The sequence below is a fragment of the Microtus pennsylvanicus genome, chromosome 1, assembly GCF_037038515.1.
Source record: "Microtus pennsylvanicus isolate mMicPen1 chromosome 1, mMicPen1.hap1, whole genome shotgun sequence".
In the NCBI taxonomy this organism is placed as follows: Eukaryota; Metazoa; Chordata; class Mammalia; order Rodentia; family Cricetidae; genus Microtus; species Microtus pennsylvanicus.
In genome coordinates, this window is record NC_134579.1 from 222266742 (window position 1) to 222338830 (window position 72089).

At 32.3% G+C, this 72089-nt stretch overlaps 8 protein-coding genes across 8 annotated transcripts; 7 read left to right on the forward strand and 1 right to left on the reverse strand.

The window, feature by feature from the left end:
- The first annotated feature begins 7886 nt into the window (after nucleotides 1-7886).
- On the forward strand, nucleotides 7887-8843 carry LOC142842691 (olfactory receptor 10AG1-like). Its single transcript, XM_075959385.1, has one exon. It carries the CDS (start codon nucleotides 7887-7889, stop codon nucleotides 8841-8843), a length of 957 nt encoding a protein of 318 aa, XP_075815500.1.
- Nucleotides 8844-15388: 6545 nt separating this feature from the next.
- Nucleotides 15389-16333, forward strand: LOC142842692 (olfactory receptor 10AG1-like). Its single transcript, XM_075959386.1, has one exon. It carries the CDS (start codon nucleotides 15389-15391, stop codon nucleotides 16331-16333), a length of 945 nt encoding a protein of 314 aa, XP_075815501.1.
- A 5433-nt stretch (nucleotides 16334-21766) lies between these two features.
- Nucleotides 21767-22711, forward strand: LOC142842693 (olfactory receptor 10AG1-like). Its single transcript, XM_075959387.1, has one exon. The coding sequence runs from the start codon at nucleotides 21767-21769 to the stop codon at nucleotides 22709-22711; it is 945 nt and encodes a 314-aa protein (XP_075815502.1).
- An 8627-nt stretch (nucleotides 22712-31338) lies between these two features.
- LOC142842694 (olfactory receptor 10AG1-like) lies at nucleotides 31339-32295 on the forward strand. The gene has a single exon (XM_075959388.1). The coding sequence runs from the start codon at nucleotides 31339-31341 to the stop codon at nucleotides 32293-32295; it is 957 nt and encodes a 318-aa protein (XP_075815503.1).
- Nucleotides 32296-39565: 7270 nt separating this feature from the next.
- Nucleotides 39566-40537, forward strand: LOC142834466 (olfactory receptor 10AG1-like). The gene has a single exon (XM_075947162.1). The coding sequence runs from the start codon at nucleotides 39566-39568 to the stop codon at nucleotides 40535-40537; it is 972 nt and encodes a 323-aa protein (XP_075803277.1).
- Nucleotides 40538-51204: 10667 nt separating this feature from the next.
- LOC142842695 (olfactory receptor 10AG1-like) lies at nucleotides 51205-52149 on the forward strand. The gene has a single exon (XM_075959389.1). The coding sequence runs from the start codon at nucleotides 51205-51207 to the stop codon at nucleotides 52147-52149; it is 945 nt and encodes a 314-aa protein (XP_075815504.1).
- Nucleotides 52150-62153: 10004 nt separating this feature from the next.
- Nucleotides 62154-63083, forward strand: LOC142842696 (olfactory receptor 5W2-like). Its single transcript, XM_075959391.1, has one exon. It carries the CDS (start codon nucleotides 62154-62156, stop codon nucleotides 63081-63083), a length of 930 nt encoding a protein of 309 aa, XP_075815506.1.
- A 4816-nt stretch (nucleotides 63084-67899) lies between these two features.
- Nucleotides 67900-68832, reverse strand: LOC142842697 (olfactory receptor 5W2-like). Its single transcript, XM_075959392.1, has one exon. It carries the CDS (start codon nucleotides 68824-68826, stop codon nucleotides 67900-67902), a length of 927 nt encoding a protein of 308 aa, XP_075815507.1. The 5' UTR covers nucleotides 68827-68832.
- Nucleotides 68833-72089: the final 3257 nt, after the last annotated feature.

The window sequence follows — 72089 nt, forward strand, 5'->3', positions numbered from 1 at the left end:
TCTGAAAGATGAAACTTTATCCTTTTTGAAAGTGTAATTATTTTCTAGAAATGTGAGGTTTTATTTATATGTACAAATATCTTTAGGGGTTGAAGAGATGGTTCAGTGTAAGGGCATTTGTTGCTCTTGCAGAGGACACAAAAAACACAAGAAGTCCTCAAACATCTTTTACTCTAGATAGAGTGGATCTGATGCCCTATTCTTGTCTCTGGAGCCATCATGTATGCACATGGTACACAGACATAAAATTGGAAAGCACTCTATAAACATTTGTCCTTATACCCACGGACAATTGTAGACTTCAATGTTCAAGGAAACACCTCTTTGAAACAGTGGAAGAGTGCTACAAGAAAACACAACTAATCAAAATGCAGATTTGTGGAGCCCAGTCCCAATGGATACATCTACAAAACAACTAAATATTTAATGCTCATGGAATACTGAGTAAGAGGTGGTACAAAGATTGTAAAAGCCAGAGGATTAGAGAGTTTCTATAAGATTGTTTATCCTAGTCACATCAGAAGCCATATTCATAGAGTCTAACAAACATCACTAGACCAAAATGAGCCGAGGATAATATCAAGGAACATGCTGAAGTGGACAGGGTATAGCTCATGTGGTGTCACTATGATACTAGTAGCTGAGAAAAGCTTGGAGAGGAGAGGTGGTAATTTCCAGGAAAGAGCATACCACTTGTGTGTCAAGTGCCAGACAACCCTAAAAACATGTACCAGTAACATTATACATATTGAGCAGCACATATTTAGGAATAAATACATACATACATATATGTGTGCATGTGTGTGCACAAAGATAAACGCATATACATATATAAATGCAATAAAAATTAGTGGTAAAGAGGCCATGAATTTGGAGCATCAAGAGTTTTATGGGAGGCTTTGGAGGGAAAGTGAACAGTGTTGAAATTTTAATCTCAAAATTTAAATTAAAACTACAAAACAAAGGAATAAAAAGTTCAAAATGTTATGACACAGACATAGGCTATGACTCGGTCAGCAAAGTGTTTACTGTATAAGCATGGAAATTTCATTTTGTATCCAGGAGACCAGCTTCTTTAATTCTCATACATTGTCACAATCTTGTTTTTTAAAGCTGAGGACTTGGAGTCTTGAAAATTGTTGGACTTGCTAGCCCAGTAGTATTTCTTAATTACTGAATACAAGTATCAGTAGAAGACCATGTCTCAAAAAGCAAGGGACCTCTGCTCCCACCCAGGTATAAACATTCATCTTCACATACACCAGAATCTCTGCATTTCAAATAAAAAATAACAGATGCAAACATTTAAAACATGTGATCATAGACATATGATCAGAAAATAAAAATAAATGGAAGCAGTTTTATATGAAGGTTATGTTTATAAAAATATAAAATGAAAGACTTTTAAAGAAGCCAAAATTAAAGTGCCTATTTATATCCATTTGATTGTATACAAATTCAAGCTGAATGTATATTGCTTTAGTATTCTTAGATTTTTTTATCAGATATTAACTCATAAACATTCCTGAGTTTTAAAAGTGTAATTCACAATGTTGGTAATTGGGTGAAGATAAAAATATTATACATTAATTAAACAGGTATAGTTAGTACAATTTAGAAATACAAGGGGGAAAATGAGTAATATAGGATAAATAGTTGTGTTTAATAATAACAAAGTTCAAAAAACAAAGAAAAGCAAAGAGATATAAATAGCACTTCAAAACTATACTTAATCTTTTCTAATTCTGTTGCATTTTCAAACTCTTATATTCCATGAGAATTGTCTGTGAGATCATACTAATAATGATTAGAAATAACATCATCATTTATTTAGCTAATGTAAGCTAATTTCTCAGACTCTTAAATTTTACTCTTTTCTTTTTTACTTGTTTTGCTTTTGTTGTTTTATTATTCTCATTTTTATTCAAATGAGTAAACTCTAGAATTGAAAAATATGTCTCATTCTTTTCTCTGACTATGACACAAATAGGTTTTTCTTTTTCATCAATGTTGGGCACAGAGCATGTCTTTTGACAGTGACAGCTAAATTCTGTATAGGAATTGTAATGTTATTTAGCTGAAGAAGTGTTCCCTCAAATAAATCTCAGAACATCACAGACCCTAAATATGATAGAAAAGGAAATGTGTATAGAGGCTTGAAATAACTGGTAGAGGAAAAAGAATTCTGAACAAGACACCAATAGCATAGGTACTAGAACAACTAAGAACTGGCACAACTTGAAACTGCAAAGCTTCAGTATTGCAAAGAACACCATCTTTCAGAAGTGGTAGGTTAGAGAATAGGAGGAAATTTGTCCAAATACACATCCAGAAAGGGTAAGTATAGAAAATTTTTATTAATAATTAAAAAATACTACATTCAGAAAAACAATAGTCCAATTAAAAATGAGGTTCAGAACTATAACGAAAGTTCTCAAAAGATGAAACACAAATGTCTAAGAAATACTTAAAGAAATCTTCAACTAATGATATTTATTGCTGATTACACACACTGATTGTAAGGTCTTATTGCTAACGACAACATTTATATTATGGAACACCAAATAGTTAAGCTGGTGCCTAAATGGAAGCTTCTCCATTCTGACTAACGTTCATAGTATGGGAAGACACACTATTAGTGGAGAAAGATAACCATCATTGTATCTACAAAACCTCTGATCTATAATGGTGATGAGCAAGCTATTCTGATGCACTAGTGACTCAAATGTCAGAGGACAAACCGCTCTAGGTTGGGTTTAAAACTCACCCAATCAGTTGACACAGCTAAGGTTAACACGAGCCTGAGAGATGATAAACCATGGGTCTAGGAGAAAACTGAATACATTTTGACTCTGGTAATGGAACATAGTAATAAAATGACCCCTTATGACATTCTGCTATACAAATCAACTGGTCCCTTGCTCACTGATCTTCTGAGAAGCTTCCTCTCACAGTCGATGGTAACTAGCAGAGATACCCACAAGTGGACAATGCACAAAGAATAAGAGACTTTGTAACACTCAGTCCTAAATTGATGTCTTCAGGAAATCCTTCCTTCCTGGGCTCAGAGAACTACACACAAGAGGAAGGGAAAATGTTTCAAGAGCACACTATGCAGAACATGTCTGATGAAATATGAATTCACAGATAGTATTGCCTCATGTTCAGAATCTCCAAAATTGTTAAAAGTCACTATTTAATGAACAATATGAAGACGTCATATGTTAGAGATATAAAACCACACTGAAGATGCTTTTCAAAATTATTTTTATTTATTTTTCTTACACCATATTTTAACAATATTATTTTCCTCATTCATGAAAATTAATTAGAAGCAATTGTTACTCTAAGGCTTGAAGTTTGAAATACACAGATTTTTTTTTTCTTCACAGATTTTTCATTATTGCAGTTTAAGCTTACTCCAGGTTCTCAATTCATCCTAAATAAAGATTATTTTGTTTGTTAAAACCATGACACAGGCTATCCTGTGAATACAAGAGAGGGAACCCATTATTGTAGACAGACTTCAGAAAACTTCATGCTCCCAGGCTCAGTCTACTATGAACCAAGGTTATACACAGTGTCTTCATAATAGAGAACATCACAGCTAAAAGTGTTTCCAAATTAGGTAATTGTTGTCAGTGTATTGCTGTCTATCACAGTGTTGCTCAGCAACTGTCCGTGTCTAGGAAATAAACCACACTGTGCCTTAAATTCTACTGGGGACCCAATTTACATGTTAAAGTAGAGTAAACATTATCTAGCAGAAATAAAATAGCCAAAGAAGGAAGCATTAAAGAGATTAACTAACAGAAATTTAGATATGTGCACAGAGATTTACTGACAGAAATTTAGGTATGTGCACCTATTTCTGGTGGAAGACAGAACTGCATTTGTTTGAAGAGAACTTTATTATATTCAGAAACAAAATGTCATAGCAGAAGATGACAAAGCTTTGATGATACAAGTGGTTCCATTTAAAATAAATTAGACATCTAAATCATGGTGATAAAAAAATAAAAATTAATCTGCATTAAAAAGGTAAATATGACTTATATATCCATTACAGTTCAATATTAATGTATTCAAAACTTTCACTTAACTTATTTTAGAAAACAATTTATTTAATTGTTAATGTATGTTTTAGTAAATAAATATAATTTGTACAGTAATTGTTAACAGTAAACACAGATGTTGAACCACTTCAAATTAGAAAAATATTCGGCTATGATAATTTTGTGAAGCATAGATAATTTTATAGAAAACATCACATTGAAGGAGCACATTTTAACAATTTAAGAAGGAAGTGGAATATCCCTTTAATCAGTCTTAATCATATTTTAACCAGTGTCTTGGAGTTAAAAAACATGTGTAATATATTTGTTATACTAGTGAAATACAAAGATAAATTATTTAAAAGAAAAGAATCATGATAATTCTTGGAAATAAGTATTGCTTAATATAAAAGTAATGAGTGTATTTCGAAATCTATGTCATTACTGAAAGTCATTACAGATAGTATAGTGTTTATGCATAGCAAAATGCACTCCAAAAACTGTAGAAATTCTGAACTTCGAATGGCCTAGAATGCTCTTAAAAACTCATTTAAGTCTTTGAATTTATTCAGACAAGAGAAATTTAAAATAGAAATTCCCTGGCATTATTCTTATTACTCAAATATATTACACATTAAGCATTTACTAAAAAAGAATATTATTTGAGAATACCACAGTGAATAAATCTCTCCTCTTTATATCTTCATCTGTTCAAGAGCAGAAGATACGTATGGCCAGAATGTCATTTGAGTAACTATATTTAATACAACACAATGTTAAATTGAAGAGTGAGTAAATCTAGAAGTATTATGTAGGAATGAATTACATTATTTGTTGCCACTTGAAAACATCATATAGGAGAATTTTACTGCTCTTTTCCACCGATTAATTATCTTTTTCTTCTTGACAGTGAAAATTTCCTTTAAATAGAGTGTTTTTTATTTCAAAGCTGAAAGGCACAATAAGTATCAGATAGTGCAGAGTGTACCCTTTAATAAAGAAAAAATGAGTGAAATAGTAAAGTAGTCACAGCCTTTTCTTTGAGTGTCATTTAGGATTTGTGTGATAAATTTCACTGTAACCATAGAGAAATCTTTAAAAAAAAAGGTTCTTGGGTAAAGTCCTGATATTGTAGTTACATGAAGGAGAGGTTAAGGAAAGAAGATAAATGTGAAAACAGATTCATGGCTACATCACCTTCAGAAAGATTTCAAAGGTTTCTTTAAAATTTTGTCAGTGCAGGTAGATGAAACTCATTCCCAGAATGAATGTCAAGCAGAGGTGAGATTCAAAAAATATCACTGACCAAATTTTAATTAATCTATTTAGAGTAAATCCATCAGAACACATAGAATTAAGCATGGTATTTGAAAACAAATATTGATAGAATTTGTAGAAACCTGTGTGCTTTCACTACCTCAAGATTTTGACCTATATTTAGCAATGTAATTCAGAAAATTACCCTAAGTAGTTTTAGAATTGCTAGGTCAGTGGATAGCTTAATAAATTCTGATCTAATGTTACCAAAATATATATCTTACACATTAGAAAAAAATGGAAAACAATTCAACTACACCTTATTTTGTAGGAATCAGTCCAATATTCATGATTATGTTTGTACACTTTTTTTGTTCTAGACGAAATCCATTGCATGGTATTGTAGAGATGAAAGATCAATAGGTATAAGTGGTAAATCAGAGATCATTTCAGAATGCCGAGGAAGCATTCTCTTCAGGGTTGTGAAAGCACAAATTTAGCTGCTACAATGAAGGAAGACCACTCTGTCACATATGAAAATACTCAATCTCTATGTGTAAAATTTATGATCCTGAAGAAAAAAGGTTTGAAAGAGAAGTTTTCAATAAAGCAAATAAAAAGCCACCAATTAAATATTTAATAAACAGTGTGATTAATTAATGGAAAAAGTAACACCTTAATACGAAATATCTACAATTTACATAAGTAGAGAAACAAACTGAAGAATCAGCTAGTGTTAATAAATGATAGTTTTTTTGCAATATTTAGGTCTCACTAATTAAAAGGCCCAAAGAAGTATTGTCTCACTGATAGCAAAATGAAGAGTTTGAGATGAAACAAGCCCAGTGAAGAAAGTTTACTATGGTGAAATCCATAACGCACTAGTAAAAGTTATCATGTGCTCTAATTTTCATCTCTCTATTTCTTTAAAATGTGAAGTTAAACAGTGCTTATCTGAATAGCTGGTTTGTAGAGAACTTTGAAATTGTGATGGTGTCCTCTACACATAGTGCCCTGCCTGTCCTCCATTGCACTTCTATCAGCATCTTCATAAGACATGTTTCTAAGTAGGATTAAATGAGTGAAATCTTCTATAACCCCTACTTAATATAATTCAGAAAGGCATTTCTTTTAACCATAATATCTCAAATGTTTAAGTAATTATTGATAAATTGCTTGTCATTTTGAAGTGAAAATGAGGTCAACATGTACAAATTAAATTATAAGATGAAATAAACCCTTGAACTAAATAAATAATATATGCTGCACTACTGAAACGGTCTAAAAATGAGTGCTTTGAAAGCTGTAATTATACGATCATTATAAAGTGTTAAATAAATAAACTATAGATATGCATTTATTAAAACACATTTTGCTAAGTCATTTACCTATACAAATTTGCAATTTTCTATCATTTTCTTTTTTAATTGAAATTACTTTTTCTATACAGCATATTCTAATTATAGTTTCCTCTCTGCACCCATCCCAACAAAATCCATATTTTTCTCTCATTAGAAAACAACAGACATTTAGAAAATAATATGAAAATAAATTATGTTGAAAAACATACCAGAATCAAGCAAAACAAACAAGCAAACAGAAGGTAACAAGCAAATGAAATAAAAGAAAAAACCCAGGAGCTCATCTATTCATACATTAAAATCCCTGCAAGTTCAAAACTGGAAATGATAATATGTATGCAAAGGGCTTGTAAGGATTAAAAAAATGCCATGACAACGTATTACAGACAATATATAAACCCAAAATGCCATCCACTGTTGGCAATGGGCCCTGCAATAAAGAGTGGTTTATATACCAATTAGACTGTACCGGAGAAAATAAATTTTCGTTTTGTTAGTGATTATCCATTGGAGATAATTTATGGATAAGGGCAGGACCAAATTTATTTTAAGTTTCTAGTAAATGTTTTTCAAATTATATTACAAAAATATTAATGACTTAGTTTTCTCAAAAATCTAACAAAATTTACATGAAGGAATAAATAACTGTGCTCTCTTAACTATCTTTTTTATTTTATTTCTATTTTAAGGGCTGGAATTGCTGGAATACAATCATTTCAGATTAGCTTCTAACTGGAGTTACAGTTGCAAGTTGGATTTATAGTTGTGAACTGCCATTTGTGTGTGTAATCAAAACAGGGTCTTCTGTAAAAACAGCCAGTGTTTTTAACTGCTGAGCCAGTTCTCAAAACTAATAGAAGCACTGTCAGATATATAACTGATGGTATTAGAGACAATACAAAAATGTTGAGGTATTTAGCAGAAGAAGTTTCAAGTGATGCCAAGGTCTCTGCTGTGTTGGGCATGGTGTATGTAGCCTGAGCTGTAGACCTACGGAGGCTAATATTAATTTTGAAGGTATATTGGGGAATCTTTACCACAACAATGCACAAGCTTTTAAATAACTAAAAGTAAAATTTGTAAGCAGCCATACTTTTACAGTGCACAGTGATTACAGATAATGAAAATTAATCAGGATGTCTGGATTCTAGGATAGAAACCTCTAATCCCCATTGAAAAGTAAACAACCATGCTGCCTGAATCTTCTCCACAGATGAGAAACCAACATCAACCACAAGGAGGAAATCTGACAAACCTGAAGGAATTTGTTCTTCTGGGATTCTCAGATGTTCCTCATCTCCAGTGGTTTCTGTTTGGACTGCTGGTTGTCATGTATTCCTTTATCCTACTGGGCAACGGCACCATTGTGCTCATCACAAGGCTGGACTCTGCTCTTCAGACACCCATGTATTTTTTCCTTGGCAACTTTTCGTTTTTAGAGATATGTTATGTATCAATTACTCTCCCCAGAATGGTCTACAACCTTGGGACCCAGAGAAGAAGCATCTCTTTCATTGCCTGTGCTACACAAATGTGCTGCACTCTTATCCTGGGGGCTGCAGAGTGCTTCTTCCTGGCTGTCATGGCCTATGACCGTTACGTGGCCATCTGCAAACCTCTGCACTATCCTCTAGTCATGAACCAGAGACTATGTTCTCAGCTGGTGATTGGCTCCTGGGTCAGTGGAATTCCAGCACAGATAGGGCAGACATCACAGATTTTTTCTCTTTCATTTTGTGGAGCCAACCAAATCAACCACTTCTTCTGTGACTTGCCCCCAGTACTTCACCTGGCCTGTGGAGACATCTTTGTGAATGAAATGATGGTTTTCCTAGGTGCTGGGATATTTGTGTTGGTTCCATTCCTGTTAATAATCTTTTCCTATAGTAAAATCATCTCTACAGTGCTTAAGTTGCCGTCAGCCACCAGTCAGGCCAAAGCCTTCTCCACCTGTTCATCTCATCTTGCAGTTGTGATGTTATTTTATGGATCAGCTATGGTTACATATTTTAGATCCAATACTAGTCATTCGGGTGGAACTGACAAAGTGCTTTCTCTTTTCTATACTGTTGTGACTCCCATGTTTAATCCCATTATATACAGTCTAAGAAACAAGGATGTCAAAACAGCATTGAGAAAATTCTTATGCAAACAATTTACTAAAATATAATATGATTTATATTGTAGATATAACTTTGTATGTGTTTATAATTAAGGTCATAGATATATCTATCTTTAACTGTGTATCTTTTCTGTTTTTATACCAATGATAATTTCAAAATAATTTTTTGTTATATTGAGAGAAATATATCTCTGAAAATATATGTAGTGATGTATGTATTACCAAATTAAATACATATCATTTTCATTTTTATACTTATTCTGAAATATCTTTACAAATAAACATTAGATACAATTAATATAACTCTATTTATTGTACCACAAATTCTGATATACTATTTTAAATCCTATATACAACTTTAAACATTCAGATGCAATGATTTTTAAAACTACTATGTAAAGTTAGTTTCAATTATGTCAGTAAGATGACCTAGTGTGTAAAAACTCTTACTTCCACAAATAATGACATGTATATTATCCCTAAAAGTCACATACGCGGAAGAGTACTCCCACTTTCAGCTTGACCTTGGTCTTCCAATCAGGTGCTGGGGTAATATATTCCCACAAATTCATACACACACACACACACACACACACACACACACACACACACACATTTTAGAAATAGTTCCATGAGAATAGTACACTAAGTTTATTACGTAATTTAGTTCCAGCAGTTTCCAGTTTATGTTTTGTCCGAATGATCTGTCTTTTGGAAAGATTGGAGAACTGAAGACATCCACTGTGACTATATGGACAGAAATATGTGATTACAGTGATAATAGTGTTCCTTTTATGAAATGGAATGACCTGGTGTTTGCTGTCTACTTATTTAGAGTTGTAATAACTTTTTCCATGATTTTTCTTTTGATTGCATATGATATATATTATATCTGTTCTGGTTAGTGTAATTTGAAGTGTATTTCATCAGATATTAAAATGACTACAGTAATATATTTCTTGTGACATTGGTACTTAAGGTTTAAATAAAAGCAAATAAAAATATAAAAATGTGTACATTGTGAATGTAGCAATATCTTTCAAAGTATTCTTTATAACTGAAATTAAAATTTATTCACATTATCTTTCCCCTTGCTTTCCTCTCTGATATCATTGCTATTTGTGTCTTTTATTCAAATCATGACCACTATTTCTTTACTGTTGTCACAAATCATATACATATAAATCATATACATATAAATTATATACATATGAACTTTTATATATTTTAAATCATATATATATATATTTATATATATAAACTTTTTCAGTGATTATAAATTTACTAGTATGATTTCAGAGTTGATTACTTGGTACTGGATAACAATGAGACTATTTCACTCAGAATTCCTTAGTTACCTCTAGTTCTTTTTCTCTGAGCCCCATGAATTTTTATCCATGATGCCTTATCTTTCATTGTTGTACTTGGAGAGGCAACCATATTTCTAAAACTCCATGGATGTAGCTTCTCTGATAGTCTTAGAAGACTTTATGTTAATATTTACAACTTCATATTATACTAAAATCTAATTGTTTAGTGTTTATTCTTACTTTAAAATGGCTTTACATAGGAACGAAATAAATTCAGACACATGATAACCTAACAATCAGATTTAGGCATGCAACACTTTGTAAAATTTGTATGTGTTCTACAAGGTCTTTGTAAATAAGCCACTACTAAACACATTTATTTTTCGATTCCAAAGTAAGGCTAAAAAAACACAATGTGCTAATGATTTTTGCTTAGAAAAAGACAATATAAATGTGTGTCCATCACCCAAATGATCAATAATGAAAAGTCTACCCCAGATGATGTAAAAAAGAATAACATATAAATCAGCAATTATCTTTTGTAAAGAGGTCACAAGACACTAGTAATATGGAGTAGAAATATTAACATCAACAGGCAAATAAAACTAAGAAGAATATAATAAAAACCCACAAAGGAAAGAACCTCTCCAGGTACTGCAGGATGAATGGAAGAAAATTGAATCTGAGAAATCCCTATGTTCTCATTGTACCTGATAAACAAAAAAAAATAAGGATTTGGGGCAGAAACATGATCTGTTTTTAACAAGAATAATGTTTAAATCCTAAGTTGACTGAAAAGTCCAATGATGTGCATTACAAATAGAGAGCCATGACCACAGTATTCAGAGACAACAAGTAAAGGACTTGGAATTTGATTCTGTTTGTGAAAAACTGGAAATTCATGAGTGGTCCTATTCAGGGTGAGGACTGTGAGGAAATGTTGCTTTATAAAATACTTGCCTAACCTCATTGTAACTTGCTGCAGATGGGATCTATCTATTATTAAGATTATATAACTTATATATTACTTTTAAAATAAGTGTTTATGGGTTTTAAGAATCAATGTCATCTACTTAGCTTACGTAATGCTACAAAATGTGAGAAATATTATTTATTATTACCTAAATACCACGGCTATAAGACGTGCTTATTTGTTTAATATCCAATATTTTCTAATTGTGATTTATCTTTTCTTCTTGTCATTTCAATGCCCTGTACATTACATATTACATGGAACATTGCACAGGATTGCCTTGCATATGAAACTCTATTTCATCTACTACATGTAACTCATAAAACAACGTTACTAAACAAATCAGTTCCTTAAAGTTTTTATGGAGGCAAACTTAACTGTCTTAAAGATTTTCCACTTTTCTTTATGTCTTTGATCTCTTTAGAAATTTGGGAATGTTCCAATTGAATGTCCCATTTCATGTTTCTTCTTCTTCTAGATATTATTACTACTGCTGCTTTTGTGATTGTTATAAGTATTATTACTAACATGGGCACGTTATTATCAGCTAACAGCTTTTGCTGCTTCTCCTCACATGATGGGTATGTTATTAACACACCCACATGACTTGAATTAACACCACCTTTACTCCAGCTTCAGATGCTCAAGTGTCCTCTTCTGCCCTCCATGGCACCACATGCATGCACGTGTACACATAAATAATAACTAAAATTTTTGTAAAATATGCATCTTTATCATCATCATGTAGTGTTTGAATATAAAGTGTAATAATAGTAATTATTTCATATGCCATAAACATATTAATGATTTCAAGCTCACAATGATCCTGCCTCAACCTCCCAAGTGCTGGGTTTGTAGCCATGAACCACTACTTCTGGAACTCATAATTAGAAAATAGAAAATAAAAATAGTAAGACTACAAGAGGAATTGTTTACTAAAATATATTTTTGTAGTTGTTGCTTCTTTGTTTTGCTTTGCATTGTTGAGCGTCTTGATTCATAAGAAAAAATATTCCAACCAATTAGAATAAAGTCCTTAGGAAAGAATTTATTCCCAGAGCAGAGACAGTATGCTACTTAAACCCCACAGTGTGAAAAGTATGCTAGAAGATGATTAATCTCTTTTTAAATAAACTCATACTTAAGCTTAGAAATAAAAAACTTATTTACTATTATTTCTCTTCTGAAAATTTATAAAGGTAAGGGTCATGTTTCACATAATTCTATTTTGGATAGTTATCAAATTTATATTTTTATGTACTTCTTTGCATTGACTTTAAGATGATATCGCTAAGTCGGCTGAGAGCAAAATATGAACTCTTTTTAAATATGACAAGTTATGTAGCAGGAAGTATTGTCAAAGTCACTGAAGACATTATTGTCTTATGAATTATCATGAATCTAATAGTAACTAATTTTTCATTTTAGTTTTAGAGTAATGATTTTCTGTTACACATTATTTAAGCTATTTTACAAATATAAGAACTAGACTTCAAAGATGGAGAGACTGCTCAGTGTTAAAAGCACTGGCTGCTCTTCCCGAGGACCTGGGCACAATTTTGAGTACTCACATGGCAGTTTACAACTCTCTGTAACTCAGTTCCAAGAAATCTGAGACCCTTACACTTGAAATAAAATTAAATAAATTATTTAAAAAGCAAACAAAAGAACTAGAGATCATATTTCATAAAAATCTACCTGCATAAATAAGTAATCAAAATGTTTATTGAACATAAATGTACCTGTATCTTACATTTATCAAAAGAACTCATGGTTGTCAATAATTAAGAACTGAAATAAAAGAATCTACAATTGTGAGGGAACATTGGTGTATTTTCCATTTCAGTTTTAAAATTTTTGCTATAGAGTCATTTCTGAACCCATGTATTCAATTATACTTTTAGTTCCTATATTTGATTTTAATTCATATATTATCTCAGTCAGCATTTTATGGATTATGATTTGATATCACAATATTGACAACCAAGAAATTCATTGTTTCACAAGATATGTGAATTAAATATCTTTATTCAAAGCAAAATGGCTATACTTTTCTGTAATGCCTAATAATTTTACAATTTTATTTCTTGATTATTTCTTATATGAATATAATATCATTTCCACATATCCCTCTTTAAGCTCTGTTTCTTAGCTAAAATTAGATATTTAAATGTTTTCAAACAGAAAAGTAGGAGAGCTGCTGCATCATTGGGCACACTTTGTGGACAGAGTGCCAGGACTGATGGGGTAGCACAGTGCCAGACCAATTGTCTGACATATAGCAGGTCAGGGATTCATCTGGAAAATATCAAAGAAAGGAACAAATGAATGGTAACAATTTTTGATAGATATATGAATTTCCAATCTAATTTAAAAAGGAAAATTCAATAAAGGTGAATGAAAAGGATGTCTTTTCAATTTAAAAAGATATTTATTTATAACATTTATATTTTGTTTGAAAATTTCATGTATTTATACAACATGTGGTGATGATTTTTCTCTCCCAAATGAAATATTGATACTTCCTAATCAAACAGAAAAAGGTTTCTGTAGAAATAGAGAAAGCAAAGTATCTGCTTATGAAATTTTATATAGTATCTTAAAAAGCATATCTCTATATAGAAACACACATTTTTAGTGAAATGGTTTGAAATGCCTCAGAACTTATTTTAATGTAGAAAGCCCCTTTGTTTCACCCCGACCTTCAACAATCAAACTCACTAAAACCAAAGGAGAAGACACACTTTAAACTTCTCCATTTCTTAGACGGTGATAATGGCACCTTTCATAGCAACATCTATCAAGCCCATCTGGCTCACATGATACATCCTGGTCTTCAAGAAAATGATCTAGCTGTATGAGTTTGTCAATGTCTATGTATATAGGACTAGATTGTGATAATCATTAGGAAAAATTGTTAAATGCCTTCTGTAGCGATTATGTATTGTAATGAATTAGAAAAGAATTTCTGAACAAATTTTATGATTTTGAAATTACAGTTTAATTCTGCTACATTTTACTAAAAGTATTTACTACTGAACAGAGTTAAACAGATGCACAGTTTGGTTGAAGTATATTTACAAGAAGGATAAGGGGTAGAATCAGAGTATGTGATAATTTTTAGATGAAGAAACGCTTTGGGTTATTATTTATGAAATACTTCCAGAATTTTCTAAATGCTTTGAAATTTTATGAAGAACTTTTGAAAAGAGAAAAATGTATGGTAAAAAAGAATTAAAGGGAAACTATATTTCTAAAGGTAAATATAGCCTAGGATAATGAATACATGAATGCTAGCACGTTAAAGCTTAAAACTCCAGAAAAGCATACAGTGGAAGAATGGAAGAAGGGAGGTAGCTGAATACGTACACCGAGGGTGAAGATGAAGGACTTAGAACAGCATGACGTGAGATCTGACGGACGAAGTTTTGATACAATAGACATTTATTCAGAATAGAGAGATACACCCCTTAGGTACACTTTCCTGAACATGTGGGCAGATGGGAAAGCGTGGGAGAACTTCTGATCCTTCAGCATCCTGAGATTGAATGACATTAACTTTTGTTATTTATTACTAAGTTCCTAGTTTAAGGACACAAACTTTAAAATCTGTGTAAAATTTAGGACATTGGTTTTCATAGTCTGAAAGGAAAGACCACATTTAATTGTTTTAAATTCCATATAATATTTGGGGGACAGTTAGACTATTTGTACTAAATTATCCTGTTTCAAAATATCAAACCTAAAAGAGGAATAAAGTTGAAAGAGTAATATATTTTATCACTGGACCTTTTTAGAACCTTTTGAATATTTACTTATGTATTATTTATAATTTCTGAAATTAATTTCAAAATGATCATAAAACAAAATATTTGGCAGAGATGTCAATAGTAAGAAAGAATCATACCCATGGGAGATATAACTTTTCTGAACAGAAATGGAGGAGTAGATTGAAATAAATTAAAACAATAATTTAAAAAAAATGAATCATTACTTAACAATATTAACCCAAATTCTGCACTTAAAGTATTGAGAAAACAATTAAAGCTGTGTGCATAATAATCCAAGAAAGCACAAAATGATAACACTACAAATATGCAAACAAAATTACTGAAAATTTCTCTATATATGGTAGTTGTTTAGAAGTATACTTCCTCAGCATTTGAGAAAACATATAAGATACATGTGTATATCTTTGTATTCTTTAGAAAATTAGGAAGTTTGGAGTGTGATATATGTAGCTTATGTGCTATATAAGAAAACCAAAGGCAGTGACATGATCTGCACTTTTGAATGAGTCATCTCCAAACATGGAATATGCAGAGATCAGTGCAGAGGACAATGCCTCCACCGTCAAACAATTCATCCTTCTGGGATTCTCTGACCTCCCCAACCTCCAAGGCTTTCTCTTTGGAATGTTCTCCATAGTTTACTTAATTATCCTAATTGGAAACAGCTTCATAATTGTAATCACTAGAATTGATCCAGCACTACAGAAGCCCATGTATTTTTTCCTGGCAAACTTTTCTTGTTTGGAAATCTGTTATGTGTCAGTCACTCTTCCTAGAATTCTGTACAACATCGGTACTCAGAATAGAAACATATCCAAGCTGGCCTGTGCCACACAAACATGCTTCTTCCTAATACTGGGAGCCACTGAATGTTTCCTGCTGGCTGTGATGTCTTATGACCGCTACGTGGCCATCTGCAACCCTCTGCACTATCCCTTGGTCATGAACCCAGTAAAATGCAATCAGCTGGCGGCAGGCTCCTGGCTCGGCGGCATCCCAGTCCAAATAGGACAAACTTGTCAGATATTCTCTCTTCATTTCTGCAGTTCTAACCAAATCAACCACTTCTTCTGTGACTTACCTCCAATTCTCAAGCTGGCCTGTGGAGACACTTCTATTAATGAGCTGTCTGTCTACTTAGTGGCTATCCTCTTTGCTGCTTTCCCTTTTATGTTGATCCTTGCCTCTTATACTAAAATCATTGCCACCATTCTGAGGTTGCCAACTGCCACTGGAAGGGCAAAAGCCTTCTCCACTTGTTCTTCTCATTTGCTTGTAGTGTTTTTATTTTTTGGATCCGCTACTGTTACCTACTTGAGACCGAAGTCTACTCACTCTCCAGGAACTGACAAACTGCTGTCTCTGCTCTACACCATTGTGACTCCCATGTTCAACCCCCTGATATACAGCCTCAGGAACAAGGATGTGATTGCTGCATTGAGAAAACTGTTACTTAGAAAATAACAGAATGGGTGTCTGCACTAATTTGTCTAAAGTACTTTAACTACCTGTGTTCTTGGGACACTCTCTCATAGCTATGGCTACATGGCCTTCTGTAGCCCTCTTTGCTGATGTCTAAACTATGGATCCAGTAGTGGTGGGTTCTTAGGTTAGTAGAATTCTTATTTACACGGGGCAGATTTGCAGATGTTTTTTGGGTCTGTTTGTGATTCCTACTAATTCATTTTTTTTCCCATTGACATTGCCTCTCCCGCTGTTTCACTTGTTTTATATGGACATCATTGTGAATGAAATGATGGGCTTCCATGGTGCTTTATTTTTTCAATGGCAAATGTTTCCAAAATAAAAGTTTATTTGTTTATGTTGAAGGACAGTTCTATATCTACTACCAAATAACCATTATTAACTTCTAAACATACAGTGCTTTATAATAGAACAACAATTAATCAGGCTTACTTGTCCAGTGGTTTAGAGACAATAATGCCAAAGCAATGGGTACAGAATGATCTGAAAATTCTAATCTCCAACTACAAGCACCAAGAAGAATGCAGACAGGGAATGGCTTGAATCTTCTAGCAGAGATACTGTTATATTATCACAAATTATGTATTTCTCTTTTACAAATTAGTGTTAAGTTAGAATGTGCTCTTTTAAAGCTATAACTTTGTAGCTCAATTTTCTTGTCAACATGCCACAACTACTTTCAGTCATGTGATATGTGGGGACATTGTGAGAAATGCCCTCCAATGTGGGGGTCCTTGGATATTTCTGTGGGGCATTTTCTTAATTTTTTTTATTGATTTACGATGCTAAAGTCTGCTGTTAGCAGTGCTACCTTAGGCAGTTGGACATGGGCTTTATATTAGTAGGTCAACAAATCATAGGAAGTAAATTATTAGTGGAAATTTCTGGCTCAAAGTCCCTGCTTAACTCCCTATCTTAATTTGTTTCTGGATGATTTGCTAGATGAGCTGTCTGTCAAATATAACTTTTCCTTCTACATGTTCATTTGAATCATGGTCATTATTACATGTACAAGAAGCAAGCACACACAGTAGACAATGGCACTGGATAAAAGATATGCTCAAAACCTTCATGCACTTATTTACCCAATTTGACTTTAAATAATGTTCCTAAGTGCTCATTTTCAACATAAGAGTCCAAGGTTTCCTTTATAGTTTGTTTCTGTAGTGATGGTATTCTTAGTAAAAACCTCATACATAATAAGAAATTTATTTTGTTTATCTTCATGTCATAAAGTTCTCATTAGGCAGACTTTATAAGTACAGTGTTTGCTTGTTTAGAGTTGATTTCTTCTGTATGGTAAATGATGATATGCGTAGAATAAATGTCATTAAAATATAACTATAAATAAAAACTAAAAATGAATACTGAGATTATTGGCAAGTTTTACAATGTGTATTGACAAATTATTTACTTTAAAAAAATTGCTGTGGAGATATAAAATATAGAAAACTAGCAAAGAAGACTGAATTTATATAAAAGCATTCATAACTGTGGAGGTATGAATGAAGATAAAATCAGTAACATGCATTGTGCCTATATCACTATCAATTATCTTCTTACTCTTCCTTGGTGTCACTGACACAGTGGTCCATATATGGAGCCCTACAGGCACAAGTATAAAGCACTACCACACATTAGAACACATTCACAGATACCCATGGCAATTTCTGATTCTCTCAGTATTCAGTTATTGTTGATGTTGTTCTTTTTAAGACAGGTTTTCTCTGTGTAGCAGCCCTTGCTGCCCTGAAACTTAGTCTGCAGATCAGGCTGGCTTGGAACTCTGAGATCCACCTGCTCCTGCCTCCCAAGTGCTACGATTAAAGGGGTGTAAATCCACTGTTTGGCAATATTCATTTTTCTTAATAATCACAAAACTGAAAAACAAAGCAGAATGTGCTAAAAGGAATAATCTTAATTTTACTTTTCTCATTTTATTTATATATTCTTATGCTTCACTTTTAAAGGAAAGACAAAAGTTTTCCTCTGTTAGAAGGTAGCATGGGGAACGTACATATCCCCAGAGACAGAGATTATTTCCTATTTAAGCAGCACTGTGTACTTCACGATACAATACAGGCTTGAAAGTGTTATGCCATTAAACACAAAGAAGTTTTTAAGCTTTAAATCCCAGGTTTACCTATAATTTTCTTTTTCTAACCAATAAAGGTAAGATTCATATTTAACTTAGTTCTACAAACATAAGCTCAACTACATTTGGCTCATATCAAATATACATGGAATTTGTCTCCCTTTTTAAATACCACAATGGCAGAGAATTCAGCAATGTAATTTAAAAGAATTTTGTATCTAATGCTTTTTATTTCAAATGTTGTTTTGCATTTTTAGCTTTTCTAACATTTTATGATACTGATCAAAGAACAAAATATAAAATATGCTTTAGTATAAAAGGCAATATATCAAAATTATCACTACAGACAGCATCTTATGCGCTCATTTATATCAGTATGTTAGTCTATTTTATCCAATTAAAGATATTATTTATCTTTTATGAAACTTTTATTTAGGCAGTTTATATATTTATTTATTTAATTAATATGAATTAGTAGGAGATCATAGTTCATAAAATAATTGTACATTCTAAAATGATCAATAAGCACCATTAAAATATATCTACAAACAACTACAAAGTTTTCTAGGACTTAATAATTAAATCCTGTAAGTTAACATGAAAATATTATATCATTATTAAATTTTTGTGTGTCTTTAGTGATTTCTGCTAAGAAAATCCTTTCTGAATTTCTATTATTGTACCTGCCTTTCCAACCTTTATCTCCTTTTTTATAAATTTGATCAGAGACGTTTATACCCTGTATAACAGTAGAGTAACTGTAGGGAAGGCAATCAGTCTTTCAAAGAAGATGACAGATAAATATGCATAAAATAATTGAATAAAACAAAAGTGTTTACATTTACAAAATACGAGGGGTTTTACTGTATTAACTGTGTTTCCTGAAAGTGTTCAAGAGTAAAACAATCACTATAATTGCAAAGATTCTAGAGAACAAGTCTTACAGGCACTGGGAACTCAGGGAATAATACGATAGCCAAGTGCTTGCCCAAAATAAGTCCAGGGCTGCAACTGCACTATAAATGAAAAACCAGCTAAGTGCTATTTGGGTAGGTTAGTGTAGTTCCAACATCTTTTTCATATGTGGTTCTAAATAGTCATTACTGTAATGAGAATAAAACTATGGAAAGTTTACAAATGAAAATATGTTCCCTCACCAAATCAGAAAACAGAACAAAATTAATGAAAAGATTTTCTGCAGCTATGGAAGAAGTAAAACCCTTTCTAACTCTTTTTAATACTTTGAAAACACTAGTAGATCCTAATTTCAAAATCTATTACATCGGGACTTTTGTATTGGTACATTTTCAGTCTTCTGTGATAAAGTTTTTGAGATACATCCAAGATGTATCTATTATCCAAGCAAATATAGCATACATAATGCTTATAAATCTATGATAAAATAATTTAAACAAACTTTTTTATTTTCTTTTTTAGTTGTCTCTATAACTACTAATACAGTGAACTTAATAAAAGAAAAAAGTTTAAATAATTCATAATTTATATTTAAAATATAGCCTCAGACTGTAGTTTTGTCCTTGAAATCATAGTTTATTAATGCTAGGCTTTACTGGCAGTTCCCATTCATTGTATATATTCACTTACAGTATTTTCAGAATATAATATTAAATTATTATTGAAGTCTCTATATTTTGTTGAAAGTTTTTATAATTTTATTAAGGAATACTTATTTTGTGGTATTTTATATTCCATATGAAAATTAAAAGTGCAAAAAATTATTTTTTACATTTGATCATCTTAAAAGCTACTGACGTGCCTCATTTTCATATATATATATATATATATATATATATATATATATATATATATATAGTTTTTCGAGACAGGGTTTCTCTGTAGCTTTGGAGAACTCACAGAGATCCGCCTGCCTCTGCCTCCCCAGTGCTGGGATTAAAGGTGTGAGCCACCACCACCCGGCTTGGCATCAATATTTTGAGTGTGAATTCTTGAATATCAGTCATTCACATTCCTTAAATCATGGGTTGAGGTCAGTCACCTTTCTGTTGCCAGTTTGTCCCTTTGTTTTTAGATAAATAAAAATATGTCAATCAGTTTAATAAATATTGAAAAGAATGTCATAATTGAGAGATCCTGTAAGAGTAAAAACCACTAATTCATATACTTGCATCTGGTAACTACAGAGTCAAGGAAATCATGGAGAAAAGCATATCTGCAAGCTAAGGAAGACAAATACACTAATCAGAGTAGAGTTTTGAAAATTAGAGGAATGGGAAGGAAAGGGAAATGTTTGGCACAGGAGTATATTAATCTCAAATAAGGCAGTGGTTTTATTGATATCATTTAGAAGAAAACTTAAAGGTTATCCATTTTCAAATAATTCATAGATATTTTAAGAATAAAATAAAATTTGATAATTAGAGGTCTAGAGATAGAGAATAATAAAAGAACATGATGGAAAAGAACATGCCAAGGTGATCATGTCTGTTTCCACACAAATCTATTCAATGAAGTAGATTGAGTAGAACAGAGTTTCTAGACAAGGTCGGGATCGTTGGGAGGATGGGATTAACTAGAAAATGCTCAGAATGAGTTGCTGTAATGCTGCTTTCCTGCTGTAGAATTACACACAGTAGAGGAATGCACGATCTACTTAGACCTACTTCTGTACCAAAGACACTAGTGAGACTACTTCAAACTCTCAAATTCCCCGGATAAGAAAATGATCTGACAGTCTTCACTACATCTTGAGTTTCTATTTGAATGTCATGTAAATATGAAAATGTGACTAACATTTATGACTTCCAATTTCAAAAATCTTATACTGAACCAAAAACTCAAAATAGTAATAAGGGCAACACCATCTAATATTGCTGTTGCAATTAACTAATTTCAGATTAAAATGATCCAGAAATGGAACTATTGCTGAAAAATACTTTGTCTTTCAGTATATTTAGTCATATATTAAAATGGCTCTTGAAATACTGGTCGTACAACAGCAATATCAGTAGAAATTTATAATCAGAAAACATATTGATTATTAAAATAAATATAAGCAGAAACTGCATTTTCAGCTAAGAGAACAAAATTAACATATCATGGCTTACCATCCGAACCCAACAAAATAACAGAACAAAAATATATTACTATTTTGTATGACTTCAAGCAAAAAAAAAAAAAACCCTAATCTTCTTTAAAACTTTGGAGCATATACAAATCATACTTATTCTTCATGGAAAGTGGTAAGTTTAGAATTGTGTTACCATTGCTTTAAAAGTGACAAAAAGAATCCATGGGCAAGGAAATATTTTGTGTTTTTCCTTAAATCATCTACATAGATGAAATACACAGAAATCAGGGAAGAGCACAACACTTCTACTGTGACACAGTTTCTCCTCCTGGGATTCTTTGACCTTCCAAATCTTCAAGGGTTTCTATTTGGCGTGTTCTCCATAATGTACTTGATTATCTTGATTGGAAACAGCTTCATAATTGTGATTACTAGAATTGATCCTGCACTACAGAAGCCCATGTATTTTTTTCTGGCAAATTTTTCTTCCCTGGAAATCTGTTATGTATCAGTAACTCTGCCGAGGATTTTGTTTAACATTGCTACTCAAGAGAGAAGCATTTCTGTGCTGAGCTGTGCCACACAAATGTGTTTCTTCCTTATGCTTGGAGCCACAGAATGCTTTCTCCTGGCTGTGATGTCCTATGACCGCTATGTGGCCATCTGCAATCCTCTGAACTATCAACTCATCATGAACCCAACAAAATGCACTCAGCTGGCGGCGGGCTCCTGGCTCGGCGGCATCCCAGTCCAAATAGGACAAACCTGTCAGATATTTTCCCTGAATTTTTGCAATTCTAATCAAATCAACCACTTCTTCTGTGACTTACCTCCCATTCTTAAACTGGCCTGTGGGGATACTTCAGTGAATGAGCTTTCTGTCTATTTAGTGGCTATGCTGTTTGTTGCTTTCCCTTTTATGTTGATACTTGCCTCTTATACCAAAATCATTGCCACTATTCTGAGATTGCCAACAGCCACAGGAAGGGCAAAAGCCTTCTCCACTTGTTCTTCTCATTTGCTTGTAGTGTTTTTATTTTTTGGATCCGCTACTGTTACCTACTTGAGACCAAAGTCCACTCATTCTCCAGGAATTGACAAACTACTCTCTCTATTCTACACCATTGTGACTCCCATGTTCAACCCCCTGATATACAGCCTCAGAAACAAGGATGTGATTGCTGCAATGAGAAAACTGTTACTTATAAAATAGAACCTAGAGCTTTGGAATAAATGTTTAATTGCTTCTTACATAATTACTTAAGAAATTGGTTAAATTTTATTCATTTCTTCAAAATACTTTATTTCTCAGAAGTGCTTTTGTCATTTTGAATAATAGTTTGATTTATATTCTGTTTTGAACTATCTTCTACATATTAATCTGTCAACATTTAACAAAATATAAAAAGAACATGGTATTTTAATGTGAATGTACAATTTAAATTATATATTCTATTGTAAAATTTTGAACATAATACATGTTTTAGAAATATGTTATAACTGAACAGAAAGATTATATACCTAATTTAATATATTATTATCCAATGTTTTGATATTTTCTCATTCAGCTTTCAATAGACTTACCAATAGTCTTTAATAACAATATGTGTTAAATAAACTGTTGTATGAATTAAATAGATATTTACTATTAGTATTCTGTGTCTAAGAGCTCTGACAACCTCTGGATATGCCACATCTTACACATGAAATAACTTTTCAATCTATTAAGAATATATAGAGAGTTCAGTAATCTCTATTATAAAAGCTATTTTTTGTTCCCATGTGCTTTTGGACAGTGCACAAAGATCTTGATAATATATTTATCACATTTAACTTCTAAAAGTTCTATCCAACTTTCTGACATTTTAATAATCATGGTTTTCAATGAAGTTCACAGTAAGAAACCCTGAAATCTAGTATGTGAAAAATAAAGGAGAGTAGTAAAAGGCATGTGCTAACATAGCTTACTGGGTAAAAGAACTTTCTTTGCAATATATATCCTGAGTTTCAATACCCGTCACCTAGTTAAATATATGGGAGGGTCATAGATATTCCTGTACTGTGGGGAACAGATAAGATCATGTCTGAGCCTTGTTTGTGGTCAGTCTATTTCCAATTATATAAAAGGAGAAAATAGTGTGGAGAGCTATACAGAAGGACACTAAACATTCTCCTCTAGCCTCAGTGAGAAGACAGTCATGCACTATGATAAGCATGATTCAACACTTCACATATGCAAGCACATATAAGCACATTCATGTATGGTTGTAAGCCACAATTTTTGGGTGACTTCTGCCAGTCTTCTAGCTACCACGGGTCCATACATTTCAGGGTAGGAGCTTGAGGATTAAAATTATTAGGCAAAAGGAACAAAGATAGAGGAGAAATAAGAGACAGACAGGATAACATTGGGAGGGACATCCAGTATATATTGAAAGATGCCCACATTTAATATTCATTTGGTTAAATATCATGACCCCAAAGGATAGGAATAAGTTAAAAAAAATGCATTAACATGATACAAGGAAATGAACAGACTGGCTGAAGAATTACAGGCTACATTCTCAGTTAAACATTCTGTTGCCAGAATAAGACAAGTAACACTCACACCCTAGACCAAAACATTCTGTAGGCAAACCAGTCCCTGCTTGGAATCCATAGTTATCTCCCTAAGAGAGTAGGAACCTAGTTGGGCCCTTAGCTTTTTGCTTAAGGTAGAAACCTGTCTATTTCCTAATGCCTGAAATACCAGGGCTGGATATTAGCCACACCTGTTGACAACAACCTTGAAGTAACAGAAGTTCCATCTCTCTGACCTTTAGTCAAGATAGAATGAATCCATACCTATGGGCCCCGTCAATGAATTCACATAGAAGTATGCACACACACACACACACACACACAGACACACACACACACACGAACACACATACATACCTCAAAGTCATAATGTTTTAGGTTTTGATGTTCTGTTGTTCAATATTTATACATATCCTGAGGTACTGAAGAGTCATTGAAAACAGGTGAGGACTTCTTAAACCCATTTATTAATATAAAAACATTAGAATTTGAGAAATAAATGTCTAATTTCATCTGAAATATATTGCCTTATGTGACATCAGTGGACAGTTCATTAAAGTTTGAAATAGATCAAATGATGAACAACGAACTAAAACTGTTTTCCTAGAATATATTGTAAACTTTTTGAAGTCTTTTTCATGAAATATGTGAGGAAAACTGTTACTTGTCAAATGGCAAACATGTGCTTGTTTATAAATCATAACACAATCCTAATTAATTATCCTACTATTAAAACTAGAAAAATAAAAGAAGTGCATCTCACAAACAGGCAAATACAAATAAGCAGGTAAACTGATTTAAGTTACCATTTTTGATTAGACAAACTTATTAAGAAATAGATTATGAGGGTAGACATCATTGTTATTGAACTAACCAACAGTCTTTGGAAAAAAACTGTGACCTCACTCCTTCCTCCAATAGGATGAGACTATATCACTGAGGGTATACATGATTATATGTGATAGATTCCCACAGGCAGCTCTAATGATATCTATAATTTCACTCAGAGAGACAAGTGCTTCCACCATGATTCTCACTGAGTACAGATAAAACAATACACAAAGTTCACCAAAGGCTTTGACTTTAAAGGGTCAAATATGTGAAAACCATCATAAACATAAATGATATCCAGAAACTCTGTATTAAAAACACAAATAACCTAATAAAATATGTATGAGTAGATGTTTCTAGGACATTAAGATACCTGATAGACAGATGAAAAATTCTTCAATACTTATTCACTAAGGAAACCCAAATAAAAATATCATACACATTAATGTTTTCTAATGTAAAATAACTAAAATGAAAGATAATTGATGGAATTTGAGGGAAATTATTTTTTGAGTATTTGTGACAATAATATAAATTACAAAGTCTATTATATAAGGATACATGTGAGTTTCTCAAATCATGAAAATTAGAATATCATGTTTTATCACATGTATCATTTTGCAACAAGTTATGTCTCCTACAGAAATCCAAGAAGTGTTCTGAGTAAATGCCTGAACAGTTGTTTCCATGTCAGCAAAATCCATAATAGCCAAAGTGTTTCAGAAATGTAATTACCAATAGCAACTAAACAGATAGCGTTATGGTGCGCCAGGTAGAATGAAACTATTACCTGGAAGAAAGTCTTCTCATTTGTGACAACATAGAAAATGTGAGGGATGTTGACTTATGTGATGTAAGCAAGACATAAAATATGAAAAACCTAAGTAGAATGATGCAGAAAGTCAAACATAGGCATTGATAGTACAATGAGGGGCATAAGCGGTTGGAGTAGAGACGTTTAGTCAAAGGGTTGGCAAGAAACACTGAAGCAGAAGACTTTATTGGCCTTCAGGATGAATTACAGAAACTAAAGATGATATCACTTTATTTTCATATAAGTAGGAAAACATCTTTTTTAATATTTATCTTTAATTGAAAAATTTAGATATGAATAAATTAGCAATTGTTCAGAAATAAATGTTAGATGAGTTCATGATTTTACATCCTAAGAAGACCATAAATAAATTAACATCAATTTTTTATAGTTTGAATAATTAATAACAATTTCTTTCCTCAAAGGTTATTGAGTTGTCTAAATCATTTTATTTTAATATCCACAGTTTGAGACTTTGTCTTACCATTTTTAAAATAATTATTTATGTTTGTTTGATTTTGCAAGATATTATATTCTCTACCTCAAAAATGTCTCTCTGTTCATTCATCTAAGGGCTTAGGAATCCCTTCACATCAGCTAACTTTTGAATGTGTACCTAAAACATTTATTCCTGGTTGGTAATACAATTTCATACTGAGCTCTGCCACAATAGGTCCTGCATGAAGTATCATTACTAGCTCCTCCTACCTTTCTATGACTATATTAATGTCTTCTCAATGAGTAATGAACTTTACCAAATATCATTTGCTCTCATAGTACAATAAGAGACACTCTGTTCAAGAATGATTTTCTAAGGACTATCAAAATTATTAAAAGTCACTATTTGGTGAATAGCATGTATATGTGTTGTAGAGACCTAACAAATTCATCTCCCGTGAATATATTCTTTAAAATAACTTTTATTTAGTTTTACTCAATATATTTACACCATATTGTTTTCTCACTCACTGAAGATCCCTAAAGTTTCTAAATATTAGGAACAATTGTCACTCTAAGGCCTGAAGTTTAGTATATATGGACTCCTTTCACAAGGATTTTCTATTAATGCAACTTGACTTCATATAGATTCTCATTAGTCCTATTAAAGTACATTTTCTTTGTTAAAACTATCACACAGGCAACCCTGTGCATACCAGGGCACAGAACCTATTATAGTATACTGGCTGGAGACAAAATACATGCTTACAAACAGTTTACTGTCAATTACAGCTGTACATAATATTCTCATATTAGACAATATCACAGCCACACATTTTACAAAATTAGGTAATTATTATTTAGGTGACAATTTTGTATTATTTCTCACAGTGTTGCTCAATAACTGTCCATATCTAGGAAACAAACCACACCATACTTTTAATTCCAGTGGGTGCCCAATTTACATGTCAAATTGGATTAAGCATTATCTAGGAAGAAAATAAAACTTTCAAATAATCAAACACCAAAGAGGTCCTCTGGTGTGTAAATTTAGATCCATAAAGAGAATTCTCATGGGAACAGAGCTGCTTTTATTCGAGGAGAACTTTATGGTTGTCAGAAACAGACTTTCTTTACAGGAAACTCTAAAGCTTTAATGACACAAGTGTTTCTACTTGATATAAATGAGATAACAAAATCATGGTGATAAAAGGTCAAAATTAATGTCCATGAGAAGGTAAGTATTACTTATTTTATTTTGATATTCATTGTAGTTCAATATGATTTATTTCAAAATTTGTGTATATTTTTAGAAATAACTTAAATTTAATGTATTTTATCAAATAAATACAATTAATATTATAATTGTTATACTAAGCACAGGTGTTGAGCCATATCAGAAAAAGAGAACTTTGCACCATTGATAACTTTGATAAACATAAAGCTTATATAGGAAACTTTATTTTGAAGCAACACATTTTAACACATTAACAACAAAATGCATATTTCTTTTTTAGGTCTTAACCATATTTTCATAGGAAGTTTGTTAACTTATAGAATAGATTTATAAATCTGAGAAATACAAAGACTAATTGATTTTACTTATTTGATAATCATAATGAAATCATGAAAATCAGGGTCTTATAAAATAAAAAAAGTATTTTAGCTTCAATGTAGTTAAAGTCTTGAAAGGAATTATAATATGTATGCCTGGCATATGCACTCTGAAAAGTTTATGAATCTTCTGACCTTTGAATGACTGAGATTACTGTTACAAATTCTTTTAAGTCTGCATTTATTCAGACAAAAGAGACTTATAAAAGAAATACCCTAGAATCAATTTTATTACTGCAATCTTATTATAAATTAAAAATTTGCTAAAACAATAAATATTATTTGAGTACAGGTCACTGAGTAAATTCCACCTATTTGTAGCTTAATCTCCTTGAGAGCAGAAGACACAGCAATGTCCAGAATGTAATTTAGTAACGTATAACTTTAAATTGTAATGTAAGTAGGTCAGGAAATATTTGTTAGGAGTAGCAATATTAATCATTGCCACTTGAAAACATGGTATGGGAAGTTTATTGTTATTTTTCTCTGTATTATCAGCTTCTTATACTTGAGAATGAGAATTTCCTTTAAACAGAATCTGTTTATTTCAAAGCTGAACTGCATAATGAGCATCAGATGGAACTGAGAACAATCAAATAAAAAATATAGATGACTGAAGAAGTGAATTATTTTCCTCTTACCTTTTTTAGAATCAGTCAAAGTTCATACCAAAGCATAAAGAAAACCACAAAAGGCCCTCATGTGGAATCCTGATAATGGAACCCTATTAAAGAGAAGTGAAAGAAAGGCAAAAGGTAAAAACAGACCCACGACTGTATCACCGTCAGACACACTTTAAAGGTTTCATTAAAATCTTATTATTGTAGGAAAATGACACTCATTTCAAAAAAAATATTCAAACAAAGGGAGAGATTCAAAGATTGTCTTTTTGATGAGATTGTGATTAAAATATTTGGAATAAAACAATTAAAAATGTAGAAGAATTAAATGTGGTATTTGAAAAGTAGTATAAATAATATTTGTAGAATAAAGAATGACATGTCTGTGTCAAGTGGTTTTTACTTTTTGTCTATAGTAACTTATGTGAGTCACACAATAATCCTAAGAGTTTTATAACCCTTATGTCATTGGATAGCTCAATGTATTGTGGCCAAATGTAATTATATATTGTGTAATATATGTTACACAATCGAAAAAAGTGAAATAAAATTTCAGCTACAACACATATTATATACTAATGATTCTGCTACTACAGCTTTAGTCCAAGACAATGTCCAAATCATAGTTTTGCAGAGTCAAAGACCATCTAAGAAGGAATTTCCTAGAAAATGTCTTCTTTGCCATTGTAAAAGTAGAAAATTAGCACCTACAATAAATGATGACCCCTTTGTGGCTGCATGAAAATATTCTCTTTGACCATACAAAAAACCTAACTCTCAAGCAAGAAGATTTGAATAAAAATTATTTTCAGCAAGCTAAATAAATAAGATCATCAATGAAGTTTAAGTAAGTAATGTGATGAATTTCTGGAATATAATAGTTCACTAATATAAAATATCTAGATGTTTATCTAAGTAGAGAAGAATAGCAAATAGTCTCTTTGAGTTAATAAGCAATAATTTCTACTCTTACAAATAAAATTGATCAAGGAGGGTTTTATTATTTCACCTACAAGAAACAGAAAAGCTAAAAATGAAATTAAAGTCTGGTGAAGGAAGTTTACTATGAAGAGAAATCATAAAACATTATTGAAGTTTACCAGATTTTAGGATCACTATAAATCCTTCTATAAAGTGAATTTTAAAATGTTTATCTGAATATTTTGCTTGGGGATCTTTAAAATTGTGATGGTGTACAGAGCGTTTAACCAGACAATCCATGACTTTGCTTCATATGACTCCAGGCTCTAAACCTGGGCCCTCTACACTTCGCACCGACTTTCCTACCTTCATCCTGCTAAGATATGTGTTATAAGCATAATTAAGTGAATGATCTTCTAAAATCAGTACTTACTATAATTCAAAGTTATGCTTCTTTTAACTGTGATGTGTCAAATGTTTATGGCATGATTGATACATTGCTTGTCATTATAAATTGAAAAATGAGGTAAATATGTACAAATTAAGTCATAAAATGAAAGCCATCTTTGAAATAAATAAATAGCAGTAATCAAACTAGCTAAAAGGGAGAACATTGAAACTTTTAATCGTAGACTATTACAATAAAATGTTTGAAGAAGTAAATAAATAATAATATGTTTAAGGCATTGGTGTATACAATTTTATATTTGTCCATATTTTTATGGATGTTAGCTTTTGTTTTCATTAGGGATATTCTGATTATGGTTTCCTGGCCCTGAACTTCGTCCCAAAAACATACACATTCCTTTCTTTATATGATTAGAGAACAACAGACCTCTAGCACATAATAAGAAAATAAAATATGAAAAATAAAAACAAACAAACTGGAATAGAAGAATAAAACAAACAACCAGAAAAAAAAGAGTAAAAGAAAAATATAAGAAATACATATCATACAAACACATATATTCTCACACAGAAATTCCACAAAACACAAAAACAGAATCCAAAATACATTTAAAGATTTGTAAGGTTTACAAAAAAAAAGAAAAGAAAAGGACAGACAAACCATTAAAAAACAAATCACCTCCCAAAATATCACTGGGTTTGTTTTGTGTTGTCCATGCACTGTTGGGCATGAGGTTTGGTATTAAGAGTGGCTTGTATGCCCTGAGTTCTGCATTGGAGAAAACTAATTTTTCTTTTCCAGTGGCTATCTATTGGAGATACAATGTGGTTTGAGAGGAAACAGAAAGACAATTATCACATGTACTCACTTATAAATGGTTTTATAACATAAAGCAAAAAAGCCAGTCCACAAATCACAATCTCAGAGAACCTAGACAACAATTCAAACCCTAAGAGAGACATACCTAAAACAATTTCATTTTATATTTATAGTAAATATTTTAAAAGTTATGAAAATATCAATGATATTTTGTTTTAGAAATCTAACAAAATTCATAAGAATAAAAAACCATTTTCATTCTAATGTTTTTTAGTTCCACATTATATGTATAAATTCTTTGCTAGGTTATATACATCTCAAATCATCCAGTCTAAGCTGGAGTTACAGAGAGTTGTGAGCTGCTAACTTGGTTCAGGTAATCAAACCAGAGTAGTTATAAGGAAAAACCAGTGTTTTTAACTGCTCAGCTCACACTCCAGCCCACTTCTCAAGATATATAACTAATGCTATCAGAGACAATGCAAATGTATCTGTTAGTGTATTTATCAGAAGTAGCTTCCAATAATGTTGAGGTCTCTGCTATGTTTAGATCATAGTTTAGTATACCCTGAATTATGGACCTAGGCAGTCTAACATTAAGTTTTAAAGAAATTTTAATATACAGCAATAATGAAAAAGTTACTAAAAGTAAAATTATGAGCAAAAGTTCCTTTACGGTAGACACTATTGATCAGATAATAAAGATCAATCTGGGTGAATTTATATTAAGATAAAAGCCTTTTTTTTCCCCAATGGGAAAGTAAACAGCCATGTTGCCTGAATCTACTTCACAGATGAACCACCATCAAAAACCACAAGGAGAAAATCTAACCAATCTGAAGGAATTTGTTCTTCTGGGATTCTCAGATGTTCCTCATCTCCAGTGGTTTCTGTTTGGACTGCTGGTTGTCATGTATTCCTTTATCCTACTGGGCAACGGCACCATTATGCTCATCACAAGGCTGGACTCTGCTCTTCAGACACCCATGTATTTTTTCCTTGGCAACTTTTCCTTTTTAGAGATATGTTATGTATCAATTAGTCTCCCCAGAATGGTCTACAACCTTGGGACCCGGCGAAGAACCATCTCTTTCATTGCCTGTGCTACACAAATGTGCTGCACTCTTATCCTGGGGGCTGCAGAGTGCTTCCTGCTGGCTGTCATGGCCTATGACCGTTACGTGGCCATCTGCAAACCTCTGCACTATCCTCTAGTCATGAACCAGAGAGTGTGTTCTCAGCTGGTGATTGGCTCCTGGGTCAGTGGAATTCCAGCACAGATAGGGCAGACATCACAGATTTTTTCTCTTTCATTTTGTGGTTCCAACCAAATCAACCACTTCTTCTGTGACTTGCCCCCAGTACTTCACCTGGCCTGTGGAGACATCTTTGTGAATGAGATGATGGTTTTCCTAGGTGCTCTGTTATTTGGTGTGGTTCCATTCCTGTTAATAATCTTTTCCTATAGTAAAATCATCTCTACAGTGCTGAAGTTGCCGTCAGCCACCAGTCAGGCCAAAGCCTTCTCCACCTGTTCATCTCATCTTGCAGTTGTGATGTTATTTTTTGGATCAGGTATGGTTACATATTTTAGATCTAATACTAGTCATTCGGGTGGAACTGACAAAGTGCTTTCTCTTTTCTATACTGTTGTGACTCCCATGTTTAATCCCATTATATACAGTCTAAGAAACAAGGATGTCAAAATAGCATTGAGAAAATTCTTTTACAGACAATTTGCTAAAATATAATATGTGTTAATATGTATTGCAGATTTGGCTTTTATGTGTTTGTTATTAAGTTTGCTGAGATAGCTATCTTTAACTATATATCTTGTCTGTTTCTGCACTAGTGATTCATACAAACTGAAATTTCTTTGTGATATTGAGAGACATTTATCTGTTTAAGCATATGCTAAGTTATATGTATATTTGCAAACTTAAAGTACTTCATATTAAATCAAGCAATGGTGGTGCATGCATTTAATCTCAGAATTCCTGAGGGAGAGGCAGGCAGATACCTGTGAGGAAAGGACCAGCAGCGTCTACAGTCTGAGTTCTAGACATACTCCAAAGCTACACAGAGAAACCCTGTCTCATAAAAACAAATTACTTACTTACTTATCTAATCAAATTTTTAAAAAACTTCATTTTAAAATTTTATTTATTGTGAACTATCTTTCTCAAAAGAATATCTAATCTAATTAGCTTTATTGTTAATCATATTCTGAATTACTAACTACTGAAATTTATATATGCATTTAGTTACAATGATTTTTAAAATAACACAATACAATTAGTATCATTTTGGTTTCTAAGTTTCTAGTATGAAAGACTCTTCAGGCCAGTCTAGAATCCACAATTTCAAGTTGTCTTATGATCTATTATGAAGTGGTAGGTTATATATGTTCCTGTACACACACACACACACACACACACACACACACACACACACACACTCATACATATGAATACATGCCCACATGCACACACACACATACAAACACACATACATACAAACACACACACACATCATTTTAGAAGAAGTTCTATAAAGTGCTATGAAGAAGATATATTCTTCTATGTTTGGAGAGATGTTTGCTTTCTTATCCTTAGTTTTGCTTAGTTTATGATTTCATTTAACTCCAGAACTTCCCAGTTTAGGTTTTATCTAAGAGATCTGTATCTTGTCAAGAATGGAAAACTGAAGTCACCAATCTTGTTGTGTGAAGGCCATTATGTGATTGTAGCTATAGCAGTGTTCCTTTTATGAACTTGGGTGTCCTGGTGCTTGTTGCCTAGATATTTAGAGTTGCAATAACCCCTTGATGGATTTTTTTGATAATTATTGTTTTAATAAATGGAAATAGCAAATTCAAATTCACTGTTAATGAAGGTATGAGTAATAAATTCTTTTCAAATACATTTATTTTAAAATCATAATATATTTAAATTATTTCTTCTCTTTGCTTTCTCTAAGCCATTTCTATATATGATTATTATTAAAATTTGCCACCTGTTTCTTTAACTGTTATACATTACACATGCCATATACATATAATATATATTATATATATGTGCACAACTTGTTCAGATAATATAAAGTTATTTGTATGATTTCCACATGGTACTGGATAAAAACATGTTTGCTCTTCTTGGAGGAGACTCTTTCTCATGCACTCGGTATTCATTAGTTTCCACTAGGTTTTTTTCTATGTTTAAGGCCCAATGAAACTCTCCCCTTCTATGTTTCCTTGTCTATTGTTGTTGTCTTCTTTAGGCAGCAATTTTTCAAATACCCCATGGGTATAGATCCTCTGATAATTTTAGAAAACTTTCTGGTGATATTTTATCTTCATATTTAACAATTAAACCTTATTATTTAGTATTCTGTTCCTAAAAAAAAGATTCTTGCAACAGGATGAAATAAATTCAGATACATGATGACCTAACAATGAGATTCAGGCATCCAATATATTTTGTAATTTATACATTATCTAAATGTGTTCTGTAAATCAGTGTAATCAGCCAGTTCCAAGCATGTTTATTTGTAGAGCTGTAAGATATATTGGAAACACAATGTGTTACTGCTTTTTGTCTATATAAAGACAGCAGAAATATGGTAATCACACACATGACAAATGTTATGAAGTCTACTCCAGGTGATACAAAATCTAATAATGAATAAATCATCAATAATCTCAATGACACTACTAAAATGTAGTAGAATGAGTACCAGCAAGAGTATACTATCACTAAGAATGCAATATAATAAGGAAAACCATAAAATAATCCACTTCTTAGCTACATCAGACAGAGTGGGATAAAACAGAAAGTGAGATATCCCTTTATTTTCAATGTTCTTGTCATGCTAGAAAACGTTTGGGTAGAAGTAAGGACGGTTTCCACAAGAAAAAAGTTCAAATACTTATATGACGGAAGAAACTCCAGTGATGTCAGTTATCCGCAGAGTACTGACTCACCAGCACCAGGGGGCTGCACCAACAGAAGAATTTGGCATTAGCCTCTGCTTCTGAAAGACTGAAAATTTATGAGTGGTTCTCATCAGGCTGATGTTTCCTTCAAAATGATGGGTGTTTTAAGCATACACTCACATGTATCTGCAGCTCCAGGTGCTCAAGTGTCCCCCTCTGTCCTCCAAGACATCGCATGCACGCACTTGTACACACAAATAAAGTAAAACTTTTTTTAAAAAAATAAAGATTCTTGTCATCATTATGTAGTGGATTGAATATACATTTTAACAATAACGATTTGTATTACATAAACATTTTAATGGTTATAGTTACAGTGGAATTATTCCCCAAAACTGTAACCAAATATCAAATAGTGCAAGGGGCATGTTGAATGTTTGTGATTCTAAAGTACTTCTTTTTATTTTTCTATTCTAGAATATTATGCCTGTATTAATATTATAAGATCTTATGTGTTGTTTTAGTATTCTCCTCTACTATATGTGTGTTCTGATAGGGCATCTGAAGACTCTATAGAAATCAGTAATAGTACTTCACAATCTACCTTAAGAGACCTTAGTAGGGAAGCATGTAGAATTCTGGGTTGGTATATATTAGCACAATTGCTGATTAATAAATTGAGAAAGAAATGACACTTCCTATTCTCACCTTCACTGCTGCCATTATCAATCTACCTTTTAGATGAGTAATTATCCCTGGAAAAGTCTGTATCACTTCCCCAGTTTACATACTAAAGGGATAAAAGTGAGGTTTCCTTCCTTCCTATAGTTTTTGGACCAATAAAGTGAACGTGATGAATGACAGTTCAGAACTGGGAGAAATGTTGAGGATTTCAGTGGTGGCCAATGATTAAGGACCTCGTGTGCATTTACTGTTATCTACAAGACTGCATTATAAATCCAGAATTTTGTCACTATTTCTTAATATTATTATATAAAATGTGTGTATAGTAGAGTGTTTTTCTGTTTGCCACTAATCTAAGGAATGGGAGGCAGAAGCAGGCAGATCATCACAATGCTGAGGCCTTATGAATCTACATAGGGAGCACCAGTCAGTCCAGACTACAGACAGGACTTAACCTCCCAAAGGATTAATACAATTAAATAAATGAAATAGTTATCAATTTCTGGGATTTCATTATTTATATTTCTCTTCTGAGAAGTGAAAAAATTTTATCAATTGATCTATTGATTAATTTACATACTAAGAAACAAAGCCTTACTATGAAGCCCTAGATGGTTTCAACTCACAGTTCTCCTGCCTCAACTTTCCAACTGCTCACTTTGTAGTAATGTGCCTCTATTCCTGGTATTCATAATCACAAATAAAAAAACATAATATTTAAACTATAGAAAATAGTAGCTTACTCAAATAGTTCTTTTTCTTGTTTTGTTTTGCTTTGTTAGGCTTCTTGATTCACAGGGAAACATATTCCCACCAATTAAAAAGTGACTTGGGAAAGAATTTATTCCCAGAGCAGAGACTGTATGCTACTTAAACAGCACACTGTGAAATATGTGTTAGAAATTGATTAAACTCTTTTTAAATAAATTCATACTGAAACTTAGAAAAACAAATTTATTTATCATTGTCTGTCTCATGCCTATGTATAAAGGTGAGATATGTTTTACATGGTTCTATTTTGGATACATGTCAAAGTAAATGTTTCTCTGTTGTTTTTTGTGTTGGCTTTAAGATGATATTACTATGTCTTTTGAAGGCAAACTATACAATCCTTTTAAATATGAAAGTTAATATAGCAGAAAATATTGCTAAAATCAATAAACACATTATCATCTTAAATACAATCTTTAGTGAGTCTAGTAGTAGTTGATTTTTATTTAGCTACTTATAGAGTAATGATAGTCTGTGCCCCATGTAATTATCTATTTTACAAATATAAGAACTAGAATTCATATATGATAAAATCTAACTAACTATATAAATAAATGATCAAAATATTGAAGAAACAACACTGAATTGTACATGTGACTTGAAGTTATAAAAAGAGCATGATTATTAAGAATTAACATCAGTGAGAAAAGTATCTAAAATTATTTGGGACATATTAGCATATTTCCTATTTCAGTTTATATATTTTGGCAATAAAATGATTTCTGAATTTACTTATTCTATTCTACTTTTGTTTCCTATATTTGAGTTGATTTAATTTACCAGCTCAATATGCTTCTGAATGCATTATTCATATTGAGATATTACATTATTTGGTATTACAATATTAACATCTAAGAATTTCATGGTTTCACAGGCTATGCTATTTACTAAGCTTAAATATCTTCAGTCAATACAAAAATTATAGTATTTAGTAAGAAGGTCTAACAGTTTTTTTGTTGTTGTTGTTGTTTTTTGTTTTTGTTTTTTGTGTTTTGTTTTTCGAGACAGGGTTTTACTGTGGCTTTGGAGCCTGTCCTGGAACTAGCTTTGTAGACCAGGTTGGTCTCAAACTCACAGAGATCCACCTGCCTCTGCCTCCCGAGTGCTGGGATTAGGTCTAACAGTTTTGTAAATTTTTTAATATTTCATGTGTGACTGCTAATATTTTATATTTTCCACTTTGAACTCCATTTGTTAGTAGAAGTTAATTATTTGAAAAATTTCAAACAGGAAAAAAGGATGCCTGCTACATCCTTTAATGATGCTTTGTGGGATGTAATGCTTGTGTGTGCAGAAACTGGCAATAAAGTACAATGAAAAACTGATTTTTCTATCATGAATTAAACCAGAGATTCAACAAGCAATAATCAAAATAAGCTACAAAGAAAACTGTAAGTATGTCTGGATAGATATGTGAATTTCCAATCTCCCTCATTTAACCCTTGGATTAAAGTGGGAAATTTGATAAATGAGAAAAAATTGATGTGTTTTTCATTTAAAATATTTATTTATATCAATTATTAGTTAGTTGGAAATTTTATATATGAATACAACATACACTGATGATATTATCTTACAAAAGTAACATTGATACTTCCCAATTAAAACAGAAATAAGATTTCTGTACAAGTAGAAAAGCAAAACATCTGCCAATGTTGTTTTACCAAGTATTTTTTAAATATTTTTAAAGTATTTCTATTCAGAAACAGACATTTTCATTGCAATGGTGTGAAATTCCCCAAAACATATTGCAATATGGAAAGACTCTGTAGCCACACCTGCTTCCCACATCACACAATCAAACACAATAAATCCAAAGCAAAGGTCACATTTTATCTTATCCTTTCTTATTTTGTGACAATGGCACCTTTCATGGCGATATCTGTCAAGTAGATCTTGCTCAAATCATACATAGTGATCTTCAAGAAAATGATCTGGCTGTAGGGTTTTGTCAGTGTCTACGTATATAGTACTACGTAAAAATTAGGTGAGGAAGCATGGCTCAATGAATTATGTAGTGTTTATGTGGTGTAATGAAGAAGAAAAGATCTTTGTAAACAAATTTATGACCATTAAATAACAGTTTAGCACTGCCAACTTTTACTAAAAGTTTTTGTACATTTTGAGTTTCAGTTACAACAAGTTTATATTTTCTTATTTTTTTTTTTACTTATTCCTATTCTTGTCAAAAATTCTTTAGGAAGTCCAAGTTTGGCTCAAACCTTCCCAATTTACATCTATATTTGAGACTGAAATTTGAACACCAGAAATATTTAATGCTGCAAAAACACAACTTGAAGTCAAATTCCTTTAGCAGTAACTTTGCTGATTTATCTTTTTGTGTATATATTACTGAACCTGAAATTATTTGACACATGGAGGCAAATAAGACAATCAGATTTTTCTGACAGAGTGGATGATGGTTGTAAATCCCACATAACACCTGTGGCCACATACAGTAAGAGAAAAGGTGCCTACTACTGAGTACAGTTAAAGGTATGCACGAGTTGATAGAGGATTTGTATGTGGAAGACAAGGGTAGAATGAGTACCATATGTAAGCATTTTGGATTTTCAAGGGTTCTAAAATACTTCAAAAAGTTTGGAAATGTTGGGACGGTTTATAATGAAATATTGAAAAGCAAGAGATACAAGGCAAAAGAGTTTAAAAAGAGTTATTGTTCTAAAGGCAAATAAGACATACAAAATGAAATGAACGGCAGCATTCTCAAGCACAAAACCCACAGAAGCTTGTAATGAAAGAGTGGAATAAGCAGACTAGTTATAGACATACATGCAGGGTGGATATGAATGACTTAGAGAATAGGAAGTGAACTCTGTGTTGCTACACTAGATTTATTCAGAATAGAGAGTTGTACCCCCTTCAGTACATTTGAACACCATGTGTTCTGGTGGGGAAAGTGTGGACAGCTTCTGAATGTTGAGCATACTGAGAGAGAAATGTCTTAACATTTTGTATTTTTCCACTTCCTAATTTAAGTAGAGAAACTTTAAAAGCAGTTTAAAAATTATGAGGTTGATTTTCACATTCTATAAACTAAAAACAAAAACTGCATTAAATATTTTAAATTGCATATAATATTTGGTGCACAATTAATTACTAATTGTATTAAATAGCCTGAAAACAAAAACAATCTAACCAAAAGGGAAATGATGCTGAAATAATATATATTATCCCTTAAACTTTTTATACCTTTTTGAAAACTTACTTATGTATTATTTAAATTTTTTTAAATTAATCACAAGCTAATAATCATGAAAAAATATTGGGTAGATAGAAAATATGAATTATATGATAAATAATATAAATTCAAATTATGCATTTTAAATATTGAAAAGAAAAGTAAAATAGCAAGCATAATTATTCCAGATGTCCAAAATTGCAAGCAGTACAAATTAACAAAAAATCCTGATTGTTTTTACTGCTGCTCCTGAATGGCAAGTGGTACACTTCCCTATTATTTGAGAAAATATATAAGATGTACATGTTTATTTTTTATTTCTTTAGAAACATTAGGAAGTTTTAAATTGTTGTACCTGTAACTTAGATGCAATATAAGAAAACCAAATACAGTAACGTGACTTCTGCTTTGAACCGAATCATCTCTAAGCATGGATCTCACAGAGAGCAGGAAAGAGAACAATGTTTCCACAGTCACCCAATTCGTCCTTCTGGGATTCTCAGACCTACCAAACCTCCAGGGGTTTCTGTTTGGTATGTTCTCCATAATGTACTTAATTATCCTTATTGGAAATGGCTTCATAATTGTGATAACCAGAATTGATCCTGCACTGCACAAGCCCATGTATTTTTTCCTGGCAAACTTTTCTTCTCTGGAAATCTGTTATGTGTCAGTCACTCTTCCTAGAATTCTGTACAACATCCGTACTCAGAATAGAAACATATCCAAGCTGGCCTGTGCCACACAAACATGCTTCTTCCTTATGCTGGGAGCCACTGAATGTTTCCTTCTGGCTGTGATGTCTTATGACCGCTATGTGGCTATCTGCAACCCTCTGCAGTATCCCCTGGTTATGAACTCAATCAAGTGCATTCAGCTAGCAGCAGGCTCCTGGCTCGGCGGCATCCCAGTCCAGATAGGACAAACCTGTCAGATATTCTCTCTTCATTTCTGCAGTTCTAACCAAATCAACCACTTCTTCTGTGACTTACCTCCCATTCTCAAGCTAGCCTGTGGAAACACATTTATTAATGAGTTGTCTGTTTACCTAGTGGCTATCCTCTTTGCTGCTTTTCCTTTTATGTTGATTCTTGCTTCTTATAGCAAAATCATTGCCACCATTCTGATGTTACCAACAGCCACAGGACAGACAAAAGCCTTCTCCACATGTTCTTCCCATTTGCTTGTGATATTTTTGTTTTTTGGATCAGCCGCTGTTACTTACTCAAGGACAAAGTCCACACATTCTCCAGAAACTGACAAACTATTCTCTCTGTTCTACACCATTGTGACTCCCATGTTCAATCCTTTGATATACAGCCTCAGGAACAAGGATGTGATTGCCGCACTGAGAAAATTGTTAATTGGAAAAGACAGCAAACTTTTGTGTACTAATTTCTAAAGTAGTTTATTTATCTCCCTGTCATATAGAGATCATCTTATCCACAGTGCCACATACTACTTCTTCATCTATGAATACTGCCATCAAAGAACTGAGTTGCTGATTTAAACATTCTGTGCCCTATTCATAATTTTATTGAAAATAAACCTTTTAGCTCTTTTATCTATCACATAATAATGTAGTACACTAACCTCCCTGCTAAAAATTCCCTGATGATTTAATTCCTTTCTTAACTATCTTTTTCAGTTAAGCAGCTCTCTCTCTCTCTCTCCCTCCCTCCCTCTCTCTCTCCCTCCCTCCCTCCCTCCCCCCTGTGTGTGTGTGTGTGTGTGTGTGTGTGTGTGTGTATGTATGTGTGTGTGTGTGTGTGAAAACCTTTATCTAATTTCCTGTGGGGCAAAAGAATTCCATCCCTGGCACCTGATAGGGTTCGGCAAGTACTGGTTTTAAGGGTATAATTAACTAGGAACATTTGTAATGGGTAGGGCAATGAGGAACAATGTAGAACTAAGAACAATGTAAAACAAAAGAGATCAAGGGAGAATTGATAGAAATTAGAAAGCAGAGAAAGAATAAACATGAACAGATGATTCCTGTTATGAATAGATTTCTTAACTCTTAGATCTTTACCCTCAGATTTTTAGCCCCCCTTTAGCTATTCTTGGTGTCTTTAATTGAACCCTGTAATGGAATCTTAGAGGGAAAAACTTTTAAGCCTCTCTAAATGATTTCTTTGTCATTTTTCTCCCTATCTAATCAGACACTTGTGTGACATCCTATGTGATACTTCATTTTGTGTGAACAGTTTTGTGAATGAATTGATCTTCCTTTGTTTTGTGTTATTGTCTTGCTTCTCTTTCTTTTAATATTATTTCACTAGAGTAAAAATTATGTTGGTTTGTTCAAATTGTCATCAACTATATATTAGGCCAATGTCTTTTTTTCTGACATATTCTGAAGTTATTATGTTAGTTATTAAGTTCTTTTTCTGTAAACTTTGGAATTCCCATAATTATCTCCAAGTAACAAGCTGTCATAATGACACTGAAGAAATTATTATGTAAAGAATTAACTCAAATTAATTTTAACATATTGGCAGATACAGCTTTGTATTTGCTTGTATTAGGATTTAAAAAATTCTGTTTAATTTTATGACATCTGTTTCTTATAAAGAAATTATTATCAATTGTAATTATTTCCAAGAAAAATTTCATTTGTATACGTTGAGATAAAGTTTTCCATGCTCTATCAAATAACTGGCTCTTCCAATTGTACACATACATTTTTGTGCAATATTCTCTTTCAAAAGTACATATTTTTTATAAAATAAAGGCATTTAATTTGGCTTATTGTTTCATTTAGTTAGAATCCTTAGTTACAGATGACTGAGAGCCCTATTTTCATACCACAGGCAGCAGAAGGAATGCATACTGGGAATGGCTTGACTCTTCTAGTAGATGTTCTGTTATATCATCACAACTCATGTTGTTTTCTTATTCAAAATAAATTTAAGTTAGTGGTGAGTGTATTTATTATTTTTAATTGTATAGATTTATTAGTTTGTATTTTAAACTAGCTCTAATCTAGGGTTATGTAGCTAGTAGAAGAGTTGGTTGAAGTTGGTTCAGTAAGTTTGGACTCTGTTCATGTCTGTAGGACATTTCCTTAATTTCTTGTTGATGTAGGATGTCCTAACCTGCTCTGGACAGTATTATTCTCAGCCTGGTGGACATGAGCTTTATAGCAGTATAGCTTTATAAGCAAGACAAGAGGAAATATTCATTTTAGAAGAACCTCGCCTCACCAGCTTACTCCTTAAATGTTTGACCAGACTCTCTTGATTGATAGGATGTTAGATGAACATCACCTAAATAAAACATTTTCTTCCATGATCTGCTTTGGATTATGGTCCCTATCATATCAACAGAAAGCTGATGAATACAGTAGATAATAGATATAAGATAAAAGATATGCACAAAAATTTGAACTTGCACATGTATCTAGTTCTGTTTAAAAATAACTGTCAAATAGTGTGGTTCATAAGTAAAAGCCTAAGATTTTCTTATTTGATATTTTTTTCAGTGTTGAGACTCTGTTTGATGTTTCAGTGCTGAGACTCTCACCAAGATCCTCAGACATACTAAGAAAATTTTGTGCTACTTGAGGCATTGATAAAACCTTAAAGATCTCATTTTGGAGTTTATAGTTTCATTAGAGATGACTATATGTATTAAGTATGATTCAGGTTTGTTTATAGGTAAATAATTCTGTATGTTACATCATTATATTCAATAAAATAAATGTTATTAATCTGAAATAATAAAAATGAAGGAATATTTTAGGAATATTAGCAATTAGTTTTTAACGAATATTAACAAGTTGTTTATAAAATATTTTTCATGAGAAGATAAAAACTATATAAAATTAGTAAAAAGGACAGAACTATATACGTAAGAATATATTAGTACAAAGATAGGCACATCACATGTCTACTTATATTCATGGCAAATGTAAGTATAAATAACGTCATCAATTAGTATTGTATAGATATCAGAATACTTATCTTCTCATTCTTTCTTTATTTCACTTAAGAAAAACTAGTGGTTACTCCAGGTAATCACAAGCTACTGTTCCCAGGTTTTAGAAGATAATAGAATTTTAAGACCAGCAGGATTACATAATGAGTTCAGATTTAGTTATACAGGGATACTATCTCAAACACACACATAATAAGTACACACACACCTCACACACACACAACACATGCTCACGCATTAAAATAATAGGAAATTTTGATACTTTCAGTGTTCACTTTTTTTTTATCTCAATACTGAAAAACAAAACTGAATTTATAAAAAGGAGTAGTTTAGTTAAGTTTCATTTTCCCTTTTCTTTTTTATTTATGTATTCATGTGACTAATTCCTTAAGGAAGAAGACAAAGTGCTTTCTTCTTCAATTAGCATGCAGTATGGGGAAGGAACTTATTCCCAGAGAAACCATTTTCTACTTACTCATCACCCTTGTTCTGACAGTACAATAAACGCATAAAAATTTTATGTAAAGGAAGTACTTAAGCTTTATATATCAGATTTGTTATTATTATTTTAAGATGATAAATACAGGTAAAATTATAATTCTTATAATTCTACACAGATTGGCAGAAATTACTCTTGAAAAATAATAAATTCATAAATAGCTTGACTCATATTTAAATATCAACATTAGGAGATGATTATTAAAATAATGGAAAAGAATTTTGTATGTAATTTTTAAAATAATTACATCTTACTGCTGTGATATTTTAAGCATTAGAGAAAAGAACAAAATGTAAAATATAATTTAGAATAAAATCTAATACAATAATGACTCATCATATGGATATATAGAGAGTTATTTATTATTTATCTTTTATCAAGAGCACAGTGAGTGAATTTGTCCTCTTCGTAGCTTCATCTTCTCAAGAGCTGAAGATAAACCAATGGCTCCAAATGTCATTTAGTAATTAGGTGTGGTATTGCACAACATAAATCAAATTTAAGTAGGTCAAGAAATACTTTATAGGGATGAAATATTTTAATCATATTCACTTAAAAACAATGATATAGGAAGGTTTTACTTGTCTTTCCTCCCAATTAATTCTCATCTTCTTCTCTTTGAGAGTGAAAATTTCCTTTAAACAGAGTCTGTTAGATTCACAGCGGAATAAAATAACGAGCAACAGATAGGATCATTTAAGATAGAAAAATCACAAGTGAAGTAGTAAAATCCTTGCCTGTCATTTAGGATTTGTGTACTGAAGCACAGAGAAAACTTCAACAAAAACGTTTGCATGTGGAGTCAAAATATTGGAATCCCATTTAGGAGAGCAGTAGAACAGAAAAAATGGAAACAAGATTTCTGGGTGTGGCACCTAAAGACCGACTGCAACGGTTCTATTTATAATTTCCTTAAAGGTAGATGACTCTCATTACCATCATTAATGTCAAGCAAAGGGCTGAATTCATAAAATGTCATTTTGACTAAATTATGATTAAATATTTTGAATGAAATACTTAGAAAATGAAGAACTAAATGCAGCATTTGAGAACAAATATAAATAACACTTGTAGAAATACATATGACTTGGCTATGTCAAGCGTGTTTTTTTGTTTGTTGGTTTGTTTGTTCATTTGTTTTATTGTTTTCCTGTGCAAAGTCATGTAATTGACATGAAAGTCTTAAGTAGTTTTAGTATCGTGCAGTCATTGGAGAGCTTAGCAAATTATGGCCAAATGCTACTATAGTATATAACTCACACAGTAGATGAATTCAACTACACCACACTTAATAGAGCTCTGTCCTATGTTGGTGATTCTTTTTTTTTATATTTATTTATTTATTATGTATATAGTGTTCTGTCTGTTTATATGCTTGTTGTCAAGAAAAGGGCACCAAGTCTCATTACAGATGGCTGTGAGCCAACATGTGGTTGCTGGGAATTGAACTCAGGACCTCTGAAAGAGCAGTCAGTGCTCTTAACCTCTGAGCCATCTCTCCAGCCCCCATGGTGATGTTCTTACTACACATTTTTGTTCTGTACAAGGTCAAAAACATGGTATTGAAGGGATGAAAGGAGAATAGGGGCAAATGAATAGTCTGAGACCATCTCAGATGAAATTTGTTAGGAAGCATCCATCAGGTTTGTAAAAGTATCATTTTAGCTGCTGCAGTGAATGAGATTTTTTTCTGCTGTACAAAAATACTCACCCTGAATGTACAAAAAAAACCCAATTCTGACGAAAGAAGGTTGGAAAGAAAATTGTTTTCATCAAAGTAATTTGATAAGACCATCAAATAAAGTTTTAATAAGCAGTGTGATGCATTCCAAGAAAATAATTAATCAATAAATTATCTAGAAATGAGAAGGGAAACATAGCAAAGAATCAGTTTAATAAGTGTTACTTTGATATTACTTTATATTCCTCTCACTAATAAAAATCATGAAATGCATTTTATTATCTCACTGATAACAAACAGAAGAATTATAGATGAAACCCAAGTTCTGTGAAGAATATTTATTATGATAAGCAAACACAACACCCTAGTAAAAGTTTTAAGATTGTCTAATTTTAGGATCACGATAATCCTTTTAAAATGTGAAGTTAAAAGTATTTATCAGAATAGTGGGGAGTTTCACAATTGCAATGCTACACAGAGTAATGAGAATTTAACATGAGAGTCAGTGTCTTTGCTTCTTATAGCCCCAGTCTCTACTCTGAGTCTTGAGGAAGGTTGTTTCATAATTTTCTGAGAAATCATCATATTGATATCCAAAGTTACAGCTGCATGTCTCTTTTTATGTTTGCACTTCTATTAATAAATTATCATTATTATTACATTGGTTTGGTTTATTATCAGAAGTTGGAAAGGTGCTGTGTAAGCAGTTACCAGATCTTTCTGCTCTCGAGGTAATGCCTGTTTACAACCACTTGTGATTCTACCTTCAGAAACTCAACTGTTCTGTTCTGCCATCTACAGTGTAACAGGCATGCCAATATATACATAAACAAAAAGTATTTTTTGAAAAAGATAAAAATTCTCATCATCATTGTTTAGTGTTTTGAATGTAAACTATAATAGTTATTATTTGGGATTTCACTAATATTTTAATGGCTACAATTAAAATAAAGATAATACACAAAACTGTAAGAATATATAAAATCCTACAAGGGATATGATACATATTCATTATTCTAAAGTCCTTATTTTCATTTCTCTTATTTAAAATATTATGTCTGTGTTAATAGTATAGGATCTTATGATTTTTTTTAGTATTCTTCTCCACTATATTTTTACACTTCTATGTGCATTTTGAAGGACGTATCTGGGGAGTCTACAAAATCAGCTATATTACTTTAAGATCTAACTTAAGAGTTCCTTGTTGGGAAACAAAAGCAGGAAGTAAGTGGAATTTTAGGTTGGGACTGCTGAACACACTTGCTGATTAATGTATTAGTAATCTTAGTTTTCTATATGTAGTAAAGAATGAAGTATCACTATATTTTTTCATCTTCATAGATATCATTATGTATGGTTTTAGATAAGTGATTCCTGGAAATTATGCACAACACCCAGTTCACACAACCTAGGGAGAAAAATGAGCCTTTCTTTTCTTCCTCTTTTTCTTATAATTTCAGGAGCATAGAGAGTGTGATGAATGAGGGTTCAGATCTGGGAGATATGCTGCAGGAATCAGTCCTGGCCAATGATGCAGAACCTCTTGTGTATTTACTGCCACTCCATGGCTGCATTGTAAATCTGGAAATTTGTTATCATTTTTTTTTTTTGGTTTTTCGAGACAGGGTTTCTCTGTGGCTTTGGAGCCTGTCCTGGAACTAGCTCTTGTAGACCAGACTGGTCTCGAACACACAGAGATCCGCCTGCCTCTGCCTCCCGAGTGCTGGGATTAAAGGTGTGTGCCACCACCGCCTGGCTTTGTTATCATTTCTTAATATAATACATAAAATGTCTTTGCACTGAGGTGCAGTGCTGCTTTCCACTACTCTCATGACTGGGAAGCAGGAGCAGGCAGATCATCACACTTCTGAACCCTGACAAATCTCCATAGGGAACTCCAGTCCATCCAGACTACAAACAAGAGTCACCATTCAAATAAATGATTAAATTTGAATAAAAAAGACTATCAATTTCTGATGTTCTCATTGTTTTTACTTCTTTTGAGAACTGAAAACATTCTTTGACTTACTTAATTACTATACTTATTTACTTAGAAACAAAGCCTTACTCTGAATCCTTAGTTGACTTTAAATATACAGTTCTCCTGCTTCAGCTATCCAAGTACCGTGGTGGCACTCATACATCCCATTCCTGGCTCTCATAGTAACAAAATAGAAAACTATGATATTTAAATGGAGTAGTTTGCTCAAGTGTATCTTCTTTATTGTTTTGTTTTGTTGAGCTTTTGGATTCTTGGGGAAACCTATTCCCTTCATTTAGAAAGAGACTTGGGGAAAGAATTTATTCCCAGAACAGACAGTGTCCTAATTAAACAGTACAGTCTGTAGTATATATTGCAAGGTGATTAACCTTTTTTAAAACAAATTAATACTTAAGTTTAGAAAAACTAACTTATTCATCATTATTTGTCTTATGCCAGTTTATAAAGGTGAGGAATTTATTCTATGCAATTCTACTTTGGATATGTATCAAATTAATATTTCCCTGTGATTTTTTTTTTGTTTTTTGTTTTGGTTTTTTGAGACAGGGTTTCTCTGTGGCTTTGGAGCCTGTCCTGGAACTAGCTCTGTAGACCAGGCTGGTCTCGAACTCACAGAGATCTGCCTGCCTCTGCCTCCCGAGTGCTGGGATTAAAGGCGTGCGCCACCACCGCCCGGCATCCCTGTGATTTTTTTAAGGTTAGGTTTCAGGTTATATTATTAAGTCAGTTGAGAAGAAATTATGAAATCATTTTAAATGTGAAGGTTAATGTAGGAGAGATTATTTTCACGGTCACTAAAGACATTATCATCTTCTGTGCTATCATGAATCACAGTAATTGATTTTTTAAGTTTTAATTACTTCTTCAAGAAATTATTTTCTATTGTATTTACCTCTTTTACAAGTATAAGTTCTTGAGATCAAGTCTCCTAATATCTAACTCATGTACTAATTTTGAAAATATGGAATAAAAATCATTGAAATGTGCATGTGGCCTATGGGGGGGAAAACAACTCCTAATGGTTGTTAATTTTAAACATATTAGCATGCCTTCTACTTTGGCTTAGACACTTTTGTAATAAAGACATTCATGTATGTGTTTGTTTTTATCTACCCTTTTCCCTACCTTTAATTTTATTTCATATACTAGCTCAGTAAGCTCACATAGGCAATATGCATATTGAGACATTGCATTATTTCAAATTACAGTATTGACATCCAAAAATTTCATTGTTTAACAGAGTATGTGATTTATATAAGCTTTAATATATTTAGTCAAATCAAAATGAGTATATTTTCCTCTAAAGCCTAAAAATTATTCCATTTTATCTTTTTATTATTCTATACATGAATAATTATATCATTGTGATATATACACCTTTGAGCACTATTTCTGACCAAAAATTAATTGATAAAAGTTTTCCAAGAGGAAAATAGAAGATCTGCTGATTAATTTGCGGATGCATTATGTGAGGAGCTGTTTATGTGTGCAGGATCTGAGGTTTGTAGCCCAATTATAGTTCTTTTGCCTAGCATGGACGAGACCCAGAATTCAGCTTGCAAACATCAAAATAATAACAACATAAAATGTAAGTACGTTCTAAGCAAATGTATAAATTTACAATTTATTTTGCTTAGCCTGTAGTTTAAAATTGAAAAATCCAATAAATGTGAAAAAATGAATGGCTTTTTCAATCTAAATGTTATTTTCACCATTTATTAGTTGAGAATACATTTCATACATGAATACAGCATTTATTGATGCTTTCTCTTCAAAATAAAATACAATACTTCCACTAAAACAGGAGAAAAGACTTCTGTAAAGAAGATTTCTGTATAGAAAAGAAAACATCAGATAATGCTTTGGTCTAGTATATTTTAAGGCATATTATAGTTCGATTTAGGAACATACTTTCATTAAAATGTTTTTGAATGCCACACAACAGAGATTACAATATAAAAACAGTGCATACCGTTCCCATAATCAAACACAGAAACCAAAGCAGAAGGCACACTTTAGAGTTATTTATTATTTATATTGTGACAATGATACATTATCAGGGCAATAACTAGAAACATAGTATATCCTTGTCTTCATGAAAATCATCTGTCTGTACAGTATTTTTATTGCCATTCATATATACTTGTCTGAGTTAAATATGTGAAGAAATATGCTTAAATGATTATGAAGAAGAGACACTTTGTGGAATACTTTTATGATCTTCAAATGACTTTAGCTCTGCTACATTTTACTAACGGTATTTGTATACTTTGAGTTTCAGTTATAGTAAGTTCACATATTTATGTTAAATTCTTCTTAATAAAATTCTATACATTTACAAAATAGAATCAAATCTATCACTACTTTAACACTATTATTAAAATGAAATATGTAAGAGTACAGAGGGAAACAGAATTTTTTTTTTACTTAACATACTTATGTTAAAAAATCCTTAGGATTTCAAAGTTAATTTCAAACCCTATACCTTCCCAATTTGCTTTATCGTTTGAACTGAAATTTTGAACGAGCCACATATAACTCTGTCAAAACAAAATTAAAATCCAAATTCCTCTATACAATGGCTTTCCTTATTCATCCTTTCCTGAAAATGACTGAATGTAAAAAATTGTTAATATAATGAGGAGAATAATACAGTTAGTGTTTATCTGGCAGAGAGGATGATCCTTTTATTCCCACATACAGTCCAATGGCTGCACACAATAAGAGAAAATATATCTACTATTGAAAATAAATAAATGGATACATGAGTAGATAGAGAATATGTAGATGAAAGATTAGAAAGGGGTATAATGAGTTGTGTTTGTGATACTTGGAATAAAGGAATATTTGGGCTTGTTATTATGTAACAATTTCAAAAATTTCTAAGAATTGGAAAGTTTTATAGTGAAGCTTTGAGAAGTAAGAAATAGGAGGTAAAAAGTTTTAAATGGAAAAATACTTCTCTGGAAGTAAATGAATCATACAAAAATTAAGGAGGTCATCCAGGATTCTCAAGCATAAGCCCCTGAAATGCATAAAATGGAAGAATGGAACAAGTGGTCTAGCTGTATACATACAAATCTGAGTACATATGGAAGACTTAGAGCAGCACAAAGTGAGCTGTGGTAGGCACAGTTCTGCTACAATACGCACTTATTCAAAATAGAGAGATGCACCTCTTAGATTACACTTCTTTCACCATGTGTGCAGGTGGGTGGGAGAAGATGGGGCAGCTGCTGACCATTCAGCAACTTGAGATAGAAAGGCCTCAACATTCTTTATTTTGTCCTGAGTTCCAATTTAAGGACAAAAACATTACAATATGCATAAAATTTATAACATTGGTTTTCACAACCTGTATACTGGAAAAAAGTTTAATATTTTAAATTCCGTATTATATTTGGGGTACAGGTATACTAAAGGAACCTATATATAAAACCATCAAACCCATAAAAGAAGGATTATATTAAAATGTCAATATATATTATCCCTCAAACATTTTACATACTTTGGTAGATTACTCTTGTATTGAATAATACCTGTTTATTATTTAATAATTTATGAAATTAATCTCAATATAATAAGCATGAAACAAATTATTTGGGAAGTGATAAACAGTCAATTAAAAGACTGAATCATTATTAAGCTGAATATTAACTCAAATTTTGAACTTGATTCATTGAGAAGTAAAGTAAAAGTGGCATGCATAATAATAGAAAACAACCAAAATGCTAACTGTATAAATTAACAGAAAATTCAGAGAATATTTATTGCACATTCTGACTAGCAAGAAATACACTTTCTCAACATTTAACAGAACATATAAGATGTGTGTTTGTATCTTATTTTCTTTCAGAAAATTAAGAAGTTTGGGTTGTAATTTATATGCAGTACAAACAAACAAATGCAGTCACGTGACTTCCACTTTGAACTAAATCATCTGAAAGTATGGATCATGCAGAAATCAGAGCAAAGGACAATGCCTCCACAGTCACACATTTCATCCTCCTGGGATTCTCTGACCTTCCAAACCTCCAGGGGTTTCTCTTTGGAATGTTCACCTTAGTTTACATCATTATCCTAATTGGAAATAGCTCCATAATTGTGATAACCATCCTCGATCCTGCACTACAGAAGCCCATGTATTTTTTCCTGGCAAACTTTTCTTCTCTGGAAATCTGTTATGTATCTGTCACTCTTCCTAGAATTCTGTACAACATTGGTACTCAGAATAGAAACATACCCAAGCTGGCCTGTGCCACACAAACATGCTTCTTCCTTATTCTGGGAGCCACTGAATGTTTCCTTCTGGCTGTGATGTCTTATGACCGCTATGTGGCCATCTGCAATCCCCTGCACTATCCCTTGGTCATGAACCCAACAAAATGCAATCAGCTGGCGGCAGGCTCCTGGCTTGGTGGAATGCCATTCCAAGTAGCACAAACCTGTCAGATATTCTCTCTAAGTTTTTGCAATTCTAATCGAATTAACCATTTCTTCTGTGACTTACCTCCCATTCTCAAACTAGCTTGTGGAGATACTTCTGTTAATGAACTGTCTGTCTACTTAGTGACTATTCTCATTGCTACAGTACCTTTTATGTTGATACTTGCTTCTTATAGCAAAATCATTGCTACCATTCTAAAGCTGCCAACAGCCACAGGAAGAGCAAAAGCTTTTTCCACTTGTTCTTCCCATTTGCTTGTAGTGTTTTTATTTTTTGGATCAGCCACGGTTACTTACTTGAGACCAAAGTCCACACATTCTCCAGGAACCGACAAACTGTTCTCTCTATTCTACACCATTGTGACTCCCATGTTTAATCCCTTGATATACAGTCTTAGGAACAAGGACGTGATTGCCGCACTGAGAAAATTGTTACTTAGGAAATAATGTTGTGTGTGCACTAATGTCTAAATTAATTTCTGTAACTAGCTGTGATACTGGGACACCTTATTCTGAATGCCACAGAATGCTCCTTCCTAGCTACAGTTACATGGAATTTTGTAGCCCTCTTTGCTAATATCTGGTCTGTGGACCCAGTTAGTGGTGGGCTCTTATGTCAGCAGAATCCTTGTTTGCACAGACAAGACTTGCAAATGTTCTCTTTGTCATTTTAGGGTTTCTAGAAAATCAGTCACTTCTGTGACATCGCTCCCTTTGTATACTTACTCTGTGTGGCTATCTTTTTGAATGAGATGGTGGTCTTCCTTGGTTCTGTGTTATTCGTCATTTTCCTTTCCATTAGCAATTTTCTACTAGAATAAAATCATGTCTATTATCTGAAAGCTTCCATAAACTATATTTATTCCCAAACTTGCTACTTCTGTTTGTTGCATTTTGTAGATGTGGTGTTACTATTGTGACTCTGATGTTTATCCCCAAGTAAAAAGGATATAAAATTGATACTGAGAAATTATAAAGAATTAACAGTAATTGAGTGTGAAAAGTTAGAAGATATTTTTTATATTTGTTTTATGTATGTATGTATGTATGTATAACATTTCTAGGACTCTTCTCATTTAAGAATGTAATAATTGTTTTCACAATGATAATAAATTACAAATAAAATTTATTTTGTTGAAAGATGTACTATACATATTATGAAATAACCAGCCATTTCATTTTTACCTATGGAACTTTGTTTCCATACCCGATAAGAAAACAGAACAAAAACAAATGAAAAAAATTCTTATAGTAATAGATGAACAAAAACTCTCACTAATGTTGCATGCCTTTTTAGTATTTTGGAAAGGTGATTTGACCTCTGTGTGGATATCTATTACATGAGGGCTTTTACATTTGTACTATTTCAATCTTCTGGAACAACAATTTTTATGTTAAAAAACAATTTATTTTTAAACAATTTAAAAATAATTTAACACAATATTTATCTAACCAAATACAGCATGTATAATGTTCCTAATTCTATCATAAAAATAATTTAAACTAATGTTTCTCTTTCTTTTCCAGCAATTGTCTCTATAAGTACTATATTTAATTAAATAGTTGAAAGGGAAGTTTAAATATTTCATAATTTATTTTTTAAAAATAACCTCGTGATTTAGATTTTGTCCTTGAAATCATAGTTTAGTAATATTAGTCTTTTTTAGCCATTTTCATTCATTTTGTGTACTCAATTGCAATATTTTCACAATATAACATTAAGTTATCATTGACAGTTACTTTTAATAAAATTCTTTTATCTTAAATAGTATTTATTTAGTATTTTAATATTTATATGAAAATTTAGAAAATGGCTAAGAAATACTTTTAACATTTGATCATCATAAAATCTGTCAGAAATGAACAGTTTTCAAAGATCATAACTCATTTCCATTTGGCATCAATGTTTTGACTGTGAACTGTGTACCAATCATAGACATCTCTTAAATCATTACTGGAGGACAACCTCCGTTTTGCTGCCATGTTGTCCCTTTTTTCTTTAGGGAAATAACAAAATGGCAGCTGGTCAATATAAATACTGGAAAGAATAATATAATCAATAGTTTCTATAAAAGTTGAAAATTGCAATTCTTACTCTCCCAATTCATGACTACAGAGACTCAAACATTATATAGAAAACTATATTTGCTATTTAATGGAATTGTTTAAATAATGGAAGTAGAGTCTAGAAAGTAGGGAAATGTGAAGAAAAAGGAAATGTTGAAGAGCAAATATTAATTGGAAGATAAACTAATGAGTTCATTGATAGCTTTTTAGGAAAGAATTTCAAGATGGCAATTTATTTATTTAAAATTTCTACCTCTTGCCCTCCTCCCATTTCTTTTCCATTCCCTCCACTGCCCCTCCCTCTCCCTCTCCAGTCCTAATCACCTTTCAGGAATGTGGGCATAGTTTACTAGGATACTTCCTGTTGATTAGGAGAGCTGAAAAACTTTGGGGACCCAAGGAAAATTTAGGATTTTGATTGAATCTTGACAGGAATATTATTGATCATCTCAACCAGCAGCCTTAAAGCTTTTCTAGATGCAGAACTCAGAAGAAACTGCAAGAGAGATGCTCTCAAATGTTGGATCATCTGGGCCATCCATTACCATTGGAAAATTTTCAGGGCGTAATCCTTGATCAAACATTTCTATTAACCAATAATGGCTTTACAGCCTCTAATTTCTTATGAAAACAAAAGCTAATACTCTTCTCCAAAGTAATATATATTTTGAAATAAATTTTGAAGGCAAAGTATTTTCAAAATATATAGGTTGAATTAATTCAACAGCATTTATAGTCAAGTGTGTTTTAGCAGCTATTGTTCCTTCAGCAGTAAACAATTCAAAGAAAACACAACAACATACAGTATTTAGATTATCTGTGTGTTTTCCATCTTTACATGTTTTTTGCTCTATTTCTTCTATTTTCATTTTTTATTTTTTTCTTTATATACAGGGTTTTTCTGTATATTTTTAGCTGTCCTGTAAAATCACTCAGAATCCAGGGCCTCAGACTCAGAGATCTGCCTGCCTCTGCCTCCCTAGTGTTGGGATTAAAGGCATGTACCATCATACATAACTACTCTATTTCCTTTTTAAAGGACTTTCTCTATCCATTTTCTTTTCTCTCCCAAATCTACATGTACTTCTAAACACATTGTAAATCATTTAGAGGTTTTTGCCATCTGAATCTGTCTTTACTGTGTATCTCTATATTTAAATGAATACATGAATCTTTAACCTGACATTCAGCATGATTAGGATTAAAATCATGGTTTTGATAGTTGCCTCCACCTCATTCCTTAGTTTTGAGAGTCTAGTTCATGGCATTGGTACCAGAGGGAGCCATGTTTTATTGTCACCACTTTGTGGAATTTCTAGTTCCATTTCACTATCAAGACATATGCTGCCTGCCAGCTTCCCATAAACACCATCTTTAGAGGCAGGGCCTCTTAGAGGAGCTGAACAGTTTTTACTGCAAACACTAAATCAGGAAGCCTATTTTAAGGGAGCCATGCCTCAGATCACCACCAGCAAACAGACTGCCATTTTAAAGAAACTACAGTTGGCTTTGTTCTTTTGTGCCTAGAATCCCTTCTCAAGGTCACATTTTGAAGTCAAAAATTTCTGTCTCATTTGGTCCTATAGCCATCAATCCCAAATAACCACACAGAGGCTTATATTAATTATAAACTCTTAGGCCTCTTAGCTACAAGACTAACTAGCTATTGTAACTTAACATATAATTCTTTTCAATGTTTAACAACATGAATTGGTACCTTTTCTCAGTAAGGCATTTTCATCTTGCTTCATCCACATCAAAGTGATGACTGTCTCTCTCCTTTCCTCTTCCCAGAATTTTCCTAGACTGGTCACCCTGCCTCTGCTTTCTGCTTGGTTACTGGTCAATCAGAAATTTATTAAACAAATATGACTGACAAATCTTTACAGTATACAAGAACATTCTCCCACAGCATGGAACTCTCTATACTACCATCTAGTCATGAACCCAACAAAGAGTACTCAGATGATCACAGACTCCTGGCTCAGTGGCATTCCAGTCCAGATAGGACAAACCTTTCAGTTATTCTCTCTATATTTCTGCAATTCTAATAAAATCAACCACTTCTTCTGTGGCTTACCTCTCATTCTCAAGCTAGCCTGTGGGGATACAATAGTGCATGAACTATTTGTCTGCTTAGTGGCTATGCTGTTCTTGATACTTGTCTTTTTTTTTCCAAGACAGGGTTTTTTAGTGAAACTAAGTGGTGAGATATTGCAGTTTTAAATTCACTGGATTTAATATTCGGCTATTCATAAAATTATCTCCAAAATATCAAGATGCTATGAAAAACTTAATTTTAGAAGTGATAACTATATTACTAATGAATAAAAGAGTTACCACCTTCTACTATTTGTCAGCAAAGTACCTGCTTATTAGTACATAGTAAGAAATAAACAATTTTGATTACTTTTGTTTTCAAAACTGTGATGTTTTGACCATAAAGTTTATTGTATATTTTAGGAGAGTAATTAGAACCAAAGAAGAAATCTTCTAATCTTTTAAAGGAAAAGGCTACAAAATGATACAAGTAACCTAAATAGAGAACTCTCAAGAGAGGAATCTAAAATGGCTGAAAGAAAAAGTACTTAAAGAAATATGCAACAATCTTAGCTATTACAGAAATGCAGATCGTAACAACTCTGAGATTCCATCTTACACCTATAAGACTAGCCAAGATCAAAAAAAAAAAAAAACTGATGACAGCTTATGCTGGAGAGGTTGTGGGTAAAGGAAACTCTCTGCATTGCTGTTTGGAGTGCAAACTGGTACAACCCTTTTGATATCAATATGATGATTTCTCAGAAAATTAGGAAACAACCTTCCTCAAGACCCAGCAATACTACTTTTGGGTATATACCCAAAGGATGCTCAATTGTGCCACAAGGACATGTGCTCAACTATATTCATAGCAGCATTGTTTGTCATAGCCAGAACCTGGAAATAACCTAAATGCTCCTCAACTGAAAAATGGATAAGAAAAATGTGGTACATTTACAAAATGGAGTACTACATAGCTGAAAAATATAACATCTTGAGATTTGCAGACAAATTGATGGATCTAGAAAACATCATACTGAGTGAGGTAACTCAGACTCAGGAAGACAAACAACAAATATATTCACTCATACGTGGCTTTTAGACATAAAGCAAAGAAAACCAGCCCACAATTCACAATCACAGATAACCTAGACAACAATGAGGACCATAAAAGAGACATGTATGAATCTTTATTTCAATAAAATTTTATAAAATGGTAGAGAAAATTACAGACAAGTAGCATAGCCTTTGATTTCACATATACATCTACACACAGTTGTAGGTACATAATCTGTTAAGGAAAATAATTAAAATATGGTTCAATAGGTACTATTAAGTACAGTCAGAATCTTCCTGCTCTGAATGTAAAATATCATTTTTTATTAGATTTTAAACATATTGTCCAAGTAGGCTATCAAATTTAATTAATTTAAAAATTATTTAGACACCTTCTTAAAACATAATTTTTAATTTTGTATTGTTGGATTTGGGATCTTAGGAGCTTATCTGAGGTGGGAGAGCATGAACGACAACATTTTATTGTATTGTGTATCACCTGGGATTTACATTCCTGCATCTTTTCCCCTTAGACTTTGTTGCTATGAAAACATGATTAATTTTATTCATGGACTTATATCCCCTTGTGGGTACAGTAAGTTTCTCATTAAAAATGACACTACAATTCCTTGCTATTGTCATCAACTTGATTTGTCAAAATGAATATTTCAGATTAATTTTATATTTTAAAATATATAGAAATTATATATATATATATATATATTAACAGCAAAATATAATCTACATTTTATTTAACTGAACCAGAATCTAATGAAAATGAAATTTCTACCTTGATGAAATGTTTCTAACGCAATTATGTTCAGTTCATCTTCCAGTTTTGAAATGCTTCATTGATTTTGTCTCTGTAATTACCATTTGAATATTTAATTGGTATCCAGTTCATACACTATTTAATTGGCACTTGATGGATTCACACAATGTATGCTATCTACAGTACCTGTTCCTAGAATAAATTTTAGCATATGTCAAATTGTGTCCCCACTGTATTTTCCACCTTCAGTTTCTGGAAAACTTCATAAATGATCTTTTCATCATTTCAAATGGTGAAGTGTCTATGTTACTAAAAAGACCACGAGAGACAGAATGTCGCATGCATCATTTCAAATACATAGTATGTTAAAAGCAGTGTAAAGTTGAGAGTGACTAAGAGCACTTGTAACTCTAGCAGAGGACTGGTTAGAATTTTAACAGAAACTGGTGAGCTTACGGCCATCTGTAACTGTACTCCCGGCATTCAGATGCCCTCTTCTGGTCCCTATGTGTTCTTAGAATAGATGTGGTACACATACTCAAAGACACACAAAAGACTGACCCACGTTAAATAAAAATACATAAAGTCTTAAAAAGAATTAAACAAAAAGTAATATAAATTTGAATGGCTTGTCATGGGAGAAAATGTATTTAATTATACATATTATCATTGTTAGTGTAGATGGAATTGAATTAAAATTGATATCAATTTTTCCTGCTAATTTCAGGAAAAATGATAAATGATAATTATATATTAACACAATGCTCTTTAAATAGTTTTATTGCAGTTAAATCAGATCTCATCTATTTCTAGTTTATTTGAGTTTAGTAAAATATCGAATGTAGCAAATTTTAAAGCAATGATTTACTCATCTTTCAGTCAGAAATGCTATTTTCTTTAAACAAACATATTGCATTCTTTTCTGATTCAAATAAGAAGAAAGAAAATCCCTATAAGCTATTTTGTCTGTCTACAGTTGAGCAATGAATATGTTTTAATTTTCATTTTCCTAATTGCTAAAGCTGATGAATCTCTTTTTGAATTATTTCTTAGTTACATTTATATCTATGGATGAAAATGCTCGGTTCAGGACCCCATTTGTAACTGGCTCACTTGTCTCCATGACTTTGCTTTGGGGTTCCATTTTTATCCATGTAGTAATCTTGGCCATGTATATTATTGGTTTAATATTTCTCCCATTCTGTGAGCTTCTTCTTCACTTGGGCGACTGCTTTCTTAACAGAATTTTTGGATTTTATAATTATAGTTTTATATTTCAGGTTTGTAAATTTGGGCTCAATTCAAAAACAGAGGCTACATTATAAAATGTTCTTCCTATTGTATATCTTGCAGGGCACTGTCTATTTATTATAATAAATGCAGGATTTCTGGTTTTGCATTTAGGTCTTTGAACATTTGAATTAATTTTTGTACAACCATACAGACAGGACTGATTCTTTCCTTCTTCACGTGGACACCCGGTTTTCTGTTCCATTTGATGAACATACTATGATTTCTCTAATTTATGTTTTTGACTTCTTTGTGAAATATCAGATGATAGTACTTAGAAGGACTCATGCTTAGGTATTCTGTTTGATTCTAACAGGTATAATTTTGTTACAGTATTATGATATTCTGTTTATTATTCTAACTCTGTAAAATATATTGAAATATGTACTGGCAATAGTCTCAGCATTTTTCTTTTCAGTCAAGATTTCTGAATTATCTTGAGTCTTTTGTCATTCTCTTTCTATTCCAAGATATTTTTTTTCTTTCTCTGAAGATTGAAATGAGGATTTTGATTGAAAATGTGTTAGATCTGTAAACTAGTTTCGATAGAGTTGTCATTTTTATAATATTAAGTATACAAAATGCCTGTGGGAAACTGTAACTGGTGTGTTACAAATGAAGTTAAATAAGGAAAATGTGTTACAAATGAAATTAAATAGTGAAACTTCACATAGAATTAAAAGAAGAGAATTATACCACCCTAAAATATATCCTACTTGACTGGAGAGATGGCTTGGTGTTTAAGAGTACATGATACCCTTGCAAGTTCAGTTCCTGGGAACAAATTAGGTGTAACCATAGAAAATTCAGGATACCTTCTTTTGGACTCCAAGGGTACTATTTCTGTCTCCCTCCAACTTAATGTATCTCTGGCTCTTTTTCCTGCTCTTGAGACTCTTTTCCTCTTATTTGGTTGCCATGTCCAGTATCAATATGAGGGCCTTTACCTTGTCTTATTGTGTATTATCTTGACCCGCTTTGATATTGTCTTTGAAAGGTCTGTTATTTTTTTGACAAATAATTGGAGAGGGAGTCTGGAAGACAGGAAAGGTGGGGAAACTAGGAGAAATGGAGGGGCTGGAAAACAATATTCAGGATGCATTGCATGAGAGAAGAATCTATTTTCAATAAATATTTTTAAAGTAAAATATTTTGTGGTTATGAAATTTGGGTGACAGTGACATTCACTACAATTAAAATACCTATTCAAAAATAATTTATCCATAAAGATCATTACTTTATTACTAACCAAAGAGGAGTACTTTCAAAAGTAAACATAGGAATGGATCCTGAGATTGTAGAAAATTAACAACTTTATCATGTATACTTACTAAGTTCTATCTATCTATCTATCTATCTATCTATCTATTATCTATCTATCTATCATCTATCTATCATCTTCTGTCTATATATTATCTATCTATCTATCTATTATCTATCTATCATCTATCTATCTATCTATCTATCTATCTATCTATCTATCTATCTATCATCTTCTGTCTATCTATCATCTACCTATCTTTTATCTACATAAACAAAAGTGTGTACATATATATGTACATATTGTGATTGCATATGCATTTGTACATATACCTGTATACATAAATGTGTATCTAGTAGCATCCTTACTGAAATAAATAAAGTTGTGAACACTTGAAGCTACATGTTTGCTAAAAATGGTGATGTATTTTCAGAGGAAAGTATAGGAGAAAATATTAATTGGTTACAGCAAAGCCAGGGGGAAATGATTTCACAGCCTTCAGTCCCACATGACAGCTGGCATAATAAAATAGTGCAGAGTTCAGGCAACTAAGTGCTTCTCTTCTCAGGTGGGTTTCTACATGTCTGTATGCTCAGAATCCAGGTAAAAATGAAGCAGTTTTAATTTTTCTTAGTTAGAAACATTTTTTTCAGGAATGATTTTATTTCCTGCTTAATTTAGAAGATTATTAAAGCCAATTAATGAATATTATTTTTTAAACAAAATCAAGTTTCTCCTAAAACGTTTTAGTATACCAACATAGATTTTTCACAATTTTATTCTAACCTTTCAACGTAAGACAGAACTACTTCTATTTTTTATGGCCATTTATGTGGATTTAAGTGACTTAAATACAAATAATGCTTGCAATGTTTATATATAATAAAATACTCTTCATATTATTTACACAATCTGAATAATGCAAAAGTATCTGTCTTTGGAATTCTATTGTTCACTAAAAACATAGAAATATGCATATACATATAAGAAAAACATACATGAAAATGCACATATGCATATTAGAAAGCAGCTGTATTTTAGAACATTTATTGTGCTCCATTCTGATTGCATTTTTTTTAATTGTTAAAAATGTAATGCTGCTTGGTTTAGCCATCTAACTTGTCAAAAGAATTATACTTTGGTACCAGGCCACTACTAACGATGGATAAGGACTACTATTGCAAACATAACATATTCTAATAGCAATGATCAAATAAATGTTATCTTGTGTCTCAGTAAATTACAACATAAAATAGAATAGACAAAGAAAAATGACTAGTCTTTAGAGTATATAAATACAACCAACAAAAAAGTCAATAGATTCTATATTTATGTATATTTGCACATGGACTTGTACACACACAGAATATAGTAAAATGCTACTCTCAGAGAGTTGGGCATGGAATGCGGTAGAGAGGGAGGGTAACTTGCATGGTGCTAGCTTGAGAAAGGGAAGGGGAACTCATGTAAATTTAGTTCAATTAAAAACATTAAAAAAACAAAAAAATAGCTGTCTTAGTTGTTACTAAAATTTTTTTGGATTTGCATTTCTATAACTAAGCCTATTTATTCATTTTTAAAGTTATTATCAATGACTATAAATCAATAACATGTTTTAAGCTCATTTGATTGTTCAGAAAACAAATAAAATAATTTGTGTTTTAATACAATAAAGAACAGAAATAATAGTCCCTTCATGTAAAATCTGTGTCTCTAACATCTGTGTTTATTTCATTTCATTATTAATGTGGTGCATAGACTCATCTCAGTTTCTCACCTGTCTATCTCAGATAATGCCAATGTTTGTCATTAAGAAATAGATTAAGAAAGAATCAGGACTCTAACATTTCTATACTATAAAATGGATGAGAAATAACTGAATTGTGTTCTATTTGTTGATACCCAGAGGTTAAAATGTGTTTGTATTTCCTATTTCTTTCCTCAAACGTATAGACAGGAAGAAAAATGGGCATAGGAAACTGCTCACTGAATGAATTCATTTTCGTGGGAGTTACTAATAATGCTGAGATGAAAGGGACACTGTTTGCCATATTTCTACTCATCTATCTCATCAACCTTTTGGGGAATCTTGGTATGATCATTTTGATCAGAATGGATCCACAGCTTCACACACCGATGTACTTTTTCCTGAGCCACCTTTCTTTCTGTGACCTCTGCTATTCCACTGCAATTGGCCCCAAGATGCTAGTAGATATCTTTGGCAAAAATAAGTCAATTCCCTTCTGGGGCTGTGCTACCCAGTTCTTCATTTCCTGTACCTTTGCAGACTCTGAGTGTGTGCTGCTGGCAGTGATGGCCTTTGATAGGTATCAGGCCATTAGCAACCCTTTGCTCTACACAGTAAACATGTCTAGCAGATTGTGTTCCATGCTCATGGCTGCGGTTTACCTGGTGGGAACATCAGATGCTTTGATACATACGACTTTGGCATTCCGCCTATGTTTCTGTGGGTCCAATGAGATCAACCATTTCTTCTGTGATTTGCCTCCTCTTTACCTTCTTTCCTGCTCAGACACTCAAATAAATGAGCTGGCATTATTTACCATTTATGGTTTCCTTGAACTGAGCACCATCTCAGGGGTCCTTGTTTCTTATTGTTATATCATCTCATCAGTCTTAAAAATCCACTCTACTGAGGGAAGATTCAAAGCCTTCTCTACCTGCACCTCACACTTGACTGCAGTTGCTATTTTTCAGGGAACCCTACTCTTCACCTATTTCCGTCCAAGCTCTTCTTACTCCCTGGATCAAGACAAAATGACTTCTTTATTTTACACCCTTGTAATTCCCATGCTGAATCCGCTGATTTACAGTCTGAGGAACAAAGATGTGAAAGAGTCTTTGAAGAAAATTAAAATAAATAGATGGTTTTAAATATTTTTTTTAGAATTATCACTTTTCTTCATTCACATGCAGTTTTAGTTATTCACCATGTTTTCCAGACTAGCACTTGAAAACCCCTCGCTTCAAGTCTCCCATGTCTGAGAATGCTAGACTATCCCAGATAGCCTGTCTTTGCATTACATTTTATTAAATTCAATGTGAAGGCATCTATACAATTGCTTATATTTTGATTCTTCATTTTCTTAAGTCTCTCACTGAAACATTATTTTAATAAGCAAAAGTCATGGACACCTACCAGTAATCATATAATGTTACAACAAGTGGTAAGAGAATTCTGTGTCAAAGTTTGGTTAGACTCCATAATTGGAATCTGGATTATAAATCATAAACATTATGCTATATTATATTCTCTGTATTATGGTGTTTTTGATAGTGAATCATCTTTTTATCTATGATCATAAATGTTGTCATGAATTGTAAGTAATAGACATAAATTACTCAAGCAAACAAATTGCTTAATCAGTTTTAAAATTGCCATAGAAGGAAGCCTGTACAGAAAAGTTCTCGAAATTATGTTTAAGTGTAGACCGGCAGTAACCTTGACTTAGATACCCAGTCTCATACCTAAAGATAAGCTCACTTCTGAAGAAAAGAACAAATTCTTGTCGGAGCTTCTGGAAATTGCAAAACTCTTATAGATTACTAGTTTATCTCTTTTTTAAAGTTAAGGATGTGCAAAGTAGGTTAAGAGGAAGGAAAGGGCTTTCATAAAGATAACCATGAACTGTAGCTGATATCAGCTTTCTTGGTAGCTTCTCTATCCATCTATGCCCACTTCATTGTATGGGTTAAATGCTCCCTTTGGTAGGTCATAAATAATTATCTTGCAAAGCCATTGTTAACTATCACTCCAGTTCTCTTAGATAATTTTCAATATGAGATTGTGGATATCCTTGCTCAAGGACTGTCTGTCCCACTCGTTATTTAAGCAACTGCATTGTATATTTGATATAACTTGTGGAAACAAGTAAAATCACCAATTACATATTAAAGTAATGATTGGGTTCATCCACATACATGCATGAAGAAATGGTTTTCAGGTGCAGCAAAACTGAAAATAAAGACTCATTAACCAGGGAATTGTTGGATGATTATTTTAAAATACAGCCATGTGAGACTAAAATAAGAAAGTAATACGGATTAATGAATTGTTTATTTTTTCATATTCTTAAACTGCCTTTTATATTTTATTGACTTTTGGTGGCAATGCAAAAATATGCTGAATTAAATTAAAATATTGCTGAGATAGTGGCTAGCATAGTAGAAATAAAAGCAAGCTGCATTATCAGCTGTAGCAAAATTGAAAATACAGACTCATTAACCGCTGAACTGCTGAATGATTCCTTTAAAATACAACTGTGTGAGATTAAAATATGAAAGAAATACTGATTAATGAATTGTTTCTTTAGTGGATTCTAAAGCTGCTTTGTCTATTTCAATGGTTTTAATTGGGTGGCAATGCAGAAAAAAACTATGATGAATTTAATGGAAACATTGCTGAGGTACTGCCTAGCATATTAGAAATAACAGCAAAGTGAAAAGATGTCAACTTTTTTGCCTTACTCAAGGGCTTTTTTAGAATGACCTAATGTTTAGTACATGTAAAATTATTATACATCACCTTTCCTAACACTTGTTTTTAGAACGTTTCCCATCTTCGATTAGTGTTACATGTACTCTGCTTAGTTTCTGATCTTATTGTATCATACAACAAGTAGACTGTAGAGATTGATGCATCTAACTCAGTAGTATTTACCTACAGCCATCAGTTGGCATTTAAAAGGGAAGGTGTTGTGTAGAAAAGATGAGTAGGGAAATAAGCTATAAACACTTCAATAGACAGTCCCATTCAAGGCAACAAAGCCTCTGAAATTGTGGTCCACAGTCCTGTGCAGGCTTCAGACCAAAAACTAATCTGTGAGAACTTCATTTAAAGTCATAAATTCTTTTAAATGAATCCAAGGGTCAGAATTCCAACTTCACCTTAGAGGCACATTATAATAATAATCGGCTCATTGTGTTTTGAGACATTGATGACTTTAATTTTCTTTTTCTTTTGTTTACATGTTGTACATAATACAATAGGATTAATATGTATCTGAACTGGCTGTTCAAATATAATAAAATTCAAATATCCATTAAGAAGAATAAAGGTAACCATTGACCTGTTTTCCTCTTTTAATTTATCACCTAATAAATTCTACTACATTTTGCATAATCTTTGATATAATTGAAACAATGTTTTCAGCCATGTTGTTTTTCTTATATTTTTGAGTTATGGTAACAAAATATCACATATTGGTAAATCTCACAACTCTGGGAAAAAGCAGCCCCAAATCAAGATAAAATGTGGAGAGTGCTGATATCACTTTTTTTTTCTTTTACCATAGATAGTCTTCCTTTCACTTCTTTTTAGTGCCAGAAGGAGAGAGAGAGCTTTTGACTTCTATGTGGCTAGGTTCATAATCCAATCTTTGAGCACTCTGTCTTTATGAATTTATCATATCACAAAATCTTTGTTACATATTAGCATTATTTTTATCATTCCTTTTATGAAAAGTATCTCACAAAATACTCCAATATGAATTTCTCCACTCCCCATACTCCCAAATACTCCCTACTCAGCTACCCAACTCCTTGTCTTTTCTCTCTCTTTTAAACAAAAAAAGAAGAAACAAGCCAAAAGCACTAGCAAATCAAACAAAATACCCCCAAAAAATAACAAGAAAGTCAAACACAATGTTTTGGTATTATTTATACCTTTATTTAGAAACATCACAGCTCTGGCCACTGATCACCATTCCAAAAGAAAGTGATTTGATGGAGAAATCATGGTACACACAGGTGTTTATCTAAATGAAGACTCCTTATCAGGAATTTTTTCTGAGAACTTATATTTTTGCCCGACAGTATCATAAAGCAGAGGAGCACCTGGTCTTCAATTCTGAAATATTTTCATGCAGGATCAATTAATACTAAAACAGTAAAGCTGAATGTGCTCAGGAAAATTAGTATATATCATTGTGACTGCCAACTAATGGGCTTTACTGACTTTCAAATACAGGTCCATATCCAAATTATTTTCAAAATGATTTTCCAGAGTTCAACTATGAGAAAAATGGATCAATAATATATTTAAAAATGTGTGGCAAGGACATAGCCACAGGTCATTTGTTTCTATATCATGAACTTAATTATTTAGAGAAATTTCAGTTTTGTATATACAACCATTTTATATACTTTATTCAAACCTTAAACTGTCTGTTATGTGCATTGAATTTGCACATAGCATTGTCCCAACAGTGGTTAGCAAGTATTACCATATTTCATATCACATGGGGTTCTGTTTTGTTATTTGTTTGCTGTCTCATTGTGTTTCTCACCTATGATTCTAGGATTTTTATAACTCAGATAATTCATTATATAAACAAATACATGCTTTTTCTTTTTGTTTGTTTTCGAGACAGGGATTCTCTGTAGCTTTGGAGCCTGTCCTGGAACTCTTTCTTGTGGACCAGGCACAAATATATGGTTATGTGTTCACAATGTGTACAGAAATTTCAGAAATAGATGCAAATTAATTAAAAGAAGCAATTGAAGAGAATTATTTAACTAGGGCTGACAGAGTAATAATAACAAATTAGAAGCCAATGGAGGAAATGATGGGGGAATTTACAATTCCACAAATCAGTTATACATTGCCAAAATCTGGTACTTATTTTAAACAACATGGTTGATCTTCCAAATGTAGGTTTCCCTACATCTTGACCCCTCTATTTGGAAAAATCACTGTATAGCCATTTCCACCCTATTGGCATCATTTGTATATAGAAACAGAGTAACTACCTTCCAAGAAGATGTTATCCTGAAACTGGATTAGACAATCTTCTCTGAAATTGAGTCAATGGGGTTTAAACTCAAGATTTCCCTGAAATTTTACTAGAATATGCTTCAGGAATGGATTCATATGCAAGGAAGTCTAAGGGCTTGTGAGAATACTCCAAGAAAATAAGATAAAAGTCTTGTGACCTCAGTTTCTTCAAAACACAGAATTGCTATTGGAATATGTTTTTGTGGTCTTCCAAAGTCATGACAGATAGAAGTGAGTTTAGTTCAGATTACTCATTAGTGCTTACTGCTAATTATTTAGTTGTTTAAACTGCCCTTTATATGCCTCTAGGTAAAAGCACGTTTTGTCATATTTAGCTTGGCCTTGTTGTATGTACCCAGCTTGAACTCATAAAAACTTTACTCCTGTTATTTTTATTAATATTCAGAGTATAAACTGTCTGAGGACCTGAATAAAGTTGGCTATTGTATGAGATTTTAGTCCTTCTCATTTATTGACTCCATTTTCCCCAGTCCCACTGTCTCTAGAATGGTAATAAAGTCTATGTATATTATGAATATAGAGTAGTTGTCTTATTTCATCTATATATAATGCTCACCACTGGTTAGTCTATTTAATCTTCCTTTAAAAATATTTAAATCTGTTTAAAGCAATGAGTAAATACCCACCACACCAAATTTAAATTTACATTGAGGGAAAAGGAAGGTCACATACAACTTGAGAAAAATTTAAATTGTTAAGAAAATTTCCACAGACAGAGAACATCATATAGTGTTTGAGAAAAAATTGAGCATAGATATTAACAGAGCTTTCCTAAAACTAGATGTGAAACTTAGGATATATTTTAGAAAATATGTAACGATAGAATGTCTTGTATATGTGCTGTGTAGATAGAATTAAAATTAAAAGTGTTCAGTTTATATTAGAAATTATCAATCACCTTTTTTTCTTCAGTTTCTCCAGAGCCGTTTTTACATCTTTGTTCCTCAGGCTGTAAATCAGAGGGTTCAGCATGGGAATCACCAGAGTGTAAAACAGCGATGTCATTTTATCTTGATCTAAGGAGTAGGAAGAACTTGGCCGAAAATACATAAAAAGCATGGTTCCCTGGAAAATTGCAACTGCAGTCAAGTGGGAGGCACAGGTAGAGAAAGCCTTGAACCTCCCCTCAGCAGAGTGAATCCTAAAGACTGATGAGATGATGTAGCAATAAGAGACAAGAACTCCTGAGATGGTGCTCAGCTCGATGAACCCAAAAATGGTGAATATTGCTAACTCATTGGCTTCTGTATTTGAGCAAGATATTAATAGAAGAGGGGGGACATCACAGAAGAAATGGTTGATCTCATTGGATCCACAGAAACACAAGCGGAACGTCAAGGTTGTATGTATCAATGCATCTGCTGTTCCTACCAGGTAAACCCCAGCCACAAGCAGGGAGCACAGTCTGCTGGACATGTTCACTGTATAGAGCAAGGGGTTGCTGATGGCCTGGTACCTATCAAAGGCCATCACTGCTAACAATAGACACTCAGAATCTGCAAAGACACAGAATGTCAAGAACTGCAGAGCACAACCAACAATGGGAATTGATTTCTCCTCAGCCACGAGGTCCACCAGCATCTTGGGTCCAATTGCTGTGGAATAGCAGAGGTCACAGAAAGAAAGGTGGCTGAGGAAAAAGTACATGGGTGTGTGGAGCTGAGAGTCCACTCTAATTAGAATGATCATCCCCAGATTGGCCAGAAGAGTAATGAGATAGACAAGTAGGAATGTAGTGAAAAGAGCTATTTTCATGTCAGAGTTATTGGTAATTCCCAAGAAAATGAATTCATCAATAGAGGAGCAGTTTTTCTTGTCCATTTTCTTGGATAAACCTTAAAAATTAAAAAAAAAAAATATGTTCACAGTACGTTTATTATGCAGAACAGTGTTATATCTCTAAATTATTTTGTCCTCAAAATATGTATAATTATACTTCAATCTTCAAATAAGCTTCTATTACTTAATTTTAATAATCTACCTGACATACCAGTTGTCATAATCTGTAATTGAGAAGGTATTTTGACATACACCAAACTGTATATGTCTGTTTTTCTGAAATAGCCTTCCTTGATAGGAAGAGCTTTAAAATAATAAATTTATTTTGTTATATAGAATAAATGCAAATATATTATGTTACAAATTCATAAAACTTAACATTCAAATATACATGAAATTATTCCTAGAAATCAAGATTTTATAAAAATGTGAATTTTAAAATAACCACATTCCTAATAAAAATAAACCATTAAAATCTTCTAGTGTCTGTGAGCAATGCATCTGTTAATAAATGGTAAGTAACAAATAACACCTGGTTACTTCTTCTTCTATATACATGTGCTCATTTAGCCACTATGTTCTTTGACTATTTTGGGGGGAACTTTTGAAACCAAAGAATAAATCTACTCATTCAATGGAAAAAGATTTTAAAAAATAGTGAAAGCATCATGAAGTCACATGTGTATATTCACAACTACAAATATTATATACTTAATATTTTAAAATGGAAAGAACATTAGAATAAATAAAGACTACCATGATATATGGCCTCATGTGTATGTGCAGTTATGTGAACTTTTATGTTTCGTCAAGTGTGTTTGAATTAGTTAGTATGTGAATATTAGGAAGTAATGATATATCTTTATAAAAGAATTTGACTATGATCATATGTAGCTGAGAGTTTTGAAATTTACAAATTATCTTTTAATATAATATTTAAATAAAATTTATCTTAATAAAGCTTTATAAAATAAAATTAAAAAATGCAGATGAATAAAATACAGGTTTTGAACCACATATATATATATATCTACAAACAGCTTGAAATAAAAAGAATAGTTTCTAATAATCTGCTAAAGGAAAATAATTAAAATATGGTTTAATAGATGTTAATAAGTTCAGTCAGAATCCTCCTGTTCTGATTATAAAGAGTTTTTATTAAATTTTAAACATACTTACCCAAGTAAACTGTATTGTTGACTAAATAAAAAATTACTTTTATCTTTCTGAAAAGGTGATTTGTAACCATATATTAACCGTATATAGTTGGACTTGTGATCTCAGGAGCTTACCTGAGATGAGTTTGGATTTGGTATCAGAATATGAGAGGATAACGTTTTATTAGATCCTGTATCTCTTGGGAATTATGTCCCTGCAGCCTCTTCTCTTTAGGCTGTGGTGGTGTGAATGTGTGATTAGCTCTACTCATGTTCTCTTATTCCCTTGTGAGTATATGAAGTTCCTCATTAAAGATAGCACTACAATTTCTTACTGTTGTCATGAAGTTGATTTGTCAGAATAAATATTTCAGTTTAATTTTATGTTGTAAAATATAGAGAACTTGTATACGTTATTTTATGCAGCAAAATATAATCTCTGTATTATTTAACTGAATCAGAATCTAATGAAAATGAAATCTTTACCCCCATGAAATCCTATCTAACACATTTGATTTCTGTTCATCTTCATTTTTGAAACACTTCACTGATTTAGTGATTGTAACTACTTTTGAATATTTTATTGATATACCATTCCTATACTATTTAATTTACACTTGATGGTGAACCAATTGCCTCATGTTTAGTATATCTACACATATATGCTACTTGCAACACCTGCTTCCAGAATAAATTTTTAGCACAGGCACAATTTTGATTCCTCCACCATGCTCTCCTCGGGTTCCCGGGAAAATTAATCAGTGATCTTTTCAACCGCTACACATGGTAAAGTGTCTATAGTACTAAAAAGTCTAACAGAGACAGAAAGTCTCATGTAACATTTCAAATATACAGTATATTAAAATAATGTAAAGTCGGGGGCTGGAGATATGATGACTTGGTGATTAAGAGCAGACCTAATTCTTGCGGAGACTGGACTAGGATTTCTTTTCCTGGGTTAGGAATTTAACACAAACATGACATTTCTTTTTTTTTTTATTTTCGAAACAGGTTTTCTCCATAGCTTTTTGGTTCCTGTCCTTGAACTAGCTCTTCTAGACCAGGCTGGCCTAGAACTCACAGAGATCCACCTGCCTCTGCCTCCCGAGTGCTGGGATTAAAGGCGTGTGCCACCACCGCCCGGCACAAGCATGACATTTCATAACCATCTGTAACTTTAATTTTGGAAATATGATACCCTCTTCTATTCATGTGCATCTGGCATACATGTGGTACACATATGAAAGACAAGCAAAACATTATATACATTTAATAAAAAAATGTGGCTTAAAACTATTTTTATGTGCAGTAATATCACTTGAATGGCTTACCTTAGAAGAAATTATATTTACTTATATATAATATAATATTGTAATGAATTTAGAGGAAAATTAAATAAAATCAAGGTCATAATTTCTCCTGCTATCTACATATATATATATATACATATATATATATATATTAATGATCTAATAGTGAAATGCTTATTAAATAGCTTTATAATTGTGGCTTAAATGGTATTTTTTTTATTTATTCAATTTTAGAAAAATAGATATTCTGGCAGACACCTAAGAATATAAAAATAATGATTCACTATAACATTCCAGTCAGAAATAACTTCCTTAATTATTCTATTTTTTATTATTTTATATTATGTTGTATTTTCATTTAGGAAAGAACTATAATCATCCCTTTTATTCGTCATTTCTGACTCTATTTTAGCAATAGGTATATGTTTCATTTTGTCTTTCCCTAATTGCTAAAGCTGATAAAGCTTTTTTTGATTTTTTTACCCACATTTCTTTCTTTGAGGACCCTCTCGTAAGACTTACCTTTGGGTAAGTCTTTTTCTTTTTTATTTTGTTTGTTTCTTTGTTGTTGTTGTTCCTTTATTTTTCTTTTTTGTTTACGGGGGTGAGTACTTTATATAATCTAGATAATATTTCTCTTTTATATGTATAATTAGGCCACATTTTCTACCATTTTGTGAGCTATTTCTTTACTTGATTGATTTTATAACAGAAGTGTTATAAGAACGTGTTACAGATGCAGTTAAATTGTGAAACCTCAGCTAAAACTAAAAGGACATTATAATGTTATAAACTACATTCTACTTAGCTGGAGGGATGGCTCAGTGCTTAATATTGC

Coding starts and splice junctions, on each gene's coding strand:
- LOC142834466 (XM_075947162.1), top strand. CDS start 39,566: ATGGATCTCACAGAGAGCAGGAAAGAGAACAATGTTTCCACAGTCACC.
- LOC142842692 (XM_075959386.1), top strand. CDS start 15,389: ATGGAATATGCAGAGATCAGTGCAGAGGACAATGCCTCCACCGTCAAA.
- LOC142842693 (XM_075959387.1), top strand. CDS start 21,767: ATGAAATACACAGAAATCAGGGAAGAGCACAACACTTCTACTGTGACA.
- LOC142842695 (XM_075959389.1), top strand. CDS start 51,205: ATGGATCATGCAGAAATCAGAGCAAAGGACAATGCCTCCACAGTCACA.
- LOC142842696 (XM_075959391.1), top strand. CDS start 62,154: ATGGGCATAGGAAACTGCTCACTGAATGAATTCATTTTCGTGGGAGTT.
- LOC142842691 (XM_075959385.1), top strand. CDS start 7,887: ATGAGAAACCAACATCAACCACAAGGAGGAAATCTGACAAACCTGAAG.
- LOC142842697 (XM_075959392.1), bottom strand. CDS start 68,826: ATGGACAAGAAAAACTGCTCCTCTATTGATGAATTCATTTTCTTGGGA.
- LOC142842694 (XM_075959388.1), top strand. CDS start 31,339: ATGAACCACCATCAAAAACCACAAGGAGAAAATCTAACCAATCTGAAG.